Source organism: Falco punctatus (genome assembly GCF_963210335.1).
Source record: "Falco punctatus genome assembly, chromosome: 12".
NCBI lineage: Eukaryota > Metazoa > Chordata > Aves > Falconiformes > Falconidae > Falco > Falco punctatus.
The window spans coordinates 553083-622730 of NC_137592.1; the positions used below are offsets into that span (position 1 = coordinate 553083).

Below are 69648 nucleotides of genomic sequence, written 5' to 3' on the forward strand. Positions count from 1 at the left end.
GGGCTCTAATTGCCCCGTTTGCAGTGAGGAAGTAGCTTGTGCAAGTGAGTCCACATCACAGAGCAAAATCCTGCCACAGGACCTGGGCTACCCAGGAGCACACAGCTAAAATGTACGGTGAGTGGGATACTGCACTGCCTGGTCCTACTCCCACCTCACACAGTGCCCGCCTCAGGAGCCCTCAGTGGGGAATTCCCCTGTTTTCTCGCAATACCCAGTATCCCCATCATCACCTCCACTCCAGCCAGTTCACACCCCCATGCCCCTTCGATGGGTGTGCAATTGCATCCGCAGCCCAGCAGCAGCACAGTGAAGCGGTGCAGTACCCAGGTGGGTGGATGCCCCCTCCGTGGGGCAGATCCGTCACACAGCTACAGCACGAGGTAGAGCACAGCACTCCCACTGTGCCCGGTGAACAGGCATGTCAGTACTCATTTCTGGATTTGCTGATCTTTGTAATGCACTCTGTAGCCCAAGGCCTTATTTATCACCCATGCTATCCTCTGCACTGACAGCAGTGCTGATCTTCCTCGCAGGCTGTTGTTTTCTCATCTCACCCCTGACATCAGAGTGCATCAGAAATAACAATTTTTTTCCTCTGTGGCCTCTTAATGTGAGGGCAGTTCCCGGCATCCCTGTCTAACAGCTAGGCACTGAGGCACAGGGAAATAACAAACATTCCTTAGATCCTGGGCCAGGTGAGCCGTGGGTTTTGCTGGCAGACCCGAAGTGCACCGTGCAGTGAGTATCTGGCTCTGCAGCCACAGCAGCGGAGCGCTGAGCACCAAGAGGTGCTGTGCCAGTGGAAAATGAGGGACGCACCCTGGCACGGCGGTGGAGAGACTGGATGAAATGATCTTCCTGTAGGCCCTGTGTAGCCTCCGCCGGTAACATTCAGTTACCCAGAGTGATTTAAAGAGTCAGTCACCAATATTCGAGTGAGCGGAGGAGGTTATCTTTATTCGCCAGCGCTGGGTGCATGGGGGATCCCTCCATCAAAGTCATGCACACCGAGGGGATTCTTCAGTCCCCTCTTTATACAAGCAACTCAGACCTATTCATTAACTTTCCAGGAAATTGTTCACATATTCATTACAATGCCAGGAACTCATTTACACATCTCACTAAACTAGTGACCATGATTTAAGTCCTTGTCTTTGCCACCTTTCATAAACAACAGGAACTTAGGACCAGATAGCCTTTTTAAAGATGACAAATCCAAGGACTTCGCAATTAGTACATCCCTCATGTTAGCAATAAGGGTCCTTGCGTGTTTCCCAGCTTTTAGATAAACATAAGTACATCATCCTATAGATAAGTGGTGCATCATTCAGCATTCAGCATTTCGTTGTCAATGCAGTTTCATCTGTGCATCCCATAACAAGTCTGTGTCATGGTAAAACACACAGATTTACATTGGTTGTAGAACTACTACACAGTGCGTTTTATTTCAGTTTTTATGCCAATATCCCCCACAGCCCTGCTGACCAAGGGATATTGTTTTACCTGAACTAGGCAGGCCTCCTGCTTATCATTTTTACTGTAACAGGTAAAGCATTTTTTGCCTTACCTGGAATTTACTCCCGGATATACCTGGTTAAAGATTTCTTTTACTTCAGGGAGATCCTCTTTTCCACTTTTCTGTTGAATCAAAGATAAGCTCAAGATTTCAATTAATTGATTATTTTTAAATTTTGGTTTCATTTCTCCTTCTTTAAACATCTAGATGTTCTAACAAATCTCATCCCAACAAAGATTTTGGTGAATTTGGCATTCTTGTTTGTTTTCTTAGTTTGTACTTTAAAGGTTTCAGGATGTTTTCCTGGTGGCCAGCAGCTCCCACAACTGTAACAAATTCTGTTCACTGAAGTTTAACACCAAGTCAGTTGGTTTTGTATTCACTAAAAATTCCACCTCATTTTTCCTAGTCCCTAGTTCACCAGAACCCCTTGCTGGTTCTTTAGCTCAGGGCAATCTCGCTTCCAGTGTCCAGTTTCCCTACAATATGCACAGTGATCCGATCCCATAGGAGAGGGATTCACTTTTCACTTCTGCCTGACATTCCTCCTGTCTCTGCCTCGTCTCCTCTACCAGCTCAGCACGACCCAGCTCTTCTCTTACCTTCTGTACACGTTCCCTGTTCCTTCTATCAACTTTTCTACATCACAATTACCTAATAACAATCAACTCGAACCTTTATCTAGTCCTATTAGATCATCCTGATAAGTCTTTCACAACCAACTTTCAAACATCTACATTTCCCCATCAAAGACTCACCTTTATTCTCCTCAGACCCGCTGCCTGCCCTAGAGGGGCCGTTACCGGTCCCGTTGTACTGCAAATGCTGCAGCAATTGGGGTGACATTGTCAGGTCCTTCTGCTCAATCGTCAGCAACAGCAACCCCCTCCTCCTCACCATCAGAAGGATTCGGGGCAGGAGATGCTCTTCCTGCTCTGCAGGTTACACAAGCCTGCCTCTGCAGCAGCACTTCTGTTTTAACTCTTTCTTACCCTGAATGCAAATCTGCTCCTTGTTGCTCTAAGTCTGTGTTCTTACACATCAGCCTTCGCAGGCAAACAGCAAACACCCTGCCAGGCGTCCAGCATGCACCTTCGAGGGGGTATGGGGGTTTGTACAAACTCACCCCAATACTTTAACACTTTCACAGGGTCTTTGACTCTCCACACCCCGCTTTAGGTCTTACATAGGTTAGTGCAAGTTTTTATCTTACAACGTGCTTCATTCTGGTTGCTCCACAGAAGGAAAGGAACCACAACCTGAGCTCTTCTCTCTCTTCCCCCCCCGCCCAAAAAAAAAAAAAAAAAAAATTCAACAAGAACATCTTTCTAGTTTAGGTCTCAGTTTTTCCCTTATCCTTTTCTAGAGCCATAATCAAAGATCAGGTGGTGTTAATTCCACTTTTGTTCTCTATGAAGAAACAGCATAAGGTGTAAAATTGTGTTGTAATATAAGACTTCCTTCGAGTGGCCATCTTTCACCATCACCTAATGTATACAAAGGCCACCAATTCTGACAATATTTTAAATATGTCTTTTTGTTCAAATTTCCACTGGGAATTCTGCCAAATTCTTTCCAATGCTTCAAAATACATCCCAGGGGTGTTTTGGTATTTATTTCTTGGCTCAGCCTGCCCCCCATCGTCCTAATAAGTCTGGCATTTTTCTACAATGTGTTAGTTATTCCTGGAGGTACCATACTTATCTCAGAACACACACCACAGTTCCAGACCTCTATTTAGCCTTATTTCTTGGTCTCATTATTTTTCTTCTTATTATTATTATTGGGGGTTTTTTTGGGAGGAGGTAATATATCTTAGACACTTGCAACCTTTTGCTCGAGTGTACAGACAGCACCTACGACACTAAGGGCAGAGGCTAGTTCGTGCTTTTTCCAAAGATGTTAGTTCTAATGTTTTGTCCACAGTCTCCCGCTCTAATTTCTAATTATGCATTCCAACACTTCATAAACTGATTTTTCAATCGCTCCGTCCGTCTCTGGCCGGCCCCTCGTGGGGAACACGGACACACAGATCGGGACTCCCCACTCGCTTTGCAGTGACACCGCGTCTCTCACACACGTCACACTCTGGGCAGCCCTCAGTCACACAGGCAGTATGTTACACGGTACCGTGCACTTACATACAACTCTAGGAACGCTGACAGTTCACGTTATCACACAAAGCACGCATTTCAATGAACAATTGCCAAAAAACAGATTCTCATTTTTTTCTGGCCTTAAGCAGAGTGTTAAGTTTTCAGCTATTTGCCTAGAATTACCAGAATATATTTTTTTTCAACATACATTTCATAACTCCAATTTTGAACATGTAACAAGACAATACATAGAACAAACAAGACACAGAGCGCTATTTCAGTTGTTATATTCTAGGAATTCCTCAAATCTTAAGACAACCTAAAGAGAGTTTTTAGCTTCCCAAATCTTAAGATAATCAAATAGGGCTATTACCCTTCTCAGAAGGCGTCCCTTCTTCTCAACCCTGCAAGACTGCGCCCCGTCTTTTGTCTTATGGGGTAAAAACAAATCTTAAGACAATCAAATATTCAAAACAAAGAATAAATAGAAATACCTTTTATGTTGTGCAGAAGTCCTTGTCTGCAACGAGCGAGGGGAAGCAAGCAGCCGATTCAATGTGAGTGATAAAGCAAGCTTCAATTTATTACGGCGCGATTATGTCTTATATACAGTTCCAGTTAATTTTATGCCTACAAATCATCTGCTAATTGGCTAAGCTCTAAAGGATTACATTTTTATACGTCCTCCTATTTGCGGTTACAGCGGGCTCGGGTTACACCTTGTTCTTCATGCTTACTCCCTTAAAGTTGTTTTTCTGTTTTTGTACAAGGTCAGCACAATCTTATCTCTCTTCTCTCTTTCGTAATCCTGGTAACTTTCCACTGCAGCTGGGCTTCTTAGTGTTTTTTTCTCTCTGCGGCCTAGTTTGGTTCACTCAGACCTTAGCCAGACTTATGTCAAAAAGTCGTATCACACAGTCCTTCCATAGTACCGTGGCCGTTCTCTTTCATCCATTCTGCAACACTTGTCCACCTGTGTGAGAAGCCGAGAGGCAGGGGAGTCTTGCCGACAGAAGATGCAGTCGGGGGCCCTGAGGGTCCCCAGGCCCCTGGATTCCAGCACTGGTGGAGAGTTCTCCTGGCTGGCTCGCCAAATCGATGCCCAAACAGCACAGATAACTGCTCAGAGACAAATTTTGTCTTTAAGCAGCAACTCCCACCATATACTCACTAATTCTTTACACTATATGCGCTTTAAAACATATAGAGGTTTACACTCACCCCTCGGATGTTCAAGACAATAACCACATGTCAACATTCATAATATACCTAATACAGAAATGTTCTCACATTTCCAGCATAAAATGAGTATAACAATTATTATTAGTAACCCTATAATTATTAATCCTATATACACAGATTGACTTCAAATCATCAAACGTGTCAGTCTTCCAACCAAAACAGCATTAGAGTTCCGATATTACCTCAATATCAGAACAAATACCAGAACAGAATCAGAGTTCCGATATTACCTTAATACCGGAACGAATACCAGAACAGAATCAGATGCACACCTGTGGTGCTAGCTACCCGGCATACGCCATCCTGCATAAGCATACAATGATCTTATGTCTTACGGACAGCTTTACAGATGGACCGGTCCCAGAACAGAAATATCCGAAACAGTACTGTTCAAAATATAATATTAATATAATATTTACAATTAATATAATATTTGAATAAAGATAGTACCTTTGCTCCGCAAGATGGAGTCCTTGTCTGCTCCTGCGGTGATCCAGATGAGACGAGGAGCCCCTCCGGGAAAATCCCCGGGGGTACCCTAGGGAGTCCCCGCTCGCTCTCAATGGGTCCCGCAGCCGAGCAGAGGAGGTCCCATCTGGGTCGCCAAATTGATTTAAAGAGTCAGTCACCAATATTCGAGTGAGCGGAGGAGGTTATCTTTATTCACCAGCGCTGGGTGCATGGGGGATCCCTCCATCAAAGTCATGCACACCGAGGGGATTCTTCAGTCCCCTCTTTATACAAGCAACTCAGACCTATTCATTAACTTTCCAGGAAATCGTTCACATATTCATTACAATGCCAGGAACTCATTTACACATCTCACTAAACTAGTGACCATGATTTAAGTCCTTGTCTTTGCCACCTTTCATAAACAACAGGAACTTAGGACCAGATAGCCTTTTTAAAGATGACAAATCCAAGGGCTTCGCAATTAGTACATCCCTCATGTTAGCAATAAGGGTCCTTGCGTGTTTCCCAACTTTTAGATAAACATAAGTACATCATCCTATAGATAAGTGGTGCATCATTCATCATTCAAGAGCATGAGGAGGGGAAAGATATTCAGCTGCTTTAAGGTTTCTATTCTACAGCACCTTATCTTCTCACTGCCTGTCATCTAGCACCCACAGCAAATAAGCAGGCGACCCGCAGAAGGCACCTTCCTTCAGTTTACAAACCCTGACCCATTCCTTGGGCAGATCGAGCATGAATGAGTGTCCCTGAGTCCCAGAGCAGCTGCATTATAGAGCCTTCACTGCAATGCTTGCAAGGAAAGGAGCACCTCTCAATTCTTACTGCACTCTTTTACCATAACTAGTTGTCCCCAGCACCAAATCTTGTGCGTTTCTACTTGAAAAGCAGTTTAGAAAGCCCTAAATGATGACAAAGTTTCTTTCTAATTTTTTGCTCCCAAGCAAACAAAGTGTTTTGTTTGTCTTGCAATAAAATGTTTTTGATTCATATCTCAAAACTGTCAGGGCTTGGTGAATCCAAAATGGATTTCTTCCAGGATACACAATGAAAAGATTGAGTTGTTCTCACTGCTCTGGTCTCCAGGAGGAGCAACGAAAAGACCGAACTTGCTCCGTACAGGAAATCGGGCCCAGCTGTAATAATGATGAGGGAGAAACGGAGTGGCACTTTCCTAAGAGCTATTCTTGGGCTAAATTCTAATATATTTTGCAAATGCTGGGAAAGTAGTACCCCTGAAAGCCAGAAGGTCAGTCTTTCTGATGAGTGCTGGCTTCTTACCACTGTGCCACCACCAGGCACAAACAATACATATCTTTCTCCTAAACTAACTCTCAGAGGCAGCTGTGGAAATAAACCATTGTCAGCCCAGCCTGAGATGAGCACTTGAAATGTTATCCCAAATTACTGTTTAGAAGGCAATGGTGGGAAGTGCCAAGTGAGTTGGAACTAGTGCAACCAGTTCTGCCTCTTACACAAGAGGTCATTAGCATTTGAACAAGGTAGTGACATGGCACTTCACAGGCAGAAACCTTGCTTTGAAGAATACACAAAAGCACACACATCTCTCAGTTATTTGAATGGGCGAAAAGGTTTCTCTTGTCCATCCCAGATTTTCCAGGGCACCGCTATGTGTGTTTACTTGTCTGGAAGATGTGCCTTGTATACCCACCCAAAAGTAACTCACACTCCGGTGTGGAGACAAACACACACACGGGTTACTGGTGACAGGTCTTTCCCAGTGTTGGTAGACACAAACTGTTGGGATGCTGTCAGGTACTGCAGTGCTGTCCCTGCTTGCTGCAACTGAGAGACGGGACGCAGCTTGATGCAAGCAAATGTCACTTTAATTAGCCAAATATCATGATTATATACACACAAGCAATTGTTACATCTAATTCTGATCGGTTCAAAAACTTGCTTATTCAATAACTATGTGGCAACTCCTGCGAGGATCTCACACTAGCTATTTAGCAATTCAGCAATAAAGACAACAATGTCTGCAGCTCTTGCACCACGTCTTTGAGCAAGCTGACAAACCGACCGCCTTATTCCTTGTATAGTCTCAACTTGATGATTAGTCCCTGTTTCTATACCCTTCAGAAATTTCTCATGTCCCTTTCACCAGGGCTTGTGACCCACAAGCTCGAGCACATTCCTTTCAACTAACTGATTGTTACTTGTGGTCCTGCTTCCCAGGCCCCCTCCTGCACCTGCTCTCGTCCAGCGCATCTGTGTGGTTCCTCCATTCCCAGCTGATCTGCTTGCGCCCACATGCCAGGACCTGTCCAGAGCAGTTTTTCCCCTGTGATGGAAAGTGCAGCACAAGGCTGTGCCGCAAGTCTGGAAACCCCTCCATGCCCCAGCAGAGTATGGGACAGACTCCCACAGCACAGCACCTTCCCTTACCTCCTCCCAGCCTTGGGGTCTGCAGCTCAGAAACGATCCCTTCCCCTCACGTGCCCTGCAGCTCTGGAGTCCTCATTTGAAATTTCAGGGGCAGAACTTATGAGCGGGGCTCCAACAGTCCAACTGCTTGGGCATGCGGGACTGGCAGAAAGGCATCAGTCCAGTGTCCAGGGCCTTGGTGCAGTTTGGTCCCTCACAGCACAAGGGTTGTATCGACATGATGAACATCCGACGTTAGGGGCAAACTCCATCTGCTCCTCTTCAGGAGAAGTTTAAAGTGGTTCCCAAAGTCAATAGGAGTCACGTGTGCATATCTGAGGGTCTTCACTAATCCATCTGCTAATTAAATAATAATTAAAAGCCATGCTGTCCACATGCACTGCAATAATTACTTTTCATAATTAGCTAAACGTGTAAGTCAGAACCACTGCTTCAATTTTTTTTTTGTCCGCTGCCTCAGCCATCGCTTGCTTTGACTGCCTAGGCTCTTCACCAAGGCAGAAAATTGGTTTAGCTGCATTCAATGGGTCTGTGCTAAGTACCACTACATGCTGTGAACTCCTTGATGCCTATTTAATGACCCTTGCCTATTACAACTGAGAAAAAGAGATGATTTCAGGATGACGTTCAGCAGTGGTCTGGAACAGCAATTGAACAAATCCAACGAAACCCAAAGAAAATGGTCATGCCGCCTTAAGGTTGCTACAGCAGGTGCTTACAATTAGAAAGCACTCAAAGAAACCCTGGGTGTGGGCCAACACTGTTTACTACGTATTGACACGCTCTTTCTTCAGCTAAACACGTCTGTTGGACCACTTGCATTGGTGCTTTCCCCAGCTTTGGAGAGAGAACAGAAACGGTGTGAGCAAGACAAGAGAGCCACGGGCACAGGGAGGCTCCCACCTGTGTGCAAAACACTGGCCCTTGGGTTGCTTTTAAGACTCAGCCCAGTCCTCACTGCCTGGAGCACATTTTCCAACAGAATTCAACTCCAGTTCAGATAAAAGCCTATGTTTTGGGCATTATTTTGATGTGGTGTAAGGAGAGAGAGACACACACAGTAAAATTAGGCTATGGCTGGTTATCAGCCCAAAGAGGCTCCCTAGCACCAAAGTAGGGTTGGGTCCTCTGCTAAGCAGAGCAGAACTGCCAGTTGGACAACTCAAGCTCAAACTTCTCTGGAATAAGGCCCCACCTTTTTCCTGAATGAGTATTATTCCCTTGCCAAACTGCAGTTCTACTCAGACCTCAACATTCTGCCTGCAGGCTTCTCGGGAACAAACATAAGTATTATTTTTATAATGGGGAAAGTTTCTTTTTTCATGCTGCCCTAACTCAAAGCCAGCCAATGCAATTTTGCTCAAGCTTTCAAACAATAATGCCATCTCAGAAAATGTCTACAGATTGTATTTTTGAATGACTCCAAAACCTGGAAGTCTGTGTCTATGTTGCAGGAGAACAGACTGCCCAGTTACACGATTGCTTGAATGCTCCCGGATCATCCCATCACATGTAGGCTCTCAACTTCAGCATTGAATTTAAAAGTGCAGCAGCTTTAGGCATCCCTGGAGGCCACAGTACAGGCAAGTACCTCAAGCAGAAATTCAGATCTTTGGTACTGAAAACGGTCTCCTGGAAGTGCTCACCTGCCTCCATTCCCTAAAGATGGAGCCTAAAGCAACCATACTCCTAATGTAGGTACCACACCTAAGTGACTAACGGGTAACTGTTGGGCTCACGCTGACTGTGCAGCTCACCACCCGGGGAAGCCGGGGGTCTCTTTGCCTGGGAGGGGTCCGTGTTACATGGCTCCCAGCAGCGAGCGGCAAGATACAGGTGTCTGGCACTGCACTGAATGATGATGTGCACATATATATCTCCAGGGCGACCAGACAAGCCCAGAAGAAACTGACGCTCAGGCTGAACACAGGTAAACGAGCCCAGCGGTGGATCTGGAAAAAATCTACACCTAATCCTGCCCAAGCCTGAAGGTGCTTAAATTCCAGAAGTATATTCTTTTTCACCTGCAAGAGCCCCGGGTATCACTGCAAACCCCCAGCCAGCCTGATGGTGCAGGGGAGCTGGAAACACGAGGCACAGCTACGCCCGGCAGGACTTGGAGAGGACTCTGTTAAATAAAGTCCCCTGAGGTGTTCAGTTCAGTAGGCATTCTCAGGACAGATCTAACATGCGCCAACTGGATGAGAGTCATCTGAAAGCTCAGCTGCAGCAGCCGTTCTCACTGAAAAAGTATCCAGAGGAGACACAGGAGGTGTGCCCAAGCTTCCAGAATTCCTTCAGCAAGTTGTGAATGAGGCATGAGATGAAAAATCTCTCCCCAGTGGACAACACACAGACAAAGCTCAGCATACACTGCCCTTCCCTTTTTTGTTTCCCTCTGCTTTAATCAAGGACACTCCACAGTCAGCTCGAATGAAAAAAAAAACCCAAAAGGAAAAAAAAAAAGCCCTTTACAAATGCCCATCAAGCCCAAAAGTGTCAAGACTATAGAAAAATGGATGGGGAAAACCCCTTGAGAAGGTATTTAAAATATTCAGTACATATTAAAAATTTCCCTTTTTTTAAGTTCACTGAAGCTCCCCCTGGCAAGATCAGCTCCTGCTTAGGGAAAAGTGTGAACTGTGGTTATTTGTTCAAAGGTAACCTTTCCCGCTAATATAAAAAAAAATAACTGAACCAAGTATTTCAGAAGTTGTAAAGACTGTTTGAATCTGTGCTTCGGGTTTTGTTGGTTTCTTTCATCCTAGTTAACACTGAAAGTTTACTCTTGCCTCTTCCAGAAGTAGCCAAACAGGCAACCAGGGATATTCTCCAGACCTTGGGTCCTACTGCTGGTGACTGTCTGCCTGTTTTACAAAGTACTTGGAACACCAGGTTAACCCGGGACGGTACAAAATACGTGGGCATCAGGTGAACCAGGTCTGGACCTCAGAGCCCAGCTAGATTTCCCAGATCAGTAAATGGCTTTTGAAACAAGCACTACCTACAAGTCCTTCAGGGTTGTCTTAAAATTTGCTCATTTTGTCTCAGGTTTAGTGAATAAATAAGCTTCTCTAATTAGTGGCAACATTTCCTTTAATGTTCTCTATACCTGCTGAATGTAATCTAAATGCTGAGATAATGTTATTCTAACGTCTTCAGGAGCTGGCACCTCTGTAACAGGGACACTGACTGATCTGTGGTGAACAGCAGGAGTAGGCAAGCACTGTGAGAAAGCAAATCTCTTCCTTCATCCAACGCCTTTGGTTGACTAAATGCATGGATTGTTTTTGCATTTGGTCACAGGTATCAAGATCTCAGCTATACTTTCCATTCCAGCTGTAGCAGTCAGGGACTTGTACTTCTAAGTTTGTGCATCTGCTTTACTCCTAAAAACATCCTGAAACCCCTCCATGAGAAATACTTCAGTCACAATTCTTCCTCTTCCAAGTTCCTGAACCTTGATTTTCAAATACATGGCATCAAATTATGATTCCCTCATCATAATAACTGTTGCAAAGAAATTACATGCTTTTCTCCCAAGAGCAAAGTCTCAACAACTGTGGAATAAATCTGGGCAAGTGGCTGGTGTAAAGGCAAAGTATCTTTCCAATGGTAGAAAATACTCATCGCACCTACCTGCCTGAAAAAGTGCTGTGTTGTTATAGCAAAGACATCAAAGCCACAGCTGGCCCTTTTAAGGTCACCTTGAATATTGCTTAATTGCTGGGACTGCTCATCACACTCTTCCTTCAGTCTCTGAATAAACGGCTTTTCAGCATCTCGACTCTCTCCCGGTTTGGGGGAGAATCCCCTCTTTGGGGTGGTTGGCCTTTGCTTGGGATGTCCTACAAAGGAGAGAAGAAAAGACCATCAGGGTCCCTTTATATGTATGGATATGACCTTCCTGTGTTTCTAAGGCCCTTGGGACTCAGCCCTATAAAAGAAAAAAAGGTCTGTAGCATTCACACAGATCTGTAATGACTTTCAAAAAAAGCAAGAGCACAGCGCAATGCGTTTCTGCAGGGGCCAAAGCTCAAACCTTTGTAACAGTCATCTCACCGCAGGCTCTGAGCCTGAAGGTCTGCTATGAGCCGGGGAGAGCTCTCCTAAGAACGTCTTACTGAGAACTGAGGTTGTTAGAGGAAGGTTCCCTCTCACCTATGTTAGACATCAACAACAGAGGTCTGCATCTTGATGCGTGATGCTGGACCCCCTTGGATAACAGTGAGAGAAATGGGCACGTCCGGACTGAGATTCAGCTTATCCTGTTGTGGATGTGGGAAACAGTAGGATGATGTCTACACTCTACACATGATTTCTTTCTCTGTCAAGTCTGGTGACTTGACAGAGGTCCCAGATGGCCTTTGTAGATTTCCTTTTGCCTCCAAATAGGACAATGTGGGACTGGAGTTGTCCTTCCCTGAATGCAAACACAGCATGGGTTGCTTGCTATTGGGATTCGCGACTTCTTTTTCTCAGCAATACTGCAGTCTACCTTGCCAGTCCCCCCCCTTGCTCTGCCCTTTGTAACACTTCTAAAGTTGCAGCACAAAACAGATCTGTACAGAAATGCCACCAGGTGCCACACGGTGCTGACTGTTACACCGCTGACCCTGCATGGCTGCTCTCTCTGCACCGTCGGTCACAGCAGCAGTGCTGTACGGTTTGCCCGCAGAAATGGGCCCCGACCGACTCTGGCTCCTCTGACGTGCTCCAGGTTGGCTTGAAGCAAGTCTGATCCCGTATAAAGATGTGGAACCACTGGTGTAGCTTGTGTTCAGGATATCAGCTCAAACACGGTGTCATATTCACGTGAATGGCTCAGGAACTAAAGCTCGCTCATGACAAGCCACTTCGGGGAAGTGAGGCTTTTATCCTAATTTAAGTTCATATCCTGCCTGGGTCAGCTACTCCTTTCTCTGGAGATACTCGGGAGGACGAAGCAAGAAAGGGCAGTGTTCTGGTAGTGCCAGGTTGCTCAAGCCACTACTTGGACCATCTGTTTTGTCTTTATCTTCTTAGCTTCCTGAGAACTCTCTGCAAACATCAGGCTGGGGCAACACCTTTGATTTAATGATTCTTGTTGCTACCCTTGTGTCTCCTCAGTTGTTGCTTTCTAGCTCATTCCTGAATACTGGCCAGGAATTCCTGGTTCACTTCTTGAGCTCCTCCCACTAGTATCAAGCTTTTAGCCGAGGAGCTCGAGTCAGTAAGAAAGAGGCAGAAAACAGCCAGACACCTGGTTCCCATGCGTTACTAGGAATGGAGGACATTGGTCTGGATAGATGAAAAACGAACACTGCTGTGCTGGCAGCAAGGGTTGGGACGGAAGAATCTGGGAAAAAAGAAAAGGAAGAAAAAAAAAAAAAGAGTATCTTGTGGTCTTACAGTCTTGTAGCACGCAGTTCCTGCAAAACAACACAGGAACAATGTCTCCAACTAGTTGTCAGCAATGAAGGTAACAGGGGACAGTCTTCCACTGTGGATGCTACCTACCCCTTTCCCAAAACCCAGAAGAATCTTTCCACAGAGATGCATCTAATGGTATGAGTTGGAACCAATTTACGAAGCCGAGCATTGTTCCAGAGGTAATTTTGTTAGATGTGCTTTAGATATTTTAGATTTTTCAGACTGTGGCCTGGGTGTGCAAACAGACCCTTAGGGCAATTTTACTACATCAGGCAGGGAAGCAGCATAGCTTTTCCAGAACAATACACCAGGAGCATATTCCTACTTTTTTAGATCCCTGACTTGCGTGGAGCCACTGGGAGCATGTCTTCCAATTTGCTGGACTGTGTCCTGGCTCCAGGCTAAGCTTACAGGGAACTAGCTCCAGAGATGCTCCCTCATGACCCCAAGTATCTCGTGCTGCAACCGCAGAGAGCCACGAGTGCAAAACAGCCTTTGACACAATTTGTGCCCATGACTGGCATTTGTAAGGAGGAATACCAGGTTTCCCAACATGTCAAAACTAACTTTACGATGTTGCAAGTCCTAAATACTACAATACCGGATGAGAGAGAGAGAGGACTTTCTGTCATTAAGAGAGTTCAACCAGCACAGCCATTGCCCTCTATCCATTTTCGTGTCAGTTAAAGCCTACGCCTTTTTGTTCAGGAATGCTATTTTCTTACAGATTCTTCCATTCATGTACAGGGGCTCTTAGCTGGGCAGTAGGCAGTAGGTATTATCACAAAATAAGAGATTCATAGGAGCAACGGCCACAGATATCTGTCTTTCTAGTGTAAAAATCTTGGGCTGTTGAGGCAGCGTGGTGATGTTACAACAAAAGGCATAGGGAGAAGTGTAAAGGGAAGCTCTTGAAATCAGTCCAGTTTTAATGAAAACAGAAACCCATCAGGTTGCTTTGCCTTATATCTTTCTAGCTTTCCTGTTCACTGGAACACTTGAAGCACACATCTCTGTGTTGTCCTCGTCAGTGTTATAAGCTGTCCTTGCAAATGAAATTGTGCTATTCTCCTCAGGGATGAATCTGAACTTCTCAGTTCGTTTGGGTCTGAAAAGCAGCTTACTAAGCTTACTCTGCCATTCGTGTCTCCCTTCTGTTGCTCTGCACAAAACAGGGTATGTATTAATGATGCTGGCCCTGATCCTGAATGTCCTTTTTGCTGATGGTGGGACCAGGGGGGAGACCTCATGTATGCTGAAATAATCACCGAACCCCTTTGATCCACTTCAAAACTCCCAGGTCTTTTTTATCTACTTGTGTTTGAACTAGGAGACATGACAAGTATATACTCACAATTAACACAGTCCATGAGGATTTAGATGGGGAATGCAATTTATTTGCCCTTTAACTGTCCAATTTTGGACATTTTCATAAGGAAAATGAGAAAATTACTTTCAGAGGACTGATAACAAGCAATTTGTAGAGTGACAGATGTCAGAAACAGACGGCACCATCCTAAAATGGAGTGGATGCAGAGCACCTGCATCTATGTACACCTCTTCCTATACACATATTTCAGGAATGGGATTGCATCAATAGATAAAATAGATATCGCTATGAGACTCTGCATCTCAAAACTCCTTGCAAGTCTGCAGGAGGACTGACCAAAAGTCTAAAGATCAGATTCAAGGCTAAAAAAAATTTGCATGACAGTCAAAGACCAGCACTGATTTAAAAGAATTGTATGTGAGGAGGCCAGTAACAGAGGGAACACAACCTAAAGACAGCACTCTAAAGTTTTACAGCCTGTTTCATGGCCACATGTAGGTGTGGCAGTTACCTGGAGGACACCTGCTCTCCTATCACAAAGAGTAAATGCCTCACAAGTTTGTGATCCAGATGGAGGAAAGGCTGTGCTACTGCCCCTTAGCCCCAGCTACACTCACACCTTGCCCTGTTTAATGGCTGCTTTGATTGTTTTTTGGAATTGTTAAATAGGTGAAAACATTGTCTGTTTGTTATTTCTGTTATTGCTGTTGTCATTTCATAGAATGCTAAAGGCTACTCTCAAAAAATAAAGATGAGGTTTACCTTCCTATTTGATCCTTACAGTGATAAACAATTTTAGGTTGTCATAATTTCAGACAACCAAGCTTAAGAAATCCTAAATCAGTCTGTGCAGTGGGAGAGAGGGCACTTACTCAACCTGTCATGACAATGAAGCAACATTTGAGGACTTACGCATTGGATATGCCAAAAATTTCAGCCTTGAAAACCATTAAGTGACCTGTGGAAATGCAGGCCTCCTTAGGACAACAGAAACACGCAGTACAAATACGCCTATGTTTCATTTTGCTTTCCAGTTCTAGTGGAAGCAAATCAGCTGTTCTGTAACATGCTGCTACCACCACAGTCAGTTCTGGTGCTTAAACTGGAGTCCCACCGTTATAAATGCTGGTGAGCTGCTGGCCAGGCACTCTGCACAGCAAATTTTTCTTTGGATCTCTCTTGGTGATCTCACCAGTTGCAAAACAGCCTAAAAATTGTATGATTCAGAAGACAGTGGTAAGTTCATGTTTTTACCCTAGTAGCTTCGTGAGGAGAATTCTGAATCCTGTCGGTGCCTGGGAAGATTAAATTTAACCTCCCATTTTCTGGATTTTGTTGGGCGTGAAGGAGGAAGAAGAGTTTGAGTTTAGTAAACATGAAGAGACTCTTGATGAATGTTCTAGAGGCCAAAGAGCTGTTCTACATTTTTTTAACTTTACCATCAAATGAAGAAACATGGGGTTCTGCCCCCCATAATAGTAACAACTCAAGCATCATATAGCTGTAGAGATGACATTTGAAGTATTTAAGTAGAGTCTAAAAAATGAGGCAACAGAACAGGAGATAAACTGCAAGCACAAAGAAATCATTGGGACCATGCCCACGCATTTCAGAAGCGTTATCAGCCAAAGGCCAGCCTTAGAAAAGCCTTTAGGTACCTTATACATCTGTTGATGTACACGTAGGGAACATAAATAGAAATAAATTCCCTTCATTTTAGTAAATAAGCAAAGGTATTCTTCAGAAATGCTAAACCCATGTGTTTGCACGCAATGTTGAGGGCTAAGCTGACAATGCCCCAATAGCACTCGGAAGGTTATTTCTATAGATAACCCCTTTTCCAGTCTTGCACAGAAACAGCCCAGGAAATTCAGCGCCTCTGCAAACAGTAAGAGTAGACCCCAGGCAATATACAGTATACTCTCATTCCAGGTATCTGAGGTGTCTTTTATTTCACTATACCTATCTGTTCTCTTGTTATAGAAGAAAATCATAATGATAAACATAAAATGTTCCCGTGACCTTAAAGATGTAATAGCAACAACTCTTTGTTTTGACGGAGAGATGACTTCGCGGTTGTAACAAAGAAAACAAAAGTCTGTTCAGCTCATGCGTTGGTATGATAAAGCCTGCTGTACTCAGAGCCGGCTTAATGAACCTTGGACACAATCAGTCCTCACTTAATAGCAGGTCTCCGTTTAGTGTGTTGACAAGAGATGCAAAGTCAACAAGTTTAAGTCTTCCCTGAGCAGTGGGTTTTGGTTCATAATTACCTGGTGAATGGAGCCTGGTGGTTGTTACCGCTGATCTCTTAGGGGATGAGACAACAGGCCTGTTAGCATCCCGATCTTTTTGTACTTCTTTCTTCACGCCTTTAGGGGGGAAAAAAAAAAAAAGAAAAAGGTAGAAAGAAACCTGTTCTATAATTCTGTTTGCAACTGTGCAGAACTATGTCACTAAGATACATACCGGAATGGCAAAATACCAGTATTTCACCCATGGGCTTTGCACAGAATGATACTACACAGTACTTCTGTGTTGGATGTCAACCTGCCACCTCTGCAAGCATGACTGTGTGCATGTGGCTGAGCTGACACGCACAGCACTAAAGAAGGTCAGAAGGTGCCTTACACACTATCTGGGTTCTCCAGCCACCTGCACGGTGACAAATGCCATTAAGGCACAAACAGCTACATAGGTAGCCCATCCTATCTGTTCCGAGCTCTGTGTTCTCTCTCTTTACCTTGCTGTGCATCCTCACGCTGGGCTGGAGGAGAAGCTGAGTAGGACTATGCAAAGCTGACTGAAGTTACCTGCAGGGCCCTGCTCTACCAGCTTCTTCCCCAGGTTAGGAAACTGCCTTTTATGGTGGCCAGCTTTCCCAAGAGGGTCTCACACAGGCAAGAGACGAGCTTCTGCAGAACCAGAAGCAGGCCGGCTGTGTCCGGGCTGTGCTGGATGTGGCGTGCCAGACAGGAGAGGGGGTCTCTGCCTGTGCCCTAACTCAGCCAGGGCCAGAGAGGTGCAGCACAGGCGACACACAGAACCGACAACACGCTGTGCAGGATACAACAGGGCCACATCATTTTCTTGATGTCCACAAGGCCGAACCAAAACCTGGTTCATGCTCATCTACGACCCAGGCACGTTCCAGGCTGTCTGCCCTCCCTCCTCTCCGCTCTGTGTGTGTAGCTCTCCACATCACTCTTGACCTCTGCATTTATCCTTTTTTTCTGCAGCCACTAATTCTTCCCACTGACAGCAGGATGCCCCAGAGCTCTTGGATTATGACCTCCAGAAACTTTGCGCTAGCCTTTCCTCTTCCTTTAGTTTTCCAGAGGGAGGCAACTGGGTGTCTGTTATTATCCCTCCCATGGCTGGAGCTCTCTGGTGAGGGGCTCAGGGTGGTCTGTCAGTTGTCCAGGCTCTGCAGCCACCGACTGCCTCTTGTACCAGGGAGATCCAGCTTCATCTGGAAGCCAGAGCGGCCACCCAAGCTCAGCCCACCCCTCTCACCCACCCACAACTCTCATCAAAATAGCTTTGGGGACCATGCTGAGTGCAGCAACGCGAAAGACCGGCCCTGCTTGTTTGCCCATGGTGTGACAGTCAAGCCACGGGATTTCATGTGGAAAACACCGAGGAAGTAAGAAGAAAGAGCAAGGAAAAGCAAATCTCTGAGACGGTAAGGTATTTTTCTGTTTGCTTTCCTTTTTTATCGTTAGTGTTTGTTGGGGGTTGCATTTTAGTCTGCAGGACTGTGTCACAGCCCCCGGACACACAGGAGAAACAGACACTTAAGGCAAACAATGTTTGCCTCATTAACTTGCCCTTCTCTTGAGTAAGTTCACAGACGGCTTGTAAGAAAATGTCAACGTCCCACAGAATCTGTAGTATCTGACTACAAGCAGGAAAACAAACTCCTCTTTTCTTGCTGGTGCTTAAAGAGAGTGACAGTCCAAAAACTAATGCTCTCTTCCATTTGGCTTAATGCATATGTGGTACGTCTATTTCAATAGTGGAGAAAAGTGATAATTTTATAGGGAGATCAAAGCCTCAGGCACACTTCCCGCATGACTAGTTTTCTGCTCTTTCCAAAGCCACAGCCAGTCACAGTTGCAGTATCAGATGCATCATTCACCCTTCCACTTCCGTCTGCATCGGGACTTGCAAGCAGTGAGCTGCAGACACAGCATTTGCCGTGCACCGAGCTTCATGTCTTCTAGCACCACATCTCAGCATTCCCTTGCAGAGTTCTGCGAAGAACACGTGCACACCCACCAGCCCCGAGTCCAGCCATCTGCAGGAGGATAGCACAAGAGAAAGTCTAAGACCCTCTCTGACTCCCTTCCACCACTCAGAGGCAAATCACACCATCAGTCCTCAGGGGCTGGTAAAGACTGAACTTTTCTTCATACCTTTACTTTGGTCCATCTCCATTTTCTCTGCTGTTTATAAATTTGACATGTTGAGGCTACCGCTCGTTTGTGATTAATACCTTTCACAGTGAAGTGACTAAGAATATAAATTTCTTGTGTCTGCTACCTACTACACTGTGCTTTACTACAGAGCAGGACATAAAACAAGTTTATGGTGCCATTTTATCACTAAGGACCAAGTGAAAGCAACCTGAGATGGGAGCTGTGAGAGAAAAGCAGAGCTTGTTTTATAAAGTATAGTTTATATTCTTACAGATTTGAGCATTACTTTTTCATGGCAATGAGGCTTTGGGTTTCTTGTGTTTCCAAATTAAAAATATGATGCACAAATGGGCCATACACCAAACTCCTCTGTAAATTTTGCTATGGCAAATGTCAAACAGGGACAATGGTAGGGAAAGTGTGTTTTCCTTTTGCTTTCAGGAGTAACAAGGGGCATATAAATACTTAACTACTTTTGGGTTTGGGACACTTTCAATAAGGAACACCTGGGGAACTAGTTCAGCTTCTTAACCTTAAGCACAAAGCAAGGAACAATTCCCCGGTTAGAGCTCAGGCAGAAGAAAACAGAGCAAAGAGGCAAAGCCGCCCAGCAAGCCCCATTGTTCCGCAGGGGGCAAGGTGAGGTCTGCGGAGAGCAGCAGGAGCCACAGGCAGGTGCAGGCAGCGGTGCCTGGCAGGGGCGGCTGCATGGGCGACATCGGCCCTGGAAGGTGGGAGATCAGCAGGGCGAAGGTGGAAATAGTATCTCAACAAGGACAGAGGAGTAGGATTAATAGCAAGAGTGGGAAATGAGGATAGCCACCCTCCTTCAGTTTACAACATCAGGAGAGCTGCCAAGATCTGGTAGGGGCAGCAATGCAGCAACTGGGGAAGCGAGGAGGGGCTGCATAGCAAGGGAAGAGCCAGTGCACCTGCTGGGAAGGGTACGGAGAGAGGGGCACATGCAGCCAGCAATTACTCAACTTCTCCTTCACAAGTAGAAGGGTCCTGGTGGCCTCTCTGTGGCCCTCATTAGCAGGGAGGGATTTGGGAAGCATGCAGCTAGCAAAAGAAAGGACAGTCCGCAGGAGCAAACCGTTCCCGTTCTGCTGAGCTCAGCAGCCCCAGGGAAATCTTAGTTGCTTCCAAAGCTTTCAGTGAGCAGAAGCGTGCTGCGGCTGGACTAAGGCTTCCAAACAGAAATGACCTTATGTGTTTAAAACCTGTGTCTCAGCCTGAACTTTCTTGACCTCAATATACAGCTGACGGGTCTTTTTGTAACTTTGCTGACTGGGATATCATCAGTCAGGCACAACATCTGCTGTCGCTTAAGAAGAGAAGCTGTTCCAAGTGTCCTGAGGGGAGCAGACCATAAGAAATGGCTGCACGGTGTCTAACCCTGTGTCCTGTTGCCAGTCGTGGCCACCAGCAGGTGCCTGGGGATGCAAAGCCTCCAGTGACACCTCCTGGTATGCACTCTTGCCACGAATGTGCAGCTTATGGACCTCTCCAGAGGGATTCAGGAAAATCTTTGCATTTAATAGCTCGACAGGATTTCCTGTCCAGGCTTTTACACAGTGTCCTCTTGAGATCGTGTAAATGGCCATCATTCATAGCATCCTACAGCAAGGCTTCCCACCAGTTTAACTACATATGGTATAAAGATTCACCCTGTTTTGTTCAGTGTGAACTTGCTTCCTGCGAGCTTCATTGGTTGAACCCTAATTGTCCCACAGGGAAAGAAAATAAACAATAAACTTCTCTGGCTATTTATGGTTTTATATGCCTCTGTCACATATTGGAGCTTTTCTGGGCTGAAGAGTCCTGGTCTGCACAGTCTTCCTTCACATGGAAGATACTCCATACCCGTGATCTTTGCTGTTCTCCTATAAGCTTTTTCCCACTCTCTCTTTATGAGATGAGGCAAATAAAGCAACACATTTAATAACTGGGTGCAAAATACATTTAAACAGTTACTCAGTTTTGTTAGCAGCTTCTGCAGTCCTTGACAGTTGCTCCATCCTGAATAACTTCATATTATTTGTAAAGATTGATACCTCATCTGTCATTGATACCTACTCCTAAGTTGCTCATGAAGGTGAAAAACAGCCTTCTGACCATTTACTGAACGTTTACCCTTATCTTCTGTTCCCTGTCTTTTACCCAGTTATTTAACCATGCAACTGCCTTCCTCCTTGTAATGTCTGAATTTCCTTAAGAGCCTTTGGTGAAGGACCTTGCCAAAAGCCTTCTGGAAAACCAGCAGTCAAGCCCCTATCAATATGCTTGTCAGCTCCTAGAACCTGCAGGTTGGTGAGACAGGACTGCTCATCACAAAAGCCACACGACTCTGGCTCAGTATCTGATATAATGGTCCAAATCCGCATTAGATACAAATTAAACTTCTAAGATAACACCAAAAAATCCCAGACATTTGATGTGCAGAAGGAAGAAGACAGAAACAGGGCAGTCAGTAATACTATTGGAGAAGTGCTTCAGCAGAGATGGTGAAAAATTATGGAGGATTAAGAAATATTTCAGATGGAAATAGAAGTAGCAGTGATGAAATTTAACTTGGAGCAAGTAAACACACATTAGCCTAAAATAATCCCATACTTCAATTACTGAGCACAATTACTGTGCTCTGGGTAGGCAGAACCTCTCCCTAGGAGCAAACATAAATAGCAATATCGATTTCTGCCCAGCCTCCACCAGAAATTACAGATAATACAGATAACACATTTTTTAAATGAGCAGAGGAAAATCAAACATATGACATCTTTATATTCTTCAATGCTACTGTTGTATTTGAAATGCTTTGCTAAAGCAAAGATTTTAAGACACAGGGACTAGCTGAAATGGTAGCAGAAAAAATAAGCTTTAGAGTTCCTTTTACTGTAACATTTGGCAGTGCGAATGGAGAGAAAGAAAAGGAAAGAAGCGGCATGTTTTACAATTATTGGGAAATATATTTAACATGTGTAAGTAAACTGTGGGATTCACTGCTGCAGGAGGCAAAATGTCTGTGATGACCTTGAATGATTAAATGACACACCCCAAAATATCGTGAAGGAAATCATATGGGCAAGGCCACAAACAGGAGTCAGAAAAAGATGTTCCACATTAATCTGTAATATTAGAGAACTGACTAACAACAATAGGAATTATTGGTCCTTGAGGAACTTTTCACTGGATGGATCAGAACATGGTGTGTGTGGGGTGATTTTCCTTTTGAAGATTGCAAAGTAATAAATATGAAATGTAAAAAAGTTTCTATTTTTCAAATGCTAACTTAACCCCCCCTAAATTACAGAAGCAGCTAAGCCAAGCAATGTGTGATCAGCCAGCTAGCTGTCTGCAGTATTTATGGGTGTCATGGGAATAACAGTAAATGTCAGAACTGAATGTATGCTGTCATGGCCACTAATGCAAAGTCACAGCAACTTAATTCTTCCGGTCTGCTTGTTAGTGATACAAGGCTTAAAATGGTTTTAAATGCATTTAGAGAGTTCTTTGTTAAAAACCTTATGAATGTCCAAATGCTGGCACGTTCAAAAGATTTTTGGAATAACGTATTATGCTAAACTGTCTGAGAATGGCTACGCATCATTGTAAGTATCAGCCTGGCTTATTCATCTCCCAGACACTGTGAATTTGGACAATGAAGCCAAATCCAGAATTCTCATTTTGTTGTACCTGCCCTGACTTCAGTGGAGGACCTTCCTGAGCATGATCACAGCACTAACTGAATACAGGAACTTAAGAGCACATTCTGCGCGACACACACACACACCCCCACCCCACATCCCTCAAAATAGAAAATCAGACAAAATTCCTGACAATGTGTGCAGAAGTCCAGATTTGGTCATTCTACAACCCTGGCGAAGAGTGAGCTACCAGCTCTTCCTTGAAGATGATCATACTCTGATCTTATAGTCATTGATACATGAGAGTTTCAAAGATGTGTAAAGAGAACAATGAATTTCACTGCAACAATGATGTAGCCAGGAGATAGCTTTTAAGGGCCAGATTATGAGAGCATGTAACAAAGCCACTGACTTCCCTATTGTCATATTTTGTTTGTCATTTTACATATTGTCTTATTACAAGAATGGTAATTTTTCATTTCTGTGATTGGTTTGTGAGGAACAAAACTTTGGGTTTATCTTGCCTGAGGTAGTTCAGATATTTACCCACCTGGATCTGAAATATCTATGCTCTTACGATCCAGCCACTTGTCCTACATCTTGGGAACACTTCAAAATTTTTCCAAAGTATGTCAAAAAAGATGATCTGTGTGAATGAATAATTACAAGAAACAGTCATGTAAGGCTTGTCCTACCCTTAAAACTTTTTGTATCAGAAGATGCTTATCTAGCCAAACTGCTTTGCAACTCAGGCTGACCAGAGCACACCCGTTGCTACCGTAGCTCAGCTGACAGATAGGATCTTATGAAGCTGCATTAGCTTGGTGGATTAGGACCACCAACTAAATTCCTGCGCTCTGCACCCCAAAATCACGATAGTAGTACATGAATTTTTGGGAGCATGAATTTATAGAGCACTCGTCTTGATAAACATCAAAGTCATCAACCCTCTTTCCTCCACAGACAATGGAGTAGAGCCCTGTGCTGGGAGCCCTCACCAGCATCTTCTGGTTCTCAAATGCTGACTTAGGGGGGCTGCCTGTCCTTGGAGCGAGTGTGCCCTGGGCTTGGGGGGTGTCACCTCGGTACCCTTCCTGCCCCCCCACCCTACCCCCGCAGACTGCTCACCCATCAGACCCCAATTCACAGCACAGAAGGGTGCTGTCTGCATCCTGCTGACCCCACACCAGGGAACAGCAGGGAGTGAAATGAAACCGGTTTTATAGAGGGTGCAATTAAGGAAGCAAGAAGTTCATCATCCCCCTTTAACAGGTGGTGAGTTTAGGTAAGCTGCTCTGATGACAGAACTGCTGTGCAGTTGGATAGCCACAGACTTCTGAACTTTGTGGAAGATAGGTCTTTGGTTTACATTTTGGTCACAAAGGATTTTTCTTCCCACTGAAAAAACACCCCAGTAACTTATAACAGTATTTAAATGCAGTCGTTTTAGTACTGGTGAACACTCCGCAACAGACTGACAGCATGATAGTCTTAACAGGTCTATCTTGTAGACATCTTTCTAATTTCTCAGAATATATTTTACAGTATTTCTTAGTGTAATACTATTATCTTCAACCTCAGCTTTTAAAAAGGTTTTGGGGGAAAAAAAATCCTGCAACAAAATTAGAAAATTCTAACATGTTTTATGGCAACAGTTTTAAATGAAACTGTTTCAGCATTGAAAATCCATTAGAAGTGGGACAAAACCTCCCAGCATAAAGACGACTATCTAGGGATTCAATTACTGAAACTCCTTGCAATAACTTATTTCAGTGGAATATTCTTTTTTCAAGCTTACAAGAAAAAAACATTCTTGAAACGAATCAGAGAAATCAACACCAAAGTTTCTCTGCATCACAAAGCAATAAGGCAATTTAATACGGTATTAACACATGAAAGAGGTTAACTATGCTTCTCAAAGATCACTTAAAACAGAACTGAGAAAAATGGGCCGATGATATGTTCTTAGGCTTCTGTTCTAAAATTGTCATGTTCCATAGCTTCAGATGAGTCAGCTGAGTAGGAAAGTTGGTTGTCTTGTACTGTGCTTGTGCTTCTGGACCTAATCCCATCCCTAATTAAAAATAGAGATTATTTGCCAAAATTTGTCAGATCTGAAAACAGTTTTGAGTTTAATCTTATCTGACTTATTAGCAAAGCATCTAGGTCCTTCTTTCCTTCCTAACTAAGATGAAATGGATAGAAATACTCAATGTTTAATTATGTTGATTCAGAACAAATTAAAATGTAGTAGTATGAGACTCTGTCTTAGCTGCGTTACAAGAGGTCTGGAGCTCAAAGATTTGTACTGCTATACATTCAATAAGAAAATAATACCCATCCTTCTGTACTAGCTAATTATTTCTTTAGCTAGAAAAAAAAAGTAAGAAAAATCACTTTTCTTCCAAAATGTTAATTCTCTAGGGAATGTTTCTCAACGGTTCTTTGTTATCTTCCTAACAAAACTGAAAATAATTACAGCAACACTTCTTACCACTCACAAATCTAACATGCCTATAATCATGGTAAGAACAGTTATTTTCCAGCTTTGTATTATATATGTACATTCCTCTTATGCATTTAGAGGTGGACATTTTCAGCCCAGGAAGGGTGACTGTACGTAGCATGTCTGGCCTTCTGCAAATTACAGGCTTGATAACGTAAACTGGTCACTTCCTCAACTAACTGGTAGCTGAACAAAAGCACACATTGATTTACATTTTCCAAGTGATGAAAAATCCTCCACTTAACCTGGTAAAACCTTCCAGGGATTAAGTGCTGCCTTTACTAACAGTGGTATGTCCTTGGATGGTAGTCAGGGTCAGCACACTGCATGGAAATGCAGCTGTCCTTGCCCTGACATACAGCAGACAAGCTAACAATAACATTTTTGTTCAGCTCTGCAGAATCAGTTTGCAAAATGTGTAATCTACATCGTTAAGTTGGTAGGGGGTTTTTGTACTATATATAGATGTATAAGCAAGGGAAATGTAGAAAACCAGGAGGTTATTATAAAGGGTTGGAATGGAGGTTAAGCACTGGCAGAAGAGGATTATGAATTTCTGGCAAAGGCCCACCTTCTCGTCTGTACAATGGACACACCGCTGGTGTCCCGCAGCAGGGAAGGAGGAAGAAAGCTAGCTGCAGAGAAAGGCACAGCTGTGGGAGAGGCAGACACCAGAGAGTAACTGCCATGGTACATGGCAAATAGGGGCGTGCGGGCTAACAGCAATTTGAGTTCACATGGGTGAAAAAGAAGGAAAGCACTGAGTCCATATGTCAATGACACAAATTAGTAATAAGCTATTTATTCTTGCAGCTCCCATCACCTTTGGCTAATAACAATCTTTGACAGTAAAGTAACAATTAAAGCCCTCAGGACCAAATTTAACCCACTGACCAAGAAGTGGCAAATGAATCCGCTCTTGTGGCTGAAGTCAAGAATGGCCAGTGGTACGAAAGGGACCGCTGTTTCTGTGTGTTAGTTTTAGGGAATCATGCTCTGCATTTCAGTTATGGACAACGTATTGCTGGCTCTGCCCTGATTTACGGATGATACACTAAAAACCTCACCTGTCCCACCATCAGGTAGTCATGGTCTTCTGGCACTCTTGCTGCACAGGGAGAAAGAAACCCAAATTCATTTCACTGAAGTAATGCAAAAGACAACCTCAAGAATGCCGAGAAACATTTCTTTGTGGACATTTTTCTGGATTTTTCAGATTTGCTTTACTTAAGTTTTGGCTGTTTACACTGAGCAACGTAATTCTGAATAAACTATTACAGAGGGGAAAAAAAATGCAAAGCCTCTTGAGAAGATGACAGCATGAGCTTACTAGAATTGTAGGCCATTAATTCCTTGGGTAAAGCAGCATCCTTCTGTGGTGCTGGATTTCAGCTTTGATGACAACATTGACAAAATTTCTGCTTCTGGTTTAATTTGAAGTGTGAAACTCTGTTAGCAACCCCACCCAAACATCATTTTCCTCACTTCAGCTATGCAGAAGAGCAGAGGAATATTACTTTCAGTTTAAAAGTAGGAACAGTTTCCCATCAGTTTATTCAATTTTGCCCCTTTCTGGAAGTTACTGCGCTTTTACTTGCCTTGGTGGTTAGGGGCTGTGCTGTAAACCAAAGCAATAAGGACGACTTTAGTTAAAGAAGAGGTTTGGTTTTGTACCTTCTTGCTAAGAAATCTTACGACAACTCCAAGATAATATATTTGAGGTCAAGATAATATATTTGAGCTCACAAAACACACAGGTGCTCAGTCTTCTCACTGTCTTGCTTTGAGGGCAGCCAAGACAGAGGAATGTCATTTTCTTCTGCCACTGCTGGTGACCTGTGGGCAAGATGCAAGCAGAGAGAGATCACCGCACTCTTCCTTCCCTGGCTCCCTGCTCTTCTTTGCCTGTTGGTTCATAGCAGATTCCTGTTCTGCAGCGGTAAGGATGGTTCTGCTGGCTCCTGCAGTCTGCCTGCAGTCACAGCTGACAGCACAAGGCTGAGAAGAGGGCAGATCTGCACCAGTGCAGCTCAGGCACCGCCTCAGAGCTGTGCCAGCGCACAGTGCAAGCACTCGCAGCGACAAAGGTGCCGCTTTAAGAGTTCTAGTCTTTGAGAATGTAGCTAATCTTGTTCTTTTTTCCTCTCTCTTTTCTTCACACATACGCACCCCCCCACACCCTCCCTTAGCCAAGTAACATTATGGTACCCAAAACATCCTGTGGCAATCAGTTCCCCGGTTTCCCTGTGATTAAGTACCTGATTTGATTTCTCCTAGTTGAAATCCTCCATTAGTCGTGCTTGCCTCCTTTACACTAACTACAACTTTACTACCTATCTTTTTATACAATAACCGCCCCTCTGAAGATTCCTTCTTCAGCATTTCCTTCCGCTGAAGCTAGTTCTTATTCTCGCTGCTGATTTTCTCTGCCCCATTTTAACTCCACCTGATCTGTTCTGGCGTGGGGATCAGAGCTGCACAGGTCTGGGGTGGGTTTAGGGCGAATGTGACACAATTCCCGATTTGTTCCGTGTTCCTCTGCACTCTTTATAAATTTGCTTTTCCTTTTGTGAACTGCCAGTGGTTTTCAAGCCGACACTTTGCAACACCTGCTCTGCCGGCTGCATTCCTCCCGGCGGGGTACGCACCAGCCCGGGGTGCCCCCGGCACACGGAGCAGCTCCCCAGCCCCCGCCGCCCGCACCCACTCCGCCCCCTCCGTCCCCGCCGCCCGCACCCCGCGGCAGCCGCGGCGGCCCGGGCAGGTCCGGCTGCTCAGCAGAACCCGCCCCCGCCCCGCCCCTCCCGAGATCGCCCCGCCCTGGGATTCGCTATTGTGTCACGTGGCCCTGCGGCCCCGCCCCCTTTCCCGCGTGCCGTCCCGGGGCGCCGGGCAGCCATGGCGGGGTGCGGGGCTGCGGAGCGCGTGTTCCCCGCTCTGCCCCGCCTGCAGCCGCTTTCCACGGCCCGGCGCCCACCCGCGCCGTGGTTCAAGGAGGTCCAGGCTGCCCCCGGGACGGCTCTGGGCTGGCAGCGGGGCCGCCCCGAGCGGCAGCTTTCAGCCCCGGGCCTCAGCCGCCCGGTCGCTCACAGAAGCTACGGGAGATGCTGGTGGCAGCGGAGCTGAGGGGCCGGTGGCGTGAGGGGACCGGCGGGGCGGAAGGGGTGGCCGAGGGGACTGGCGGGGCGGAGGGGGATGGGGGGGCTGAGGGACGTGGCCCGGCTGAGGGGACTTGGGGAGCTGAATGGACGGGGGGAGCTGAGGGGGATGGCGGGGCTGAGGGGGAGCCGAGGGGGATGGCGGGGCCGAGGGGGGGCCGGGCCGAGGGGATGGCGGGGCTGAGGGGGGGCCGGGCTGCGGCCGTGCCGTGCCGGGGGACCGGGGCGCTGCGCGGACCAGCGCCGCGGCGGGGCTGAGGGCCGGGGGCCGCGCGCGGCGGGCAGCGCCTCGCAGGCGGGGCCCGTGCCGTTCGGCGCGTGGCGGGGGAAGCGGAGGCCGCGCGGGCGGCGGTTGAGCGCGGCGTTGGTGCCACCTACCGACACGGACGCGTCGCAGCAACCCGTCCCCGTCAGTGCCGACACCTTCCCCGCCAGACTGTGGCGGCTGGTCGGCAGCCCGCGCTGCCGCTCCGTTCGCTGGGTGCCTCCGGCCAGGGGCTGCTCATCAACCAGCCGCTCTTTGGGTGCGAGCTGCTGGGCGCCGGGCCGGCCGTCGCCGCGCAGCCGGGTGGCGACGGGGCAGCGGCAGCCGCCGGTTTCAGCAGTTTCATCCGGCAGCTCAGTCTCTATGGCTTCCGCAAGGTGGGGATGTTGCCGGGGAGCAGTGTGGTGGGGCCCGGGCCTGGGCCGGGCCCAGAGGGTGGACAAGGCAACGGTGGCAACTGCACCGGGCCCCTGCATCACTTCCGCAGCCCCCACTTCTGCCGCGGCCACCCCGACCTCCTCGTCCACCTGAAGCGCCTGACAAAAGGCAACACGGCGAAGATGGCAGCGGGCCTGGCTGTGACCAGCCGCCCACCCAACCGCTTCCAGCGCTTGCTCGGCACGCCGCTGAACGGGCAGCCGCTGCCTCCGCCCTCGACGCTCAGCAATGCCAACAGGCCTGGTGAGTCGGAGTGGGCCATGTGGGGTCTTGGTGGGTTTTTGAGAAGCGCTGGGTGGCATGGGATTTGAAAATCAACGCTCTCCTGAGGGAGAAGGGTTACCTGTCCTTGCCGGTGGCATCTCAGTTCACCTGGTGTAGGGAAACTGTTATTGTTTATGCAGATAGATCTGCTGCCAGTAAGCATGAGTAGCATGGTTCACATGTATTTCAGGCTGCCTGTAGACTACAGTACAGTCTCTGTTGCGTACTACACTAAGAACACCCTTGCTCGATCTCTGGAGCTGTCACAGCTCTACCAGATGAACGTTACTGCTTCTTGCCCGTCAGTAAGGATGCCCATCAGTAGGGATGCTTAATAAGCTGTCATTAAATGTGTGTGAAACAGTGAGTCATGTGAAGTGGTGACTAGAGCATCCTGTTAGTTTTGTGCAAAGGAGACAAGACCTGGTAGTAAGATTTTTGTCAGTTGTCTCCTGAAAAAGAATTCACAAGCTACATAGTTTTTAAAATGGATTGAATGAGTAGGTGAGAGCTAATTAGAAAATAATACTGCTGAAAAGCCCTAGAACGTGTTTTCTTTCTTTCTAACCCTCTTTGAGAGGATCTGAGTTTTCCCAAGACAAGTGTGAGCCCTCAGGATTATTCCACAAGATTTGTATCGGCCCTAAAGCTTTGTAGTTGGCGCTGTGTAAGGAAGATGTGAATATCTTGCTTTGCAGTGCTCTTGGGCTGCTGCCAGAAGAGCACTCCGGCTTCCCATTCCCTTGGTGGCATGTTAACTGTCATCTTCCTTGCCGCTGATACAGCAACGTGTTGGTTCAGCGCAGTGATCGGAGAAGACTTTAATAGCCTATTTGTGGCTGGCTCTTGGACCCGAGTGATGCACCCCATGGGTGCAGAGCTGTAAGGCGCGGTGTAGGAGAAGCGGCAGGACTGTGCGACCAGGAGAAGGGGAGAAGCAGTTGACGGTACTGCTCTCTGCAGCACCGGCTGGCATTTAGAGCAGAGTAGGGTATCCCCATACTCTTGGTTACTGTGTCAGGGTAGGAACTATCATCTAATTCAAGTGGTGTTTTCCATGATGTGTGTGGAACTGCACGTGCAATACCAAGAAGACAAAATGAAGCATCTGAGAAGGGATGGAACTTATTTCAGTAGGGAGGCTAGGAAGCATTTAAACTAATGATTTGATGTTAACCTTGTTAAGGCTAAGGTGAGTCATTGCAGACTTCAGTGACATGTGGTTTGTCTGATGTAATGCAGACCATTGGTAAAGGAAATTATGAGAAAGAGATGACTCTCTCATTTTTTGTCCTCTGTTTTTATGGCTGCAGTTTCAGAGTTTTTGCTCTAGGAGTCTCATTTTCTAGAAAGACAGAACAAGGAAAACATTGGGGTTTCTATGCAGTCAAGTTCTGACAGGCTGACAATGCACTGTGCGCTCTGTACTGACTGTTCAGGGGCACGTCTGTTCCCAGTGTCTTGCAGGGTGTAACGCTCTGTTAAACATTCAGGAACAATTCCTGGACAGCAACTGGAGGTTGGTAACTTGGCATCCCGTGGTGTCTTGTTTACGTGTTAGAACTAGATAATCTTCATGTGCCTATCCAAAGGTAAAATATAAACAAAAGAATTTTCATACCCCTGTTCCTTTTCTGTTTATAAATGGTGAAAGTACTGAACAGGAAATAAACGGTCCTATACGTTAAGTCTTAGCAAATCTTCAGGGTCAGCTGGTATTTATTTAGTGATTCTTAATGATTAAATGGGAACTTGCAGAATAATGACTGTATGTTAGTGATTTCTTGAATTAGTTTTCATCAGAGGAGTGCAAGAGGTAAATGTGAGGCTATTTTTAAAAAAAGTCCTTTTGAGTGAGAATTGGAAACTACAGGTCTGAGAGAGCCTGGCTTCTAGATAAACCCTATTGACGTGAACCGTCCTGAAACTCGTAATTCTCATGGCTAAATGCAATCCTGCAGGGGAGTCACAAATGCAGTAGTTCTTGCAGAAATCAATGAGCACAGGCGTTTGCGGTGTTACTGTCAGTGTTTCCACAAAGTCACTAAAACAGAAATTGAGCTGTCATGGTATAAAAGCAAATACCATTTCATGAAACAGTAACTGTCTGAGAGAGGAAACTATAAAATAATAGAGAAGAATAAAAGGACTATCTAGGAAATAACAAAATGGCAAAGTCTGGGATATTTTAGTCTGCACTGAACTAGTTGAGCTGACTGCGAAAAAAATTGGCTTTGAAATTTTTTTCTTGACCAAATAAATGACTTGTCATAAAGTACTTGCAAAGTCCTTTGGAGGATTTTGACATTGCCCTTCCCTTAGCTGTTTGTGAGCTATCAGTAGTGGAGTTTGGTCAAATCTTGCTTTATGATGTCCCTTTTTTAGAATGTATTGTCTGATTTAACACACCGTACTTTCAAAATTGCTTTTGTTTGGTTTAGTAAGTTACTACACATTTTGATTTATAGCACATTTCTAAATATAGGTAACTCGTTACTGCCAGTTTAAGGAGATTGAATGCTACGCAGACACCTCTGTGTTGGCGCTTCGCTCGTGTGCCACACAGCAGTTACTGCATGCTCGGGTCTAAGAGTACAGTCTCCTTTCTGGATTAAGTATGCTGGAGCAAAGGTCGTCTTCCTAAATCATGTTGTAGAGCCTTGGCTCCTCATATTGCCTTTCTTTGCCTGTGAAAACTCCTTTCCTTAACACTTGTTTCGCTTTATTTTGTACCCACTGCAGGACTGCTGACTGTAGGACAGTTTCATCAACTTTACGGTCAAGGTGTTTTCTCTCCTTACTCCTACATGGCAACCTCGTGCCAAGCCCCCAGCACTTTACCAGCACAAAGATTAGATGCGACTCCAGTCCCTTCCACTTGGATCCAGCAGGGTTGCTGCCAGGGCAAGGGGCTTCCCCAGCTTTTCCAGATAAAGGGGCTGCCTTTCCTGTACTCCAGACACTTCCAACAGGAGCCACGTACACACTCCAGCCTGCGGCTTCGCTTCCGCCACTTCAGCAAGGGACCCAAAGCGTTGCCGCATCCATTGCAAATTGCAGCAGCTCTGCATCTTCAGTGCCGTACTCACAAATCTGCTATCCAACAGGTATGAAAAAAAATTTCTGCATTTGCTTTTCAAAAATAGATTTTAAAGTGAGACTTTCAAATATTTTTCTACAATACTCCGCCATGTGTATATCTCAAGTGAGAACTAGAAAGTGTCAAGTCTAAAAGGAAGATGGACCTAAAGCAAAAGGAGTTTCTGTTTGGTATTCGTGTCCTTCCTCCAGATTTTGTGTGTCCCCTGGTGATTTTCTGGATAGCCTTTCTGTTGAGGTGAAAGGGCGAGGAGAAGAACATTTGTCCAAAACTAGTCGGTGTGAGGCTAACTTTCATTTTTGTTTTTTTAATTAAGCAAAACTTGGACAATGATATTAAAGCACTGAGACCTTGTTAAGAAGTAGTATCCTAGGCCTTGGTCTCATGTTTTTCCAGGTTAAGGTTTTAAACTCAAAAATCAGTCAAAAGTATTGTGCAGAACAGGGGTCCTCAAACTTTTTAAACAGGGGGCCAGAGCGCGGATTAGGTGGCAGGAAGTCATCTGTGCCTGCTTGGCTTCCCCCTCCAACCCCCGGCAGGGGTGGTGGTGGTGTGGGGGTTCTGTAAATACGGGGGGCTGGACTGAGGACCCTGGGGGGCCATATCCGGCCCGTGGGCTGTAGTTTGAGGACTCCTGGTGTAGAATATTTCATTCTGCTCATACTGTTTTTGTATCTGAATTTTTTTTCTTGCTTAGCTTCTTTATGTTGTATTTTTTGATGCACTGAAGACTAGAAAGTACAAAAGTCTTGGCTCCTTTCTTTTTTCTAAATTATTTCTGCCACAATTGTCAGTCTCACTTAATCACTCAATTACAAAATAAATCAGTCTCACTTAAGTGTTTTTATTCTTCAGAAGAGGAGTTGAAGCAAATTACTGTTCTTTTCCTTGCCCTTACCTTGAATGGGAAAAATCACATGATAGGGTATTTTCTGGGGAGTGGTGGTGTATTTGTTGTGGGTTTGTGGTGTTTTTTTTAATTTCCCTAAAACTTCTGAAATTCAGAACAGTGACTCTTGCCTTGAACAAACTAAAGCTCAGTTATTATTCTTTCCTTCTGCCTGCTCCTCCTTTGGCAGCCGCACCTTCACAAAGACAGCTATCTATCCCTGTTTAGAAATCCTACACAGTGAAATCATTACATCTTTTGTGCATCTCTTCTGAGACCTCTGCTGAGAACATTTCAGACAATAATCACTAGTTTCCGTAACGTCATTTTTGTCAAGGAAGGGTTCTGAGGAGCTGGGCATTTCTTGTAGACACACTTAAATGTTTAAGAGACAGGCAACTCCTGCCACGTGCTCCTTATGCAGAGATTACTGTGGTGGCCAGAGTGTGGAGCCTGCCTTACCAGCTGCTAACTATTAAGTCTTCTCCCAGGAGCAGGTGTCCTGAGAATCATAGAATGGTTTGGATTGGAAGGGGCCTTAAAGATCAGCAAGTTCCCACCCCCCTGCTGTGGGCAGGGACACCTTCTATTAGACCAGGTAGCTCTAAGCCTCATCCAGAATACTTGCTTCATTAAGGTGGGAGGTGGTCCCCGCTTTGCGTTTCTATCGGTACAGAGCATAGGCTGAAACTCATCATGATGAATTGTAGTTGTCTCTGTCTCAGCTAAGGCCCCAGCCCTCTCCCGTAGTCAAGGGAAGGAAAGGGGCGTCTTGGGTGCGATTTCACGTAGCTCGGTTTAGAGTTTGTCTTGGGGTAAGATTACTGGTGTCCTGGAAGTGCCTGTTTTGAAGTACTGCCTGCAGGGGAGCTGAGGGAGACCAGCGTAGATTTAGACATGAATATGGAGATCTCTCTCACTGGATGACGCTCCTTTTGCTTTAAGTTTAAAGGACAACTTGGCTATGTTGCTCAGGTAGAATCTTCTGGGGTGGGAGGTGGGTGTGAGAACGCAGTGAAAACATACCAAATTTTGCAAGGTGTAATCAAAACTAAAATACAGAAACTTAGGGAACCTGAGGCGTTTGAAACCTCCAGTGAATTAATTAGCGTTTCTGAGAGTGTAAGTGACATTTCACTGGAGTATGATAAATCTTTTAATTTTCACTGTCACTCTAGGACTGTCTCAGTGGTTTTACTTCTGTGCCTGTGTATCTCTTAATCTCTCCGCTATCCTTTCTTCTATATATTATAACATACAGAATGCTGAAAGTGTGTTTCTTCATATGTCCACATGAAAAAGTCTGGTTTCCTTCATCATGAGAGCACAGCAGCAAGATTAGTTTGTTTGGAAAGTGATAGTTAACCTTAAGATACGTATTTAGTAAGTGAGAGAACTAAAGAATGTATGTTCAATCTTATGCTTGACTCTATTCATTTCACTTTTGAAGTCCCATTAAATGAAATCAAAGTAGAACTTTGTCAAAAGATTTCTTTTTGTGTGTATTCAAACTTGTTTGTTAACTTCCGTGACCAAAAGATTTCCCTGGTTTTTCATTATGATTCTTATTGAAAAGTCAGTAACATAAAATATGCTCATCTAAGTCTTTTTTTTCCCCACTAGCCTTAGACCATAATTAGTTTAAGGATTTAGTTCTGTTTACTTTCAACTATCTGCAAAACCTTTGACAGTAGTAGAATCACGTCAAAGAAATGCGTTGAAGCTTTATTATCTGAGAGTGTCTAATAATGAAAAATCAGTCATGGAGACCATGTGAGAAATATTAGTTATTGGTGCCACCTGACAGTGCAAGTCCAGTCGTGCCTTTTGAATGCATCTGTGCCTGTAGGGTTCATTTACATAAGAAGACCTTTCTGGTGAGTGGTAGTTTAGGAGTAGTCATGATATTCTTCGGAATGATACACTCTTGGTAAGATAATTCATTTTCTTTGTAAGTCTTAAAATTCACATGGTTACAAGTGTGTATGAACACCTAGGCTCAGCTATGTGAATACGCTTTCTGTGGTGTATTGTGACAAGAAACTCAAGCAGCCAAATCAGAGAGGTGATACTAAGACACAAAAGACTCTGATTATGAAGTTTCTGCATGTATGTATGTGTGTGTGTTACCAATTTTACAATATATATTTTTAATGTATTTATACATATCTTAAATATTTTTAAGATTAAGAAATTGGTCTTAAAATGACTTGGGAGGTAACAATAAATTTCTGGAATTTCATTTACTGTGTGATTATTGAAATGTTTAATCAAAGTAAGCAATAGAACTCTGCACACCAGACACAGGTTCTGGCAGTCTGATAGCTGTGTTTGAATTCTTGCAGCCACGCCGCAGAGTTGTTCAGCAGCAGCCCACACAGATCCTCTGGCTGGCTGTGCTGGTCCTGCTGCTTCAGCGTGCACCCACGACAGCTTTGTCCAGGTGAGCGTAGCCTACTGAAAGGAGGTGAAAGCGAAGGAGACTGTATGAATGAACTGCAGGTTTATACACTTGTGAAATTAAGGATATAAATTTGAAAATGGATCTGCTTGATAAAGTGAAAGTGATGTGGTTTACAAATACCTATTTCAAAGAACCACTGAATGTTAAACGGGTAGTTTTGTAATTCAGGTTAGGTTTCAGGGTAGCAGCATAGTGGATGTCCTCATCAGTGGAGTGTTTTTGCTTGACTTCACCAGAATCACTTTTAGTTAATGAGCCTGCATTTGTATTTGAAGAATGTTCTTGCCTGGACAAAAAGAGATTCTTTAATATTATGAAAATACTGAGAAGCAGCTCCACTTCTTTGTCTCAGATAGTTTCCTGCAGTCCTGAGTTTGATTTGATGAACGAGAAAAACTAAGGTGACTTTTTGGAATGGGCCTCACCTCGGAGATCTCTTATTAAAGATAACTCCAGTCTTCCTGTAAAATGCGTTATGTAATTCTAGTGGAAACTGCACCTTATTTGGAGGGCCTGGCTTATCAGATATCAGAAGATCTGAAGTAAAAATGCAAGAGCTTCCTTTTTTATTACAGCATAACGCATATACTTTTTTCCCCTCACAGAGGACAAGCGAAGCAAGTTATGCTTATGCGTGTTGAAAAAGGGTTGACCTACCCAAGCTTGATCATCCAGTTTCCTGTCTTGCAAATATCAACCTTTCTCTTTTATTCGTGACTTCTTTTAAAAAATAAGCTTATCCAAGATGGGCAGGTTATGGCCAGGATAACACGTTAGTGTAAGGCTATAAATAGCCAACAGCCAGTCATGCCGTCGATATTGTAGTATTTGTCTTTTGCACAGTGCATCTTTGTCCTCTCACTTTGATTGTGAGCTGCTTTTTTCATCCAGGACATGAGGATCCGTCTGAGCGATGGGCAGTCACAATTAAATAGCTTATCTCGGAAGGCCGAGATCCATGGGATAGTAAATCATTCCAAAGGAGTTGTCAAAGGTGGTGTTGTGGCTAGATTGAAGGATAATATACAGTGTCCAAAGGGTCTAGTAAAAATCAGTTGTTTGGAGAAGCAAGTCCATGGGCAGTGTGTGGAGTCAGAAGAGCTTTAGGCCACTTGTTAGTGGTTGCTTTGTTTCCTGGAAACCCCCAGCAAAAAGCTGCCGAGCATCTGGGCAGACTGCGGGAAGGCGATCCTCTGCGTGAGAAGGCCAAAGGCGAGCAGTGCCCTGTATCAGTTCCACCAGGTCAGTAACCGGCTGTCTCTGAGCAGGGTAACACAACTATCGTACCGCGTGGATCAACGGGACTTCTTGAGATTTCTGAGTCTTAGCATAGCATAGGTCATTTCTCCTGGAACGTGGTGACAGGCTGTGCAGGTGGTACAGAAGACAGCAGTTTGCCTGCGGTTCTTGCTGAGCTGTGGGGAATAATCAGTTTGCCTTTTGTGTGTTCTGGGGCATATACTTCCCCAGACTTCTGCTGGGGGATGTGGCAAGCTGCAGTATTGAGCATCCTGCCCTGCTGGTGTATTGATCATCCATCAGTAACCACTTGCACAAATCCTCAAAAGCGATAAAATTCATCAGCCCTGGCTGACTAAGCATTTTTATTGTTCTTCACAAAAAATAGAACTATTGCGTGGTATATTTCCTATCGTTCCACTCAATACCTTCTACCAGTTGCAGGAATTCAGTGCGATGCTGTTGAAGCGTGGTTTGCGGGGCGTTTGAGGCTGTTTGGTCCCGCTGTGTGCTGCTAGGTAGGAGTGGCAAAGCCTATACGAAACTGCTGGACCAGTCCCGAAGACAGCGAACCGTATCGGCACGCTAGTAGTCAGCAAGCTGGTTACCAGCCCCGTTTCTGTTGGATCCAGACGGTGCTTTGTGGTCTCAGAAGGAAAAGCGGGCACTCTTGGACAAGGAAGCCTAAACCTTGTGCTGTTCCTTACTGGGTCTTGCAGAGAGCATCACTTTTAAGTTTAGGAGAGATTTAAGACAGGTGGAGTTTCTGGGTCTTGGAGGCCAGCTGCTGGGCTTGTACAGTACACACCTGAGCTGCTGAAAGTGTTAGGTGACCCTGACTGGAACACGGGCAGACCAGGCCCGTAACTAACTGGTTGGTTGGCTGCAGTTTGCTCTCCAGAAAAAGCTACAGAGAATTACTGCATGGAATGGCAAGGGGACATAAGTGGTTATACCCAGACATGGTGGCTGATGATGGTGTATCTCACCAGGTTTCTGAAATCGGGGTTTTGGAGGTTTGTATTACACTCTCATCACGGTTGGTTACAAAACAGGGAGCTCAGGTACAACTTCTTACCCATTTTTCATTTGGGTTCTCTCAAGTGGGGTTTGGATTAGTGTGATGAATCAGTATCCTTGGGTAGGAATGAGTCTTTTGAGAGACCTCCTGCTATCTTCTGCAACAGCAGTGCTGGCAGCTCACAACCATTAGCTCAATACTTCCCCGCTGCTTTATCATAGATGTGAACTGAGGCTACATATTGGATTTCAGCGATTTTTTTTAATTTTTTTTTTCCTGCCCCCACCTTGTTTTGTTTTTTTTTAATAGCAGCCCTGCCATTTGATTATTGCTATTACCATGGTTATTAAGCTGTCGGTATTTCCTTGTGGAACTGAAGCAAGAGGTAACAGGAAATGGAAGAAATAAACGTGCAAGAAAAAAGAAGAAGAACTTTCTGACCTTAAAAGCAGTCCTAAGTAGTTTGCTTTTATTTGTAATAAGGAATGATAATCAGCCATGTTATTTCAAGAAGAAATCAAGTCTGAACTAATTCCGATTGCCCAAGCACTCAAGCCAGATTTGTGTAGTCCTAGCGGTCCCTGAAAAGGTGTGGTTGTGCTTTAATTCCTGCACACGCTATGCTAATCTTATAAGTGAAATGCCCATCTTCTCTTTCACCACTTCTGCTAAGTCAGACCATTTTTCCTCTTGAGCTTGAATGACCAGCAAGCTATTAGTCTTTCAGGCCCTGACTTCTCAATCTTTTATCGGTTTTCCTTGTTTCGTTGCTGCCTCCCCCCATCCTTCTCCAGGTGAACTAAAAAGATTTAAATTGTACCTTTGCGTGGCCCCTTTCTCCTGTTGGAAATACACACGAGATCCTGTAGTGCATCCAAGAGGACAGTATGTGCTGTAACAGCTTCAAGCTGAGGTCCCCTAAGAAGAGGCAGAAAAAGATTCAGTATGGGTGGGTTGGTTCATTGGTTTTTGGCAGGGATGATCTTATTCCTGGACGGTTCGGTAACCCAGATCTTACTTAGAATCCTGACTACTTATGACACTAAACAAGCAAAGCAACAGAAATGAAACGCCTTATTAACATTTAAAAAAAATAGAACTGAAAAAAAAAAATCAAATGAGAGGAATAATGTTTGAACCTATCTCATAAAAACATAAAGGTGGCTTAGCCTTTAATGAAAAGATTTTGCTTAACTTAACCTAAATTTCTCAAATTCCAGGTTTTATTTCCCCCTCTGTTTCCCCCCACCCTCACAGTTTGTGGCTATCTGCAAACTGGCACATCTACACGAATCCACACTAGGACTTGCCTTCACACACCCAGGAGACAGGATCTCATCTCTTTGTGGTATCTCCATCAGGGAGAGACCAAGTCCTTCACTGGCATTTGATCTGATACGGCTTTCCTAGTAGGTGATCCTGTAGCTTCCTGTTCTCTAATTTACTCGTCTCTGGAAGTAGCTTTTCATTAACCATGAGCTCAGCTAAAAGGTCTAAGGATAGTCAGGCACTAAGGACTACTCCTTCATACTGGATCCCTTCCAAAAGAAGGCTGTATTTTAAATAGACCTGAGTTTCTGTTCAACATCATTGTATGACTTGTATTTGTCAGAAGAAATGACCCTTCTAGTGTCCTTTGACTGAGTCACCTCCAGAAGAAGTAGCAGTACAGACACTGGCTGTTAAAATGTCATCTATCATTTCACTTGGGTAGGACTTGCTGCTTTGGAAAAACTCTTTCATTGTCTTCATTCTGTTTTAAAGGTTACTCGATATATATGAATGCTACTAAAAAAATCATCACTGGATTGCTGATTGTGTCCTGTCGTCCTGTGATGTCATTACAGTGAAAAATTTTAGTAGTGTTCAGACCTGATCTGTGATGGCAAAGGCAGAGTCTCTGTAGGTTCTACAAGAAGTGTTTCTGACCTGAAATTCTGTCGGGTTTTTATGCAGATCGATGCAGACTTTGAGTTGTGCCTCTGTGGGACACTGTCATGACCGGAGAGTCCAGATGTGAGGCTGTGACAGGCAGGGCAGTTTTGCAGTATTTCCTTTCATCGGTATTTGAACTCCCACTCATCCTGGGACTGGGGCATCCCTGGGGGGCACCCCTTGTGTAGATGTGCCTATGGACAATCACTTGAGGAGGAAAATGGTATTATCGGTTAAGAAGCGGTGAGTTCCTCAAGTTGTGTTGTCCATATGCACATTTACAGCATATGGACCTTTCTCTTTTGCTTAAAAATGTTGCGGTTTATACTGATTTTTTTATACAACAACAGGAATGCTTGAGTTTTAGAAGGAACTGAAGGCAGGTGGATTTTCTCTCTCATTTTCTATTACGTATGTGGCACGTGAAGAGGGTGGTTCTAGTGTACCCCCACAGGTCCTACTAAGACCAGAAGTCTCTGATTTGAGTGCTTGGGTATATTTAACACCTGCGCTGCAAAGGGTGTGCAGACAATGCATCTGCAGGCATACACCAGCTCCTGGTAAGTAACCTTCTCTCCAGGATAGACCATGAATAGAAGAAAGGAAACGTGCCAAGAGTAAGGTGGTTAATGAAAACCAAGACAAAGCAGTAGCTTTTTTCTTTTTTCTTCTGGTTAAACTTGCTATTTTAACTGAGAATAACGGACAATCTTTCAAGCTTTTGGATAAATGGATAAACAGAATCAATACACATCCTGTCACGGTAATTTTTTGATACAAAAGTTCACTGCATTTTGTTTTTTCCAGAATCCTCCAATGCAGTCATCTTACGAAGCTGAACTGATGCCGTCTGACTGGCTATGTAATATATCTGAAGAAAACAGGAAGGCAGAAGTCAGTCTTGAAGCCACGTTTCAGGTTGCTGCTGAGGTGCGTTCATCATGCAAAGCTGAAAAGGTGGGAGTGGCACCTGCAGAAAGCCAGTATTCAATCCTGGAGTTTAATGGAAATCAGGCACTGCCTGTTAATAGTTACGCACCTTCTTCAACTGAGGAAAGCCAGCTGGAATGTCTCACTCCTGTAACTTCAGACACATCATTTCTGGTGGAAGCAGATCAAGCACTGGATTTGTCTCCGTTACAGCCTTCTGACATTCTTTGTGCTGCCGATACCACTCTGTCTATAGAAACTGCTGCTGCTGCTAAAATACTACAAAAACTTCTGACCACACAGGAAGCAGATGAAAAATGGAGCAAAGAACCAGATCACCGCCCAGCTGAGTTCTCCCTCGTGTTTTTTCAGGAAGAATTGTTCAGTCCAGAGCAGGTAAGGGGTAAGGAGAGGTAAACCAACATCTTTCTTGAGGTAACTATATTTGATAGTAATGCTAGGGTCTGGACCGATAGCTTTTCAATATTCTTGCCTGCTTAAGAACTGAAGGCTTCTTTAATTAAGCTTTTAATGGACAGCGAAGGGTTTGCTTGGTAAAGCAAGGTATAAAAAAGAAGACGGAATGAAAAAGTATCCCATGTTTCCCATGTTAATGAGCATGACATGTGTCAGCCTGTTGGCTGAGTTAGGGTGCTCATTTGCATGGGAAACATGCGTAGTGCAGGTGTATTCGTGGTGATGAAGTGGATGCTTTTTTAGGTTGTAACATACCATCTTTAATCTCCAACAAAGAAGAGTATTTTGAGAATTGCCGCTGGAGGCAGATTTTTGCTTAAATTTAGATAAACGGTTAGATTGTTTCTGATAAATAGTTGTTAAGTTCTGTTTTCTGTGGAAAGTATAGTTTATTGACATTTGACTGGTATAAAGCATCTTCATTGGTTTATACTTTGTGGTGTACAACAAGTTGTAATTGTACTTTGGTCTACCTGTACCTGGTCTTCCCGGTATGTAAAATTGTAAGTCTCATGAGGGGTGAGGGGCATTCTAGATGTTACTCTGTTAAGGCAGCAAATGCGTGCTCTGCTTTTTTTTTTTGTTTTGTTTTGAAAACAAGGTAAGCTCAGGAGATTGACTGCATCTGTTTCTGCTGCATGAGACCTACCTTGCATGTAGGCACTCAGTCTCATTTTTGTGTGTGCATTGAAGCTACTGTTTTATTGTTCTGTCGGTAGCTTGACGCCTTCACTGAAGTTTCTAGATCGGAAATCATCAGCTGGCGCAAACCTCCCATTGTTGCTTTCGGCGTTATAAAGATTAGTGCTCTTCCTCTTGGGTATCTTTCTAGAAAGGGATGTGTATTCTGATCAAGCCTCTGCATAGCTCAAGCCTAGACTAGACTGTTCTGCTCAGTACCATGTAGGGAAGAGCACATCCCTGTGCTAGTGCATAGAGTTGGCAGTACTCCTTAATTGGTGGCCACTCATTATATTAAATGTTGACCGCACTTTAAATGTTGTCAGTTTTGAGAATTTTTGAACTGCATTTTTAGAATGATAGGTTGTCCCTTGTTGAAGGCCTTTGGAGTCCGTGACCCGAACTTCCTTGTCAAGAACCGGGGGAATTAAGCACACGAACCACGTAGTTGTTTGGGAGGGAGGTTTTGTATATTTGTGAGAATCCTGATGTTGGTCCTGGACTGTAACTGGTTAAATAACTGGCCTCATTTTTTGAGCAATTGAAAAGCAATTCAGGGAATGTTCAGCGTTTTGTTTGACAGATTCCCTCTTTCTGTTAGAACTACTCTTCAACTAGTCTCCTCCTCCCAAACTCGGGAGAGGGAAGGTTAACTTAACACCCTGCTTGTCCAGAGCCTGGGGTCATGGCAGGTGCAGAACTCTCCAGAGGAGGCTTCTGTGCCTGTACGCCTCACATCAGGCTCCAGCACAGTTTTCTTCCTCATCCCTGAATCTGGAAGCACTCAGGCTTTCAGTGCCTGTTGGTACCATGTGTTTTAGAGCAAGCTTATGACAGAATAGTGGACGTGCACAGAAGACCGCTCTATTCCTCTCTGTACAAGCAGAGGGGGAGCAAATTCCTCCACCGTTCATACAAGAGCATCAGAACAGCTCTGCTGGGTCAGATCAAAGGTTTGTCTTGCCCAGCATCAAGTCTCAAAATAACAGCTGTAACCTGATGTGTAGGGAAGAGCAAGAACAAGGAGCGCAAACAGAGCAGGGCATTCCTGCTTACACATTCCAGCTACTTTCACCCCTAAGACTTGCGATGATACCGTGTACTTCATCTCGGGTTTCTGCTCTGTGGACTGAAGTCAGCCCTTGAAACTGTCGGTTTTAGCATACGGGACCTTTTGACCAAGCTGGTACTGTTCTGTTTTCTGTTCCGTTCACAGTATTTCCCAGCATTTAATTACTCTTGTGACCAGCACTGAGCCTTGAACTGTCTTCCTCATAGAAGTAACAGTTTAGTAGAAACCTGCTTTATTCTGCTTTCCCGATTTCCTAAAAGACAGCAAATTAAAGAGCAGCTCTTTACATGAAAAGAGTTAGTACATTCAACAGTTCAGATCCAGCGTTGTCCTCTCAGCCTCAGTGAATTTCTGTCCTAGACTTCTAGAGGCTTTGGCCTTCAATGGGCATCTCTTATTCCACTCCTACTCCTAAGAAATGTTTTATTTTCTTGTTAAAGTGGAAATAGAACATTTCTGTAATGCTTGATCAAGAGGAATTTGCCTCCGATTTCGTTCAGTCTCCTTGGCAGCATACCTATGTGAAGGCTGAAACGCTTGCTTTCTTTGGGGAAGGTTAATCCAGCAAACCCCATTCATGCGAGTTGCTAATTTTAGTGCCTCAGCTTCCCATCATGGTTCCAGCTGGGTATAGGTATAGTCCAGTCAGTGTCTCGTAAGTCATGTAAGTAGTGAGATGCAGCAGTTTTGGCGTTTTTCAGTAACTGAAGTGAAAAGGCAAAACTTTCACGTCTGTCAGCTTTGGTAGCTTTGCTTGATTCTCTGCCAAACAATGCTTCGGACTCTGAAGTTGCAGAAGTATTAGACCTGAGTGGAGGGTCTGTCCACAGGTGCGGTGAATCCATGGTCGGAAACATGCTCGCTTAAAAGACCAAACAATAAAAAAAAGGGATAGCTTGGGAACCAGACTTGTGTGGGCTAGGCTGATGCTGTTAGGATGAAAATGGTATTATTACCTATTACATTAGATTACTGAAGAGTTGGTGTGTAAGATTCTGTAAACACAGTGATAAAAAGAAATCTGAAAGGGGTGCTGTGCAGTATGACTGCTCTTCAGTTTCCACACACGCAGCTGTGAGGGTTAAAATTGGGCACAGCATTGGAAGTACAGGTTCACCAGTGAGGAGGAATGAAATTTCCTCAGTTTGCTGGCCACGCTCGTCCCGGTGTAGCCCAAGGTGCCGTGAGCCTTACTGGGCACTGCAGCATCCCCAGGTCCTTTGCAGAACTGCTAGTTAGAGTGTCTAGACTACTTTCACCACGTAGGCTAGTAACAGTGTCTTAATAACGGTGATCCCAATATGCATGTTATTTGTTTTTTCTTTATCAAACACTGCAATTTGGTTTCTACATCCCCTGCCTGGTATTGCTTTTCATTATTCTCTTCTTTTTAAATAATGAAGTTTGCAGAATTGTTTCTAGAGCAGTTGTCTGGTGGAATATCCAGTTTAGAATGCTTACCTGAGAAATCTTCCTTTCTCTCACTACTTGATGAAGGCTGCTCACTAATTTTTCTAGAACTTGCTATTATGTAAATGTCGCCAGGAATAGAGAAGTCATCATCACTCATGAGACTTGGATTCTAGCTGGTGAAGGTAGTGACCTACAGCCTGCCTTCCTTCTTTGTTTTTGTGCCTGGGAAGGGGTTGTGGTTCAGACATCAGACAACAGGCACTGCTAGCCACGTGTTTTTCTCGTGGCCTTGTTAACAGTACTAAAGCAATACATCCAGACAGCACATTTCAAAGAGGAAAAAACGAGTCAAATGGGTATCCAGCAAGTGCAGGAGGTGTGTGGGAGGGAACTAGTTCTCCCTGGAGTACTCCATTACTGTATTTGCACAGGCCTTTTTGAATGTTATTATACAACGTTGTCAAGCAATGTATGTGTGTTTCTATTGATACGTATACACATAGCCTGTTATATACTCAACACTGAGTAATGACAGACTCAAGGTGGTGAGCGTGATTTTTGGAAAGACTATCTTATTACCAAGTGTGACCTCTTGTCTTCTGTAAACTCACACATAATGGTTTTCAAAAGCTTTTTTTCCCCTTAATAGAAGGAAGCATTGCAGGCTCTGAGCAGTCATTCATCTTTAGATTATTGATGGATGAGATATTTGCAGAAGAGATGACTATTCTAGAACAGGTGATACTGTGAAAATTTTTCTGTCTAAAGGTAGATTCCAGGTGCTTAACTTTGGGCCTGTACTGCCTCAGTGAAATAGAAACAGAACTTGGTTGTTCGGGCCTTTTTTTTTTTTTTTTTTTTTTTTTTTTTTTTTTTTTTTAAGCTACAGGTTTTTGCCACATGATCATGGAAATGTACCAGTTTGCCAAATGGTTGCCTGCAAAATACATGTAGAGCAGCAGCAGAGGGCTCTAAAAAGCAAGCAACACGTTATAACTTAATGTCTTAACGACTGGATGGGGTGGGGTGAGATTCCCAACCAGAAATGTGTGGTTCACATGTGGTTCTGCATCACACAGCTCTGTCAAGTTGTTTGAGCTAGATCTGTCATTATTATTACACGTGCTGGTAAGAATGAGTGCACCTGTATTTCTTCTGGCTTATTTCTTGTAGCTAGTTCAATAACTGAGGGAAAAGTTCAGACTGTGGGGACATGTACCCTAACTTTGTGTATTCTAGTTTTCTGATCTCATATTTTGCTTAATATGATGTTTTGTAAGAGGTTGTTTCAATTTAGCAACCTTAATTCTGAGTTAAAAACACTTACTATGTCAACTGTCTAGGCAGCGTTCACCACCTGTTAGATGCCCTTTTGGAGTGGAGAAGAATAGCTTTTATTTTGTTTTATTGGTTTTATATTAGTTTTATTATAAGATAACATTGAGTGATCTTTGGTTTTATTTCTTTTGTTGTGTTGTGTTTTTTTAAGGAGAATAGTAGTGTTAAAAGTGAATCCAGGACATTGGAGACAGAAGAGAGACAATTCACTTCAGGAGCTGAGCCTATGAACGAATCTGTAGGACAGACAGATTCATCTGTAAAATCTTTCTCCCAGAAAAGACGCAGTTCAGACACAGGCAACTCTCTCGGTAAGAAAGATTCTACGTTTTCTCAGAGATTACGGTGACAGCTGCTCTGAAACTAACTATTGCAGAAAGGGGAGAGTAGAAGAATTTACTTGTTGTCTGCCGTGTAAGTACCTCATTGTTCCTTCAGTTTAGTATTTTAACTTGTACAACTTCTTAGTGTACTTACCAACACACTTCAATAGAGACACTTATGATGTGGGAAAGGGTATAAATTACGTAAGTAAATAAAACTTGAAGTTCTGGGAGTTGTGCCAGAAACCTGGATGTCACAATATTGAGATTAAGTCCATAGATGTGTTTGCTGGAGGGCGACAGTGCTGTGAAGGAAACACTGAGTAATGAGGTAACTATGGAAGTTCCAGGGGCAAAAACCACCGAACTGATGAAGCTAGCATAGAAGTCTGAACTCTTTGTCTCAGATCACTGAATACATTGTACCAGTCTGATAGTGTCCTGAAGCCCATGAGAAAAACAAGCCGCAGAGTATCTGAGGCTAAAAAAAACTTCACAAATCTAGTAACTGAAGGGAAAACCTAAATGTCCACAGATTAGAGAGACATAAGAGGACACAAAAAGTACTTGGGATCCATTCTAGAGGGGAATTTGGTTCAGCCTGCAAGTCTCTAAGAGGCTGTTTCCCTCACAGCTGTTCATCAAAGAGCCGATGGTAGAGTTTGAAGAGCTGTTGCTCACTTCAAAGGGTAGTTTCTAGATTCCAGATCATGATGCTAGTTAATAGTTCAGCTCATAATGCCCATCAGTTTCAAACATTTAAGTAAGGAATAAAGTCTTTCTGTCAGGAAGCTGAGAAAAAAGGTGGGATGCCACCTTGAAAAAAGACAATTTTTGTTTAAAACACATAATCGAGAGTTCTTGTTCAATTACTTCCTGGTATCACAGATAACTAGCAAACTTCTCAGCTTTCATATCTGAAGCAAAACATTTGCTTAACGTGCCAGTTGTAAAGTTATGTACAGGAACATGTTGGAAAGCATTCCCATGGGATTGTTCCACAGGGATGAAACACTGTTATGCTAATGCTAATTAGCAACAACTGGCATAGTCTGCTCTCTGGGAAATGTGACGGTCATCCAGGCCTGCATCTCCACGGTTGTACCTTTGAGGCTTGGTGTGCGTGTTAAGGGTAGAGATAGACAGCACAGCGGAGCCAAACGTGATCAGGCTCAAGCTAGCCCAAAGTCAGTTGGGTGCGTGATAGAAGCCTCCAAGCTGGCGTAGCCTGTCGGCTGCATGTCAGCTGTAAGCCTGAAGCAGGCAGGCTCAAGTGCAAGCTGACTTCTGCTGCTCTGACTACACCTTTGTCTGTCAGCACCTCCTGTCCTCTGTGAGACTTTGGAAACAACTTATTTTTTAATCTCTGTGTGCTAAAATGCATCACGATGATTTCCAGGTGTTTCTTGGCGACTTGCCCTCTGAGTGTGATGGAGTCCTCTCTGTTTTCCTGTTTTCCTTTGGGCACTCCTTTGCAAGTTTTCTGAGCCTGCACTTTGATACATACACCCTGCTGTGAAAAAGGCTCTTCTTCCATCTATTTCAGTAGGCTGTTTTTTTCTATGTTAATGTCACTTTTCTTTAACATCACTTTTCTTTGTTACGCGGTGACACCAAGTTCTAGATACCACACAGCGAGAGCCAATATAATGTGGTACATTTCAGTGACTGGGAGCAGCTCTGAGCCCAACCCAAGGTGTTAATCTGTAAAAACGCACCAAGAATCAAACCCCTGCCTTTGTGGAGAAGGCATTGCTTCCCTCCAAAGAGCTGGACTGGACTTCTTTGCATTTCACAGCTGTTCTGTAGCAAGAAAAGGCGAGCGTCCTTTCACTAAAACACCGTCCCCAGGGTTTCCCTCCATAGCTGCCAGCCCATCTCTGCAGCACCATAAATCACTGAGATGGGTTATCTGCTTCCTTCAAATGGAAAACCAATGTATTTAACCAGCCTTCTCAGCTAAATTCTAGTTTACCAGTTTTAAGAACATTCTGCCCAGCAGAATCTAGATGAAAGGTGTCTCTAGTTCATTGTCCTGTCTCCAACAGTGTCTTCGGCATTTCTGTACCATTAAGCAGAAAAGGCCTCAGTAACCTTCAGTTGATTTTTAGAGTCCCTTTTTGAAGCTGTGCAAACATTTAGCATCCACTGTGGGTTTTGTAAGTTAATGTCATTAATGCAGATTAACTACACAGCGGGTGAAGAACCCTCCTCTTCAACTACTTCTGAGTCCTCCCGGGAGCCAGAGTCTGCTACAAAGGGTGCAGAACTTAACTCGGCGCTAAGATACATCATTGCAAATGATTACGGGCTGTGTCGTCTGTTCCCTTCCCACTCTTTTTCTTGAGAAGCGATGGGTATGGTGCTCTAGCTCCTGCCGTGTTTATCACACGGAGGTGCAAGGAATAGTTCACCTTTCAGGGACTGCTTTTTTTCAGCCCCAAGCTCGCTCTTAGGACATAGATTTGAAGGTGCTGATGATGCATCTGCTTTTCCCACTACTTTCTAGCTGAGCTCGTCTGTTAAAATGGGAGTTTTGAAATAAATCTGTCCGCTTTTGTTGGCAGCATACACGCTTGCAACAGGAGTCCTTTTGGACTTCACAAAGGATTGAGAGGAACTCTGTAAATACTTTGAGTCTCCTTCCCCATCTCCTCTGCGTTGTGCTCCACAGGTACACTCAGCTAGTGAGCACAGCTGTACTGGACCTAATATCTGTGGCTTGTGCTTCCTCTTCTAAAAGAGCATGGGAGAAGGACCAGATTCTGATGGGAGGAATTTTTGTTTGCAGCCCGTCTTTCTGGAAATAGGCATCTCAGAATGGAGCAGGGGGAATTTGTTACTTCTGGACTGAAGCATTTAAGCTGATGCTGAGACATTAAGGAAAAAAACTTTCTTTCTCGATGGCTGACCATATCTTTTCTGTGAGTCGTCTAGTCCTGCAAATAATCTGATGACTGTCTCTGACTTTTTTTTCTTTTTTATGCTGCAAGGTGCCCTAGACATTTACCACCCACTCCCATGCCGCTGCAGTTGTGTCACTGTGTGTTCTCTCTCATTCCCTCCAAGGTAAATAGATTTCTAGGTGCAATTGCTAAGGGCAAATCTTCACTCAGGCAAGGTCTCCCATGCTGTCGTCTGTTCCCTTGAACTGTTTCCTGCACCTTCCAGCCAAAAATATTGTTAACGTTCATTTAGTTTTCCTATCCGGTCACAGTGAGATCTCTTCCTACAAAGGTGTTAAGAGTTAATGTGGGGACAGGCCTGGCCCTGAGCTTTTGAACATCGGTGTGAAGCCCAAAGCGAAGTTGCTCTCGGGAGTCCGAGCGGCAGCTGCTTGCTCCAGCTCAGTTGCCATTACCTTGACGTCATTATATATTCATTGAAGGCATTTCAAATTGCCTGTCCTGGCAGTCTGCTCTTTGGGATGAGTGGGTGTCATACCCTGTGTCTTAACTTGCCATAATTTAGAGGTGCATTGTTACAAGCCCCCTCATTTCTCCATCCCTATGCGTTTTCAAGATGTGTTCCCAACAGAGTCTGCTTTGGCAGGAGGCAGGTGTCAGAAAGTGCAAAAGTGGTGCCTATTGGGCAGGAACTCCGTAGTACAGAGAACGAACAGAGGCTGGAAGATGTGAATGTGTGTGTTTAGAGGTTAAATTTCTTGTGGGTGATGTTTGCAGTGGTAGCGCTGTTGTGACTTTATCGGGGTACTTGTTCGCTTTCTTGACCTGCAAGATCTGGCCATACGTGGGAAGTATCTCTGTTTTGCTGTGGATCGAGGTAACTGTCAAAAAAGGAGCCTCTTGTCTGTCCTCTCTGTGAGGCCACAAGTTTTTTCTGGGATCCTGGCGCTGGCTGTGGGGTGCTTTGAGGCAATTGTGCCTTTTCTGGGTAAACAAAGGGATATGGCACAAGCAGGTCAGGCCTTTCTGTAGATACTGCCAGGGGCTTATAGTAATTAATGTTTGGCTTTTGGTATCCATGGTGGCAAAGGCATTTCTAAATAATACATACTGAAGAATGGGAGCACTTTTCTTATAATCTGCTTTGGGTTTTTATATTTAAATTTTTGAAAAATTGGAAGAATTCCTGTTTCTTTAAACAGTAGGCCTCAGGTGATCAGGTTATAGTCTGACATTGAAAGCATATTTTATAGTACCTGATAGAAATGAAATTGCTCTGTATGCTGCCAAGGGAAACATATCCGAGCACTGATAGGTGCTCAGTATTCCCTTTTCTTCCTAGATCTCCGTCTGCCGGTGGATGTACCTCGGAAGCGGGGGTGCTTTCTGGAGGACGAAATAAGAGAGTGAGAAGTGGGTGACGAATGTGCAGCAGCTGCCAGCTGGATTTCCCTGTCAGACTCCAGCAGCAGTGGAGCTTTGCCCACAACAGCCACTTTGGATCATTTCAGCTGTGTTTAAAAAAAAAAAACCAACCAAAACCAAAAAAACCCCAAAAAACCTCCAACAAAACACCAAAGACCACACACAAAAAAGCCCAAAACAAAACAACAAAAAACCAACAAAACCAGCCCCACACCACTCTATTTTTTGCTTTCTTTTTAACTTGGTAGGGTATTGTTTAGTAGGCCTCTTTCATTACATTTTCTACCCGTCAAGTTATAAAGCACCGAGTGGTCAGAGTAATTAATACAAAGTAATTCCTTAGCTGTTTGTATTCTTTAGATTTGGAAAGTCTGAACTTTACAGGAACCCTTAAACACTTTCTCGAGACATCCTTACTGGGAAGCAAATGGGTTTTAGTGCTCTGTTAGGAATCTGTTTCACTTATTTATCTATTTAACGTTGTTGGGAGCTACAGTATGCTCGGCATAGGTGGTGGTTGGTGCTCTCGCTGTCTTTGCTTGCAGTCGTACCGTGGCCCTTTACTGGGGATCGTGTATGAAACAAAAGCATTGGAAAGTCGCAAGATTCTGGGTCTGAATGGGTCAGAGATTTCAGGAGAGCAGCTAAAGGAAAGATGAGCTAATTTTCTAAGTGATTAACCGGGAAACCTTCTTCCTTCCTGAACCAGCTCTCTGTTTCACCAGCAAGTGTATGTATGTCACAGCTGCTGATCTTTTACGTTCCTGGGGAATTCTTCTGGTTTAATAATTTCCTTTTGATGCTAATGGTATCTGTAATGATAACTTATTTATTATTCTAATACTCTGTTCTAATTATGTCTTGAAAATATTTTTTAAACTTTTAGAGGAAGATTGTATTTATGTTGATAGATCTTAAGTTTTTAATAGCTATACGTTTGTGTTCATGTTAAAATACTGTTTGAAGGATAAAGGGGACACATCCTCTACTTGTGGTGTTCAGGAGATCCATGTGGAAGAGCACCTGAACCATCCATGTAACGGCTTCATGCGTGTTCATACGAGCCAGCCCTGAGCAAAATGCACGAGAAGGGAGCAGAGAAGCTGTCAGGACCGCCTCGGCTTGTGTAGCTCCCAGCTGTGGCCGGGATGTGCTACGGGAGCACCGGGCAGTAAGATGAACTGAGGCGAAACCTTTCCTTACAGCTTCTGTAATGAGATCTTTCTTAACCAGTAGTAACTTCTGTAATAAGGTGGTTTGTAACAAGATGCTACTTTTTTAAAAATAACTTTTGTAATAAGATGTTTTGTAATAAGGTATTTTAAAGAAGTAGCACCTTCTGTAATAAAGATGTTTTTACCGACAGTCTTGTTACCGGGAGCAGGGCGGGATGTGGTTTCCCGTGTGTGCCCTGTTGTGCCCCTGCCCAGGCAGGGTGGGCCTCAGGTGATCAGGTTCTAGTCTGCCGTTGGAAGCGTATTTTGTAGTGCCCGACAGAAATGCGGTTGCTCTGTACGCTGCCGAGGGAAACATACCCGAGCCCTGCTGTGTACTCAGTGTTCCCTTTTCTTCCTAGATCTCCGTCTGCTGGTGGACGCACCTTGGAAGCGGGGGTGCTTTCTGGCGGTGACAGATGTGCAGCAGCTGCCAGCTGGCTTCCCTTGTCAGACGTGTAGTGGTGTTGCAATAAATGGAGCTTTGGCACGGCAACGGGTGTCGCATCGGTGTTCTCTCCATGTTCTCGACGACCAAGGGTGAGCGTGTCACAGCTGGAAGAAACAGCTGCTTCCTGTTCCAGTGGTTCTTGCTGACACGTGTATCACCCAGCGGCTGCTGCCCGGCGGAGCAGTTCCCAAGCTGGCGGCCGCTCTTCCTTTGCGCCATGTCCCAGTTCCTGCGGGGCGGCCGCGGCAGCGAGGGGGGGGTGCCCTGCGGGGGGGCGGTGCGCGGGGCTCACGCTGCTGCGGACACTCTGCTCTGCTCCGCTCGGCTGCGCTGCCTGCGGCGGTGGGTACTGCCCTTGATGCTGCTGGGGGCTCTGGGCTCCGCTCGCACCTGCCTGCCCGCTGCCTGCGCGCCGCGGGGCTGCCTGCTGGCTTCTAACCCTTTGTTATTAGAAATACCGACTGGGGGGGGGGGGGGGGGAAGGGTTTAAAAACAACGACCAGACATCACCAGACCCACGCAGTTTTCTTAAGCTGCAGGAAGTAACTTTGGCCCAGGATTTACAGCCCAGTTTCCACCCGCCCCGGCCCTGGGCTTCCCGGGCTGCAAGCACACGTTGCTGGGCCAAGTTGAGCTTCTCATCCACCAACACCCCACAGTCCTTCTCCTCAGGGCTGCTCTCCATCCGTTCTCTGCCCAGCCTGCGCTTGTGCTTGGTATTGCCCCAGCCCACATGCAGAACCTGGCACTTGGTGCTTCTTTCCTACTTTCCGTTAGATCTAAAGATGTGGGTGACTTCCCTTCTACGGAACATGCAGCAAGAGCACTATGTCAAATCAAGGTTCTCTCTCTTTGACTTTCAGATTTTTTTCACAGATTGGTACTTGCATAATGGCTGCTTAGAAAAGAAATCTTTGCCCAGAGGAGCCTGCTGTGTGGCCCAGCTCTCAACGAGGTGTTCAGGCCTGGACATAACTTTTAATACCAAAGTGCAAACCAGTTCTGTTTTGATGGAGTTCTGAGAGTTCTGCCACCGTTTAGGTAACAGCATGAAACGTTGGCATGTGGCTGAACTTTGTTGATTCAATAGCTGGTAAATATTCCCTGGCCAGCCTTCCAAAAGTAATCTGCCCAGGGGGATGCAGGAGGCTTGGCAGCAAGTAAAGCAGGGCTTTGCAGGGTAGGGGGGTGGTTTCTCATTGAACGTGTCCTCAGGGAGACTGACATGTTTGAAGCAAACGGGAGGCTGGTGGAATAGGTGCACACAGCCAGTGTGCGTGTTGTAAATAGATGTTATGATTGCTAGCCTTAGACTCTGTGTTAGCAATTACTATATCCAAATATAAAAAAATCGGAAAATATCAGAGCTGCACAACAAAGGACAGCCCTGGGAAGCACAAAAGCCAGGAAACAAAACCAGTGCATTTACAGGTACCTTAACTCCGCATCTTCACGTTATATGGTTTGCTGTTAGATGCTGGCAAAACAGAGTGTATTACTTCTGGAAGAACTAAATTCTGCAGCAGAGTAATAATGAGTGCTGCTTATCGTATGGAGCCTTTCCCTCTTTGTAGACAAGTCAGCTAAGAAGTTAATTGTATTTGTGATTGCTTTTGCTAAAAATGGTCTGGCGCTGGAGGCTGTCCCAGTGTGCCTCCCCAGCCGAGGGCAGAGCCGTGTCTTTTTGCTACTCTAACGTTGTTCCTTACTTGATAATACCGCTGTAAGGGTACCCAGTAATTCACAAGTGGAGCTGCAACCCTTTGCAGCCTGGGATCAGATGAGAAGATGCCGACAAGTGATGTTGCAAGGTGGGACAAGTGCTTGCCCCGGTGTCTCTCTCACTTTCATGCACTCTTCAGCCTTTGCCCTCAAGATCGAAGTCTTTTGGCCAGGAGGCTCCGTGAGGCCATGGCTGCTTCTGGAGTGCCTTGTGCTGCATGAAAGGGGAAGAAATGAGAAGCCCTACGCTCAGTTCCTCCTCCTCGCTCATAGTTCAGGAGAGAGCGCAGAACCCAGCTGGAGTGTGTGCATCCCTGTAGGGACTCTGTAACCGTAAGACTGGTAGACTTCAGAGCTTTTGGAGAGCAACTCTGAATTCATTGGGTCACAGATCTATACAACTTGCCACCAAGGGTACCACGTGATCAGTTTTCTATACAAAGTATAATTTAGCTGTTAGGCAAAGCAGAAGTTCAGGTCTCCATCTCTGGGTCCTCAGTGGAGATGTACAGCAGAGATGCAGGAGCCTCCAGGCACAATAGTGAATTGTGTAAAACAGCGCCAAGGATGCAGTTAACCATTTAGCTGACTGCAGAGGCAGACGGGCACTGTATGCCAGCCGCTCCTCGTTACTACTCTCTGTCTGCACAGCCACCTTGAGAAGACCTTGGGACTATGTTAGCGAGAGAGCTCCTCACAGACACTCAGCATCACCTTGCCTTGCTCATGCTGCAGTGGCTGTCGGGGCAGCAGCGGGAAACCAGTGGGCGTTGCTCCAGCACCATGGCTGAGCGCTCAGTCTCGGGCTCTTCAGATCACGCCAGAGTGAGCCAGGAGTTTAGTTGAGGCTTGAGAAACGAAAGCACTTGTAGACGTGCCTCTCAGCTGGGAACCTTTAGGTGACGGCTGTGTAAACCCTCTCTCGGCTTTTTCTTGTTTCAAGCTAAGCTGTTTGGCTTTGCATTGTGGATGAGCACTTTTACGGCCAGAAAATAACAGAGAGGTTACTTGATGCTTCTGGATGATTGCTGTGGGCTAAATGGCATGTGCTGATGGTATCAGATGCACTTTAGCCTTGTGCTCCAAAGGAATCTGGGAGTAAAAACTCAACTGATAAACTACAAATGCACCGCATACTCTGGCTTTGGGTTCTCGAGTCATTAAAAGTAAACTGAGGCTCTCTAAAGAATAATTTTGTCCACATATGTTAAAACACGATGGCACCTTCTGCCATTCCACTTTCAAGAAAGGAGCTTTTTCCTTTCCCCGCCTCCTCCCCCTTCTCCCCCTCCTCCTCTGCGGTGCGCGGCGGGCAAGAGGCGCGGGCATCTCCTCTGCCGGGCAGGCTCAGCCGGCAGCCTCTGCACTGCGAGGCCCAGCCAACTCGGGCGAGTCGCCAGAGCCCCGGCGCGGCAAAGTCCCTTCAGTCCCTTCTGGCCACCCTGTCCGGACTGCGCGGCCGGGCTGAGGAGGGGGGCGGCTGCCCCGTCTCTCCCTCCCTCCAGCTCCCGGGCAGGACAAGCAAGCCAGCACCAGTGGGAAGCGCGCGTGCACCATCATGTCAAAGAAAAAGAAAAATGGACTCCGAGTGCGGGGTATTCCAAGAAAAGTGGACTTCTGATTATTTTTTCACGGAGTACAAAGAAAGAGCTGTTTGTCTGATATGCCAGAATTCAGTGTCTGTGTTCAAGGAATACAATTTGCGTCAACACTACGAAACTCAACATAAAGGTAAATATGATTCTTTGGTCGGACAAGTGAGAAAAGTTAAAATATTAAGACTGAAACATGGATTGACAACTCAGCAAAATACTTTTGTGAAGCAAAAGCAGCTCAATATATCATCACTTTGAGCAAGCGATCAAGTTGCCAAGCTCATAGCATGCGCTGGCAGAGCATTCATAGAGGGAGAATTTGTTACGTGTTTCGGTAAAGCACTTAGAAGAAGAATTAAATTATTTAAACTAACCCTGGTACTGAATTGGAAATTATAATTAAAAAACATACCTGCATTGTGGCAAAATACGTAGATACACTATTCATGGTGGGTGGGTGGGTTTTTTTTGTTTTGAATGATCTACGCAAGTGAGTAAAGTGCTTCATATGTGAAACTGTATTAGGAGTCATCTGAAAATACTGAGGAAAAATAAAACATTGTGGAGGCAATATTGAGGCAAACCCCATCACTCGGATGCCTGGAAAAGGCAAGAGCACGCCTGCAGTCCAGGCGGTGAGGCTGTAAAGAGGCTGTGTAAGGACACCGGTGATGACTAATACCTTGTCCTCCCTAGATGCAGACTTGTGTGGTTTGCAGCAAAACAAAATAGCACGTCAGCACAGGATACGGATGCATTTCCACAAGTCGTGCCAAAACGAGCTGGTTTGCCTTTACAATTCATTTATCAAAGCCGCGGGGGTCCCGGTCCCGGGGTCCCGGACCCGGTCCGAGCCCCGTGGTTCCTGGTCCCGGCCCGGTCCGAGCCGCAAGGGTCACTATCCCGGGGTTCCCGGTCCCAGTCTAGGTCTCGAGCCCTAGTCCGGTGAGTCCCGGTCCGAGCCCGGGGGTCCTTGTCCCGCTCCCGGTCCCGAGCCGTCGGGGTCCCTGTCCTGGGGGTCGTGGTCCTGGTCCGAGCCGCGGGGGTCCCAGTCCTGGTTTCGAGCAGCGAGGGTCCTGGTCCCGGGAGTCCCGGTCCCGGTCCCTGGTCCGAGCCACAGGGGTCCCAGTCCCGGGGGTCTGGGTCCCGGTCCCTGGTCCGAGCCGCAGGGGTCTCGGTTCCGAGGATCCCGGTCCCGGTCCCGAGCTGAGGGGTGTCCCGGTCCCCGGGGTCCGGTTCGGTCCCGAGCCGCCGGGGTCCCGGTCCCTAACCGCGGGGGTCACGGCTCCCAGTGGTCCCGGTCCCAGTCCTGAGCTGCGAGAATGCCGGTCCCGGTCCCGGTTTCGGTCCGAGCCGCGAGGGTCCCAGTCCCGGTCTCGGTCCAAGCCGTGGGGGTGCCAGTCCTGGTTTCGAGCTCCGAGGGTCCCGGTCCTGGGAGTCCCGGTCCCGGTCCCTGGTCCAAGCCGCAGGGGTCCGCTCCCGGGGTCTTGGCCCCAGTCCCGGTCCGAGCCGCGGGGGTCCCGGTCCCGCGCCGCGGGGTCACGCGTCCCAGTCAGTGGTCCAGGTCCCAGTCCTGAGCTGCGAGAATCCCGGTCCCGGTCCCGGTCCGAGCCGCGGGGGTCCCAGTCCCGGTCCCGAGCCGCGGGGTTCCCCGTCCCGAGCCGCGGGGGTCCCGGCCCTGTCCCGAGCCGCAGGGTGTCCCGGTCCCCGGGGTCTCGTTCGCCGTCCCGAGCCTCGGGGGTTCCAGTCCTCGGGGTCCCGGTCCTGCCCGCGAGCCGCGGAGGTCCCGGTCCGAGCCGCGGGGGTCCCGGTCACCGGGTCCCGGTCGCGGTCTCGAGCCGCGGAGGTCCCGAGTCGCCGGGGTCCCGGTCCCGAGCCGCGGGGGTCCCAGTCCCGGTCCCGAGCTGCGGGGTTCCCCGTCCCGAGCCGCGGGGTCCCGGCCCCGTCCCGAGCCGCAGGGTGTCCCGGTCCCGAGTCGCTGGGTGTTCCGGTCCCGTGGTCCCGGTCTCGGTCTCGAGCCGCCGGGGTCCCAGTCCCGCTCCCGAGCCACGTGGGTCCCGGTCCCGAGCCGCGGGGGTCCCGGTCCCGGTTTCGAGCGTCAAGGGTCCCGGTCCCGGGAGTCCCGGTCCCGGGAGTCCCGGTCCCGGTCCCTGGTCCGAACCACAGGGGTCCCAGTCCCGGGGGTCTGGGTCCCGGTCCCTGGTCCGAGCCGGAGGGGTCTCGGTTCCGAGGATCCCTGTCCCGGTCCCGAGCTGAGGGGTGTCCCGGTCCCCGGGGTCCGGTTCGGTCCCGAGCCGCCGGGGTCCCGGTCCCTAACCGCGGGGGTCACGGCTCCCAGTGGTCCCGGTCCCAGTCCTGAGCTGCGAGAATCCCGGTCCCGGTCCCGGTCTCGGTCCGAGCCGCGGGGGTCCCAGTCCCGGTTACGAGCCGCGGGGGTCCCGGTCCCGGGGTCTTGGCCCCAGTCCCGGTCCGAGCCGCGGGGGGATCCCGGTCTCGATCGCCAGCCGCGCGGGTCCCGGTCCCGGGGTCTTGGCCCCAGTCCCGGTCCGAGCCGCGGGGGCATCCCGGTCTCGATCCCCAGCCGCGGGGGTCCCGGTCCCGGGGTCTTGGCCCCAGTCCCAGTCCGAGCCGCGGGGGCATCCCGGTCTCGATCCCCAGCCGCGGGGGTCCCGGTCCCGGGGTCTTGGCCCCAGTCCCGGCCCGAGCCGCGGGGGGATCCCGGTCTCGATCCCCAGCCGCGGGGGTCCCGATCCCGGGGTCTTGGCCCCAGTCCCGGCCCGAGCCGCGGGGGCATCCCGGTCTCGATCCCCAGCCGCGGGGGTCCCGGTCCCGGGGTCTTGGCCCCAGTCCCGGTCCGAGCCGCGGGGGCATCCCGGTCTCGATCCTCAGCCGCGGGGGTCCCGGTCCCGGGGTCTTGGCCCCAGTCCCGGTCCGAGCCGCGGGGGTCTCGGTTCCGAGGATCCCTGTCACGGTCCCAAGCCGCGGGGCTCTCGGTTACAGGGGTCCCTGTGCCGAGCCACGTGGGTCCCTGTTCCGAGCCGCGGGGGGTCCTGGGCCCGGGATCCCGGTTCCGAGTCGCGGGGGTCCCGGTCCCCGGGGTCCAGAGGTCCCCGTCCCGCGCCGCGGGGGTCCCGGTCCCTGGGGTCCCGGTCCGGGTCCGAGCCGCCGTGGTCCCAGTCCCCAGGGTCCCGGTTCGGTCCCGAGCCGCGGGGGTCACGGGTCCCAGTGGTCCCGGTCCCAGTCCTGAGCTGCGAGAATCCCGGTCCCGGTCCCGGTCTCGGTCAGAGCCGCGGGGGTCCCAGTCCCGGTTCCGAGCCGCGGGGCTCCCGGTCCCGGGAGTCCCGGTCCCGGTCCCTGGTCCGAGCCGCGGGGGTCCCACTCCCGGTTCCGAGCCGCGGGGGTCCCGGTCCCGGTTTCGAGCAGCGAGGGTCCCGGTCCCGGGAGTCCTTTTCCCGGGAGTCCCGGTCCCGGTCCCTGGTCCGAGCCACAGGGGTCCCAGTCCCGGGGGTCTGGGTCCCGGTCCCTGGTCCGAGCCGCAGGGGTCTCGGTTCCGAGGATCCCGGTCCCGGTCCCGAGCTGAGGGGTGTCCCGGTCCCCGGGGTCCGGTTCGGTCCCGAGCCGCCGGGGTCCCGGTCCCTAACCGCGGGGGTCACGGCTCCCAGTGGTCCCGGTCCCAGTCCTGAGCTGCGAGAATGCCGGTCCCGGTCCCGGTTTCGGTCCGAGCCGCGAGGGTCCCAGTCCCGGTCTCGGTCCAAGCCGTGGGGGTGCCAGTCCTGGTTTCGAGCTCCGAGGGTCCCGGTCCTGGGAGTCCCGGTCCCGGTCCCTGGTCCAAGCCGCAGGGGTCCGCTCCTGGGGTCTTGGCCCCAGTCCCGGTCCGAGCCGCGGGGGTCCCGGTCCCGCGCCGCGGGGTCACGCGTCCCAGTCAGTGGTCCAGGTCCCAGTCCTGAGCTGCGAGAATCCCGGTCCCGGTCCCGGTCCGAGCCGCGGGGGTCCCAGTCCCGGTCCCGAGCCGCGAGGTTCCCCGTCCCGAGCCGCGGGGGTCCCGGCCCTGTCCCGAGCCGCAGGGTGTCCCGGTCCCCGGGGTCTCGTTCGCCGTCCCGAGCCTCGGGGGTTCCAGTCCTCGGGGTCCCGGTCCTGCCCGCGAGCCGCGGAGGTCCCGGTCCCGAGCCGCGGGGGTCCCGGTCACCGGGTCCCGGTCGCGGTCTCGAGCCGCGGAGGTCCCGAGTCGCCGGGGTCCCGGTCCCGAGCCGCTGGGGTCCCAGTCCCGGTCCCGAGCTGCGGGGTTCCCCGTCCCGAGCCGCGGGGTCCCGGCCCCGTCCCGAGCCGCAGGGTGTCCCGGTACCGGTCCTGAGTCGCTGGGTGTTCCGGTCCCGTGGTCCCGGTCTCGGTCTCGAGCCGCCGGGGTCCCAGTCCCGCTCCCGAGCCACGTGGGTCCCGGTCCCGAGCCGCGGGGGTCCCGGTCCCGGTTTCGAGCGTCAAGGGTCCCGGTCCTGGGAGTCCCGGTCCCGGGAGTCCCGGTCCCGGTCCCTGGTCCGAACCACAGGGGTCCCAGTCCCGGGGGTCTGGGTCCCGGTCCCTGGTCCGAGCCGGAGGGATCTCGGTTCCGAGGATCCCTGTCCCGGTCCCGAGCTGAGGGGTGTCCCGGTCCCCGGGGTCCGGTTCGGTCCCGAGCCGCCGGGGTCCCGGTCCCTAACCGCGGGGGTCACGGCTCCCAGTGGTCCCGGTCCCAGTCCTGAGCTGCGAGAATGCCGGTCCCGGTCCCGGTTTCGGTCCGAGCCGCGAGGGTCCCAGTCCCGGTCTCGGTCCAAGCCGTGGGGGTGCCAGTCCTGGTTTCGAGCTCCGAGGGTCCCGGTCCTGGGAGTCCCGGTCCCGGTCCCTGGTCCAAGCCGCAGGGGTCCGCTTCCGGGGTCTTGGCCCCAGTCCCGGTCCGAGCCGCGGGGGTCCCGGTCCCGCGCCGCGGGGTCACGCGTCCCAGTCAGTGGTCCAGGTCCCAGTCCTGAGCTGCGAGAATCCCGGTCCCGGTCCCGGTCCGAGCCGCGGGGGTCCCAGTCCCGGTCCCGAGCCGCGAGGTTCCCCGTCCCGAGCCGCGGGGGTCCCGGCCCTGTCCCGAGCCGCAGGGTGTCCCGGTCCCCGGGGTCTCGTTCGCCGTCCCGAGCCTCGGGGGTTCCAGTCCTCGGGGTCCCGGTCCTGCCCGCGAGCCGCGGAGGTCCCGGTCCCGAGCCGCGGGGGTCCCGGTCACCGGGTCCCGGTCGCGGTCTCGAGCCGCGGAGGTCCCGAGTCGCCGGGGTCCCGGTCCCGAGCCGCTGGGGTCCCAGTCCCGGTCCCGAGCTGCGGGGTTCCCCGTCCCGAGCCGCGGGGTCCCGGCCCCGTCCCGAGCCGCAGGGTGTCCCGGTACCGGTCCTGAGTCGCTGGGTGTTCCGGTCCCGTGGTCCCGGTCTCGGTCTCGAGCCGCCGGGGTCCCAGTCCCGCTCCCGAGCCACGTGGGTCCCGGTCCCGAGCCGCGGGGGTCCCGGTCCCGGTTTCGAGCGTCAAGGGTCCCGGTCCCGGGAGTCCCGGTCCCGGGAGTCCCGGTCCCGGTCCCTGGTCCGAACCACAGGGGTCCCAGTCCCGGGGGTCTGGGTCCCGGTCCCTGGTCCGAGCCGGAGGGGTCTCGGTTCCGAGGATCCCGGTCCCGGTCCCGAGCTGAGGGGTGTCCCGGTCCCCGGGGTCCGGTTCGGTCCCGAGCCGCCGGGGTCCCGGTCCCTAACCGCGGGGGTCACGGCTCCCAGTGGTCCCGGTCCCAGTCCTGAGCTGCGAGAATCCCGGTCCCGGTCCCGGTCTCGGTCCGAGCCGCGGGGGTCCCAGTCCCGGTTCCGAGCCGCGGGGGTCCCGGTCCCGGGAGTCCCGGTCCCGGTCCCTGGTCCGAGCCGCGGGGTTCCCAGTCCCGGTTCCGAGCCGCGGGGGTCCCGGTCCCGGTCTCGGTCCAAGCCGTGGGGGTCCCAGTCCCGGTTCCGAGCCGCGGGGGTCCCGGTCCCAAGCCGCGGGGGTCCCGGTCCCGGTTTCGAGCAGCGAGGGTCCCGGTCCCGGGAGTCCTGGTCCCGGGAGTCCCAGTCCCGGTCCCTGGTCCGAGCCACAGGGGTCCCAGTCCCGGGGGTCTGGGTCCCGGTACCTGGTCCGAGCCGCAGGGGTCTCGGTTCCGAGGATCCCTGTCCCGGTCCCGAGCTGAGGGGTGTCCCGGTCCCCGGGGTCCGGTTCGGTCCCGAGCCGCCGGGGTCCCGGTCCCTAACCGCGGGGGTCACGGCTCCCAGTGGTCCCGGTCCCAGTCCTGAGCTGCGAGAATACCGGTCCCGGTCCCGGTTTCGGTCCGAGCCGCGAGGGTCCCAGTCCCGGTCTCGGTCCAAGCCGTGGGGGTGCCAGTCCTGGTTTCGAGCTCCGAGGGTCCCGGTCCTGGGAGTCCCGGTCCCGGTCCCTGGTCCAAGCCGCAGGGGTCCGCTCCCGGGGTCTTGGCCCCAGTCCCGGTCCGAGCCGCGGGGGGATCCCTGTCTCGATCCCCAGCCACGGGGGTCCCGGTCCCGGGGTCTTGGCCCCAGTCCCGGTCCGAGCCGCGGGGGCATCCCGGTCTCGATCCCCAGCCGCGGGGGTCCCGGTCCCGGGGTCTTGGCCCCAGTCCCGGCCCGAGCCGCGGGGGGATCCCGGTCTCGATCCCCAGCCGCGGAGGTCCCGGTCCCGGGGTCTTGGCCCCAGTCCCGGTCCGAGCCGCGGGGGCATCCCGGTCTCGATCCCCAGCCGCGGGGGTCCCGGTCCCGGGGTCTTGGCCCCAGTCCCGGTCCGAGCCGCGGGGGCATCCCGGTCTCGATCCCCAGCCGCGGGGGTCCCGGTCCCGGGGTCTTGGCCCCAGTCCCGGTCCGAGCCGCGGGGGCATCCCGGTCTCGATCCCCAGCCGCGGGGGTCCCGGTCCCGGGGTCTTGGCCCCAGTCCCGGTCCGAGCCGCGGGGGCATCCCGGTCTCGATCCTCAGCCGCGGGGGTCGCGGTCCCGGGGTCTTGGCCCCAGTCCCGGTCCGAGCCGCGGGGGTCTCGGTTCCGAGGATCCCTGTCCCGGTCCCGAGCTGAGGGGTGTCCCGGTCCCCGGGGTCCGGTTCGGTCCCGAGCCGCCGGGGTCCCGGTCCCTAACCGCGGGGGTCACGGCTCCCAGTGGTCCCGGTCCCAGTCCTGAGCTGCGAGAATGCCGGTCCCGGTCCCGGTTTCGGTCCGAGCCGCGAGGGTCCCAGTCCCGGTCTCGGTCCAAGCCGTGGGGGTGCCAGTCCTGGTTTCGAGCTCCGAGGGTCCCGGTCCTGGGAGTCCCGGTCCCGGTCCCTGGTCCAAGCCGCAGGGGTCCGCTTCCGGGGTCTTGGCCCCAGTCCCGGTCCGAGCCGCGGGGGGATCCCGGTCTCGATCCCCAGCCGCGGGGGTCCCGGTCCCGGGGTCTTGGCCCCAGTCCCAGTCCGAGCCGCGGGGGCATCCCGGTCTCGATCCCCAGCCGCGGGGGTCCCGGTCCCGGGGTCTTGGCCCCAGTCCCGGCCCGAGCCGCGGGGGCATCCCGGTCTCGATCCCCAGCCGCGGGGGTCCCGGTCCCGGGGTCTTGGCCCCAGTCCCGGTCCGAGCCGCGGGGGCATCCCGGTCTCGATCCTCAGCCGCGGGGGTCCCGGTCCCGGGGTCTTGGCCCCAGTCCCGGTCCGAGCCGCGGGGGTCTCGGTTCCGAGGATCCCTGTCACGGTCCCAAGCCGCGGGGCTCTCGGTTACAGGGGTCCCTGTGCCGAGCCACGTGGGTCCCTGTTCCGAGCCGCGGGGGGTCCTGGGCCCGGGATCCCGGTTCCGAGTCGCGGGGGTCCCGGTCCCCGGGGTCCAGAGGTCCCCGTCCCGCGCCGCGGGGGTCCCGGTCCCTGGGGTCCCGGTCCGGGTCCGAGCCGCCGTGGTCCCAGTCCCCAGGGTCCCGGTTCGGTCCCGAGCCGCGGGGGTCACGGGTCCCAGTGGTCCCGGTCCCAGTCCTGAGCTGCGAGAATCCCGGTCCCGGTCCCGGTCTCGGTCCGAGCCGCGGGGGTCCCAGTCCCGGTTCCGAGCCGCGGGGGTCCCGGTCCCGGGAGTCCCGGTCCCGGTCCCTGGTCCGAGCCGCGGGGGTCCCACTCCCGGTTCCGAGCCGCGGGGGTCCCGGTCCCGGTTTCGAGCAGCGAGGGTCCCGGTCCCGGGAGTCCTGGTCCCGGGAGTCCCGGTCCCGGTCCCTGGTCCGAGCCACAGGGGTCCCAGTCCCGGGGGTCTGGGTCCCGGTCCCTGGTCCGAGCCGCAGGGGTCTCGGTTCCGAGGATCCCGGTCCCGGTCCCGAGCTGAGGGGTGTCCCGGTCCCCGGGGTCCGGTTCGGTCCCGAGCCGCCGGGGTCCCGGTCCCTAACCGCGGGGGTCACGGCTCCCAGTGGTCCCGGTCCCAGTCCTGAGCTGCGAGAATGCCGGTCCCGGTCCCGGTTTCGGTCCGAGCCGCGAGGGTCCCAGTCCCGGTCTCGGTCCAAGCCGTGGGGGTCCCAGTCCTGGTTTCGAGCTCCGAGGGTCCCGGTCCTGGGAGTCCCGGTCCCGGTCCCTGGTCCAAGCCGCAGGGGTCCGCTCCTGGGGTCTTGGCCCCAGTCCCGGTCCGAGCCGCGGGGGTCCCGGTCCCGCGCCGCGGGGTCACGCGTCCCAGTCAGTGGTCCAGGTCCCAGTCCTGAGCTGCGAGAATCCCGGTCCCGGTCCCGGTCCGAGCCGCGGGGGTCCCAGTCCCGGTCCCGAGCCGCGAGGTTCCCCGTCCCGAGCCGCGGGGGTCCCGGCCCTGTCCCGAGCCGCAGGGTGTCCCGGTCCCCGGGGTCTCGTTCGCCGTCCCGAGCCTCGGGGGTTCCAGTCCTCGGGGTCCCGGTCCTGCCCGCGAGCCGCGGAGGTCCCGGTCCCGAGCCGCGGGGGTCCCGGTCACCGGGTCCCGGTCGCGGTCTCGAGCCGCGGAGGTCCCGAGTCGCCGGGGTCCCGGTCCCGAGCCGCTGGGGTCCCAGTCCCGGTCCCGAGCTGCGGGGTTCCCCGTCCCGAGCCGCGGGGTCCCGGCCCCGTCCCGAGCCGCAGGGTGTCCCGGTACCGGTCCTGAGTCGCTGGGTGTTCCGGTCCCGTGGTCCCGGTCTCGGTCTCGAGCCGCCGGGGTCCCAGTCCCGCTCCCGAGCCACGTGGGTCCCGGTCCCGAGCCGCGGGGGTCCCGGTCCCGGTTTCGAGCGTCAAGGGTCCCGGTCCCGGGAGTCCCGGTCCCGGGAGTCCCGGTCCCGGTCCCTGGTCCGAACCACAGGGGTCCCAGTCCCGGGGGTCTGGGTCCCGGTCCCTGGTCCGAGCCGGAGGGGTCTCGGTTCCGAGGATCCCTGTCCCGGTCCCGAGCTGAGGGGTGTCCCGGTCCCCGGGGTCCGGTTCGGTCCCGAGCCGCCGGGGTCCCGGTCCCTAACCGCGGGGGTCACGGCTCCCAGTGGTCCCGGTCCCAGTCCTGAGCTGCGAGAATGCCGGTCCCGGTCCCGGTTTCGGTCCGAGCCGCGAGGGTCCCAGTCCCGGTCTCGGTCCAAGCCGTGGGGGTGCCAGTCCTGGTTTCGAGCTCCGAGGGTCCCGGTCCTGGGAGTCCCGGTCCCGGTCCCTGGTCCAAGCCGCAGGGGTCCGCTTCCGGGGTCTTGGCCCCAGTCCCGGTCCGAGCCGCGGGGGTCCCGGTCCCGCGCCGCGGGGTCACGCGTCCCAGTCAATGGTCCAGGTCCCAGTCCTGAGCTGCGAGAATCCCGGTCCCGGTCCCGGTCCGAGCCGCGGGGGTCCCAGTCCCGGTCCCGAGCCGCGAGGTTCCCCGTCCCGAGCCGCGGGGGTCCCGGCCCTGTCCCGAGCCGCAGGGTGTCCCGGTCCCCGGGGTCTCGTTCGCCGTCCCGAGCCTCGGGGGTTCCAGTCCTCGGGGTCCCGGTCCTGCCCGCGAGCCGCGGAGGTCCTGGTCCCGAGCCGCGGGGGTCCCGGTCACCGGGTCCCGGTCGCGGTCTCGAGCCGCGGAGGTCCCGAGTCGCCGGGGTCCCGGTCCCGAGCCGCGGGGGTCCCAGTCCCGGTCCCGAGCTGCGGGGTTCCCCGTCCCGAGCCGCGGGGTCCCGGCCCCGTCCCGAGCCGCAGGGTGTCCCGGTCCCGGTCCTGAGTCGCTGGGTGTTCCGGTCCCGTGGTCCCGGTCTCGGTCTCGAGCCGCCGGGGTCCCAGTCCCGCTCCCGAGCCACGTGGGTCCCGGTCCCGAGCCGCGGGGGTCCCGGTCCCGGTTTCGAGCGTCAAGGGTCCCGGTCCCGGGAGTCCCGGTCCCGGGAGTCCCGGTCCCGGTCCCTGGTCCGAACCACAGGGGTCCCAGTCCCGGGGGTCTGGGTCCCGGTCCCTGGTCCGAGCCGGAGGGGTCTCGGTTCCGAGGATCCCTGTCCCGGTCCCGAGCTGAGGGGTGTCCCGGTCCCCGGGGTCCGGTTCGGTCCCGAGCCGCCGGGGTCCCGGTCCCTAACCGCGGGGGTCACGGCTCCCAGTGGTCCCGGTCCCAGTCCTGAGCTGCGAGAATGCCGGTCCCGGTCCCGGTTTCGGTCCGAGCCGCGAGGGTCCCAGTCCCGGTCTCGGTCCAAGCCGTGGGGGTGCCAGTCCTGGTTTCGAGCTCCGAGGGTCCCGGTCCTGGGAGTCCCGGTCCCGGTCCCTGGTCCAAGCCGCAGGGGTCCGCTTCCGGGGTCTTGGCCCCAGTCCCGGTCCGAGCCGCGGGGGTCCCGGTCCCGCGCCGCGGGGTCACGCGTCCCAGTCAGTGGTCCAGGTCCCAGTCCTGAGCTGCGAGAATCCCGGTCCCGGTCCCGGTCCGAGCCGCGGGGGTCCCAGTCCCGGTCCCGAGCCGCGAGGTTCCCCGTCCCGAGCCGCGGGGGTCCCGGCCCTGTCCCGAGCCGCAGGGTGTCCCGGTCCCCGGGGTCTCGTTCGCCGTCCCGAGCCTCGGGGGTTCCAGTCCTCGGGGTCCCGGTCCTGCCCGCGAGCCGCGGAGGTCCCGGTCCCGAGCCGCGGGGGTCCCGGTCACCGGGTCCCGGTCGCGGTCTCGAGCCGCGGAGGTCCCGAGTCGCCGGGGTCCCGGTCCCGAGCCGCTGGGGTCCCAGTCCCGGTCCCGAGCTGCGGGGTTCCCCGTCCCGAGCCGCGGGGTCCCGGCCCCGTCCCGAGCCGCAGGGTGTCCCGGTACCGGTCCTGAGTCGCTGGGTGTTCCGGTCCCGTGGTCCCGGTCTCGGTCTCGAGCCGCCGGGGTCCCAGTCCCGCTCCCGAGCCACGTGGGTCCCGGTCCCGAGCCGCGGGGGTCCCGGTCCCGGTTTCGAGCGTCAAGGGTCCCGGTCCCGGGAGTCCCGGTCCCGGGAGTCCCGGTCCCGGTCCCTGGTCCGAACCACAGGGGTCCCAGTCCCGGGGGTCTGGGTCCCGGTCCCTGGTCCGAGCCGGAGGGGTCTCGGTTCCGAGGATCCCGGTCCCGGTCCCGAGCTGAGGGGTGTCCCGGTCCCCGGGGTCCGGTTCGGTCCCGAGCCGCCGGGGTCCCGGTCCCTAACCGCGGGGGTCACGGCTCCCAGTGGTCCCGGTCCCAGTCCTGAGCTGCGAGAATCCCGGTCCCGGTCCCGGTCTCGGTCCGAGCCGCGGGGGTCCCAGTCCCGGTTCCGAGCCGCGGGGGTCCCGGTCCCGGGAGTCCCGGTCCCGGTCCCTGGTCCGAGCCGCGGGGTTCCCAGTCCCGGTTCCGAGCCGCGGGGGTCCCGGTCCCGGTCTCGGTCCAAGCCGTGGGGGTCCCAGTCCCGGTTCCGAGCCGCGGGGGTCCCGGTCCCAAGCCGCGGGGGTCCCGGTCCCGGTTTCGAGCAGCGAGGGTCCCGGTCCCGGGAGTCCTGGTCCCGGGAGTCCCAGTCCCGGTCCCTGGTCCGAGCCACAGGGGTCCCAGTCCCGGGGGTCTGGGTCCCGGTACCTGGTCCGAGCCGCAGGGGTCTCGGTTCCGAGGATCCCTGTCCCGGTCCCGAGCTGAGGGGTGTCCCGGTCCCCGGGGTCCGGTTCGGTCCCGAGCCGCCGGGGTCCCGGTCCCTAACCGCGGGGGTCACGGCTCCCAGTGGTCCCGGTCCCAGTCCTGAGCTGCGAGAATACCGGTCCCGGTCCCGGTTTCGGTCCGAGCCGCGAGGGTCCCAGTCCCGGTCTCGGTCCAAGCCGTGGGGGTGCCAGTCCTGGTTTCGAGCTCCGAGGGTCCCGGTCCTGGGAGTCCCGGTCCCGGTCCCTGGTCCAAGCCGCAGGGGTCCGCTCCCGGGGTCTTGGCCCCAGTCCCGGTCCGAGCCGCGGGGGGATCCCTGTCTCGATCCCCAGCCACGGGGGTCCCGGTCCCGGGGTCTTGGCCCCAGTCCCGGTCCGAGCCGCGGGGGCATCCCGGTCTCGATCCCCAGCCGCGGGGGTCCCGGTCCCGGGGTCTTGGCCCCAGTCCCGGCCCGAGCCGCGGGGGGATCCCGGTCTCGATCCCCAGCCGCGGAGGTCCCGGTCCCGGGGTCTTGGCCCCAGTCCCGGTCCGAGCCGCGGGGGCATCCCGGTCTCGATCCCCAGCCGCGGGGGTCCCGGTCCCGGGGTCTTGGCCCCAGTCCCGGTCCGAGCCGCGGGGGCATCCCGGTCTCGATCCCCAGCCGCGGGGGTCCCGGTCCCGGGGTCTTGGCCCCAGTCCCGGTCCGAGCCGCGGGGGCATCCCGGTCTCGATCCCCAGCCGCGGGGGTCCCGGTCCCGGGGTCTTGGCCCCAGTCCCGGTCCGAGCCGCGGGGGCATCCCGGTCTCGATCCTCAGCCGCGGGGGTCGCGGTCCCGGGGTCTTGGCCCCAGTCCCGGTCCGAGCCGCGGGGGTCTCGGTTCCGAGGATCCCTGTCCCGGTCCCGAGCTGAGGGGTGTCCCGGTCCCCGGGGTCCGGTTCGGTCCCGAGCCGCCGGGGTCCCGGTCCCTAACCGCGGGGGTCACGGCTCCCAGTGGTCCCGGTCCCAGTCCTGAGCTGCGAGAATGCCGGTCCTGGTCCCGGTTTCGGTCCGAGCCGCGAGGGTCCCAGTCCCGGTCTCGGTCCAAGCCGTGGGGGTGCCAGTCCTGGTTTCGAGCTCCGAGGGTCCCGGTCCTGGGAGTCCCGGTCCCGGTCCCTGGTCCAAGCCGCAGGGGTCCGCTCCCGGGGTCTTGGCCCCAGTCCCGGTCCGAGCCGCGGGGGGATCCCGGTCTCGATCCCCAGCCGCGGGGGTCCCGGTCCCGGGGTCTTGGCCCCAGTCCCAGTCCGAGCCGCGGGGGCATCCCGGTCTCGATCCCCAGCCGCGGGGGTCCCGGTCCCGGGGTCTTGGCCCCAGTCCCGGCCCGAGCCGCGGGGGCATCCCGGTCTCGATCCCCAGCCGCGGGGGTCCCGGTCCCGGGGTCTTGGCCCCAGTCCCGGTCCGAGCCGCGGGGGCATCCCGGTCTCGATCCTCAGCCGCGGGGGTCCCGGTCCCGGGGTCTTGGCCCCAGTCCCGGTCCGAGCCGCGGGGGTCTCGGTTCCGAGGATCCCTGTCACGGTCCCAAGCCGCGGGGCTCTCGGTTACAGGGGTCCCTGTGCCGAGCCACGTGGGTCCCTGTTCCGAGCCGCGGGGGGTCCTGGGCCCGGGATCCCGGTTCCGAGTCGCGGGGGTCCCGGTCCCCGGGGTCCAGAGGTCCCCGTCCCGCGCCGCGGGGGTCCCGGTCCCTGGGGTCCCGGTCCGGGTCCGAGCCGCCGTGGTCCCAGTCCCCAGGGTCCCGGTTCGGTCCCGAGCCGCGGGGGTCACGGGTCCCAGTGGTCCCGGTCCCAGTCCTGAGCTGCGAGAATCCCGGTCCCGGTCCCGGTCTCGGTCCGAGCCGCGGGGGTCCCAGTCCCGGTTCCGAGCCGCGGGGGTCCCGGTCCCGGGAGTCCCGGTCCCGGTCCCTGGTCCGAGCCGCGGGGGTCCCACTCCCGGTTCCGAGCCGCGGGGGTCCCGGTCCCGGTTTCGAGCAGCGAGGGTCCCGGTCCCGGGAGTCCTGGTCCCGGGAGTCCCGGTCCCGGTCCCTGGTCCGAGCCACAGGGGTCCCAGTCCCGGGGGTCTGGGTCCCGGTCCCTGGTCCGAGCCGCAGGGGTCTCGGTTCCGAGGATCCCGGTCCCGGTCCCGAGCTGAGGGGTGTCCCGGTCCCCGGGGTCCGGTTCGGTCCCGAGCCGCCGGGGTCCCGGTCCCTAACCGCGGGGGTCACGGCTCCCAGTGGTCCCGGTCCCAGTCCTGAGCTGCGAGAATGCC

The 69648-nt window shown here is 51.0% G+C and overlaps 2 protein-coding genes across 6 annotated transcripts; both read left to right on the forward strand.

The window, feature by feature from the left end:
• Nucleotides 1-27954: 27954 nt before the first annotated feature.
• Nucleotides 27955-31397, forward strand: LOC308071985 (heat shock factor protein 5-like; the record flags this gene model as incomplete). Its single annotated transcript, XM_080408223.1, has 3 exons — nucleotides 27955-28053; nucleotides 28650-29160; nucleotides 30639-31397. 3 exons carry the CDS (start codon nucleotides 27955-27957, stop codon nucleotides 30653-30655), a joined length of 627 nt encoding a protein of 208 aa, XP_080264349.1. The 3' UTR covers nucleotides 30656-31397.
• A 3698-nt stretch (nucleotides 31398-35095) lies between these two features.
• LOC308071909 (heat shock factor protein 5-like) lies at nucleotides 35096-55892 on the forward strand. Of its 5 annotated transcripts, none has more exons than XR_013931363.1 (4): nucleotides 35096-35613; nucleotides 40637-41155; nucleotides 45892-46051; nucleotides 50312-51297. XR_013931363.1 is itself a non-coding variant. In XM_080408027.1 (4 exons), exons 1-4 carry the CDS (start codon nucleotides 35658-35660, stop codon nucleotides 52150-52152), a joined length of 876 nt encoding a protein of 291 aa, XP_080264153.1. In that variant the 5' UTR covers nucleotides 35096-35657; the 3' UTR covers nucleotides 52153-55892. The 5 variants fall into 5 exon arrangements, 2 of the variants coding, with proteins under 2 accessions (XP_080264153.1, XP_080264152.1); XM_080408027.1 differs by lacking the exon at nucleotides 50312-51297 and adding an exon at nucleotides 51971-55892 and having other exon boundaries at nucleotides 35096-35672; XR_013931364.1 differs by lacking the exon at nucleotides 35096-35613 and adding an exon at nucleotides 51971-55892 and having other exon boundaries at nucleotides 36107-41155; nucleotides 50312-51124.
• The last annotated feature ends 13756 nt before the right edge of the window (nucleotides 55893-69648 follow it).

Coding starts and splice junctions, on each gene's coding strand:
- LOC308071909 (XM_080408026.1), top strand. CDS start 40,559: ATGGATAAACAGAATCAATACACATCCTGTCACGGTAATTTTTTGATA. Junction 46,052..50,311: donor AGACACAGGCAACTCTCTCG/GTAAGAAAGATT, acceptor TTTTCTTCCTAG/ATCTCCGTCTGCCGGTGGAT. Junction 50,376..51,970: donor CTGGAGGACGAAATAAGAGA/GTGAGAAGTGGG, acceptor TTTTCTTCCTAG/ATCTCCGTCTGCTGGTGGAC.